The sequence below is a fragment of the Carya illinoinensis genome, chromosome 11 (assembly GCF_018687715.1).
Source record: "Carya illinoinensis cultivar Pawnee chromosome 11, C.illinoinensisPawnee_v1, whole genome shotgun sequence".
In the NCBI taxonomy this organism is placed as follows: Eukaryota; Viridiplantae; Streptophyta; class Magnoliopsida; order Fagales; family Juglandaceae; genus Carya; species Carya illinoinensis.
In genome coordinates this window covers 15,562,148-15,634,236 of record NC_056762.1, presented here as the reverse complement: position 1 = coordinate 15,634,236, position 72,089 = coordinate 15,562,148, and the positions used below count along the sequence as shown (strand labels likewise).

The 72,089-nt window shown below is 37.3% G+C and overlaps 2 long non-coding RNA genes and 1 pseudogene across 3 annotated transcripts; all 3 read left to right on the top strand.

The window, feature by feature from the left end:
- Window positions 1-17,359: 17,359 nt before the first annotated feature.
- On the top strand, window positions 17,360-23,451 carry LOC122280818. Of its 2 annotated transcripts, XR_006230045.1 has the most exons (8): window positions 17,360-20,594; window positions 20,701-20,943; window positions 21,057-21,266; window positions 21,444-21,536; window positions 21,633-21,728; window positions 21,843-22,454; window positions 22,555-22,701; window positions 23,220-23,451. It is a non-coding gene; the product is annotated as an uncharacterized LOC122280818 (long non-coding RNA). The 2 variants fall into 2 exon arrangements; XR_006230044.1 differs by having other exon boundaries at window positions 21,843-22,701.
- A 7,801-nt stretch (window positions 23,452-31,252) lies between these two features.
- Window positions 31,253-41,163, top strand: LOC122282251 (annotated as a pseudogene).
- Window positions 41,164-68,561: 27,398 nt separating this feature from the next.
- Window positions 68,562-71,641, top strand: LOC122282710. Its single transcript, XR_006230449.1, has 3 exons — window positions 68,562-68,717; window positions 70,425-70,460; window positions 71,315-71,641. It is a non-coding gene; the product is annotated as an uncharacterized LOC122282710 (long non-coding RNA).
- The last annotated feature ends 448 nt before the right edge of the window (window positions 71,642-72,089 follow it).

Below are 72,089 nucleotides of genomic sequence, written 5' to 3'. Positions count from 1 at the left end.
TTAAATAAAATGCACGTGCATGCACCATGTAAATGCAATCTCAATGCACAAAACAACCAACTAATCACAAACAGCCAAACCAATCAACTCCGTCCTCAATCCATCCGACCCCTGAACTCCTTGAACTCAGTCCAGAATCAACCAACCAACAACAAATATTTATTGTAAGAGCAAAATATATTTAAATCTAAAAGTAGAGTTTGGAAAATACTTACAGTGCTATACGGTATTTTTCGAAAGCTCGCGGCGTTGCAAACGACGGAGGAAAAGTAACGTAACAGTGTAATTTACACTGTTGCCGTGGGTAATAAATTATCCACTTTCGAATGGGGACAAACCAAGACACAAAATTGATAGGGAATTGCCTTGAGATATTTATGAAGTTAAAGGAAGTGAGTTTTGGCCATGGGCGGCGGTGGAAGCGGAAAAAAGGCCAAATCGGAGTTGAGCTCGTGGGAGCTGCTCTGGCAACGGATCAAGGCCAGAAATGGGTGGGTTAGGTCGGCAAGAGGTAGGAGAAGAAGCTGTGAAGATATGGTGGCCGGAGGTGGTGCGACGGCGCCGGAATCGGTGAAAATCCGTATGGCTTAGATGTGGAGTAGGAGGCTAACGGCTGGCCGGATGGGGGAGATATTTGGTGGAGTGGTACGCCGGCCGGAGGGGGTTTGAACGCTGGTGGCTGTGACGGCCACATCACCGGCGAGCGGAGGGTCTGGGGCAGTCAACAGCGGCGATGGGAAATGGGAGAAATGGAGTTGTTCGTGCTTGCGGGGAAGGAGAAGAAGAAAGAAGAAGAAGAAAAAGGAAAAAGAAAGAAAAGGAAATAAAAAGAAAAGGGAAAAAGAAAAGGGAAAAAGAAAAGATGAGGGAAAAGAAATGAGGTCCAGTCCTCACTCCGGAAACCAAAAACTAATCCGCCAAAAATGATTTTAAAAACATAAAACGACTAAAATAAATTAAACACCACATCAAATAAAAATAAAAACCAATTTAAAATACAATAATTTAAAATAAAAGAACTAATATATTAATTAAATTAAAAACACTCATTCAGTGAAAATACACGTAAAAGCAGGTCATCACATCCTCCCCCCCTTAAAAACAAATTTCGTCCTCAAAATTTGTAAGATCAAACACCAGCGCCAAAAGATACATGATACAACTCTGAACATAATTGAGAGATACATATCATCGACAACTCCCAACAAATCCAATGGTTATTATCTTTACACCATAAATCACTAATATCAACGACGTCTCTGATTTACCTTCCAAACTTTCATCCCATTCCAACTTTGGCAACCTAATAGCCACTTCCAAAGTTAACCATCCATAAACCAAAATGCACGACCAAATGATTAATCTTCCATTAAGATTTCGAATCACTACTAATTCTTCAAAATCAACACAAAATTTGAACTTCTAAGAATCTCTAAAAATCATGCTTTCGCGCGCACTCTGATAACTCACCAAAATACATAAAGGCTATATCCTCAAAAATTAATATCATGAAGTACAAGCTCAATCCACACCTAATCACATGAAAACCTTTACCACATTTCTATAGAAAATCATATACTTCCAAAAACCACAAATCTCCACTCATTCCTCAGTTGGCCATCACTGCCCTAAACGAAAACCAACATTCCGCAAAAATACATCCATTGATTGATGACAGAAACTAGTACTAATCAACCTCCAGACCTCAATTTGAAAACACATAACATCATCCCAAAATACACCTGTCTCTTCTAAAGATAAAGAACATCTCCAAAAGGCCCAAGTCCTTCCCGGCCAACCAACGAGAGCGCTTATAACTTCTATCCGATATCCCATACTTCAAACTCATTACCTATATTTTGAATAACATCTAATCTTGCAATAACTCACTCACTATAAACTACCACTGACTTCACCTAGACATAATCGAAACGCTCTTGGTAACTCACCCACCTACTTGTACTCTCAAAAACTCTAGTTTTAACACAACTAATTCTTTCAATAGCACTTCACAAATAAGTCTCAAGACAGGCCATACTGTTTAAATCTTCAATCCATTAAAAACTATTAAACAACACTCATGGATCCTAATGCTTTATTACTTCATACTTATGATTATGCTACCCACCGTTGATGCACAAGTTTCAATTTCCAAGATTTATTACTTCATACACCACACATGGTGACCTAGCGATCTATTTTCAAGTCAAATAATCATATCCCCAATTCTCCCAACTGGATACTTGATCTCCAAAGAAAAGTATAGCCTCACCAATTTAAATTTATATGACTTCAAGTCGCAATTAATTCTCGAGATAAACACAACAGTTGTTTCAAACCATCATCCCAATGGGTAACCCGCTTCGACTGCATATTCCGTTCAACTTACCAAACAACTCAAAGCCAAAATCTCTTGAATTTCATATTACCACACAGATTCCTCTTCAACTCCTACCAAGCCAAAAAATAGATGAGACTAGGACCAACACTCCCTGAAATCCATACGCACTTACCATTACTACTCATCGATCTTATGTACTCTTAGCCAACACCAAAAATCATTCAAACGTAACAGTGTAATTTACACTATTGCCGTGGGTAATAAATTACCCACTTTTGAACGGGGACAAACCAAGACACGAAATTAATAGGGAATGGCCTTGAGATATTTATGAAGCTAAAGGAAGTGAGCTTTGGTCGTGGGTGGCGGTGGAAGTGGCGGTGGAAGCGGAAAAAGGCCAAATTGGAGTTGAGCTCGTGGGAACTGCTCCGACAACGGATCGAGGCTAGAAATGGGTGGGTTAGGTCGGCAAGAGGTAGGGGAAGAAACTGTGAAGAGATGGTGGCCGGAGGTGGTGCGACGACGCCGGAATCGGTGAAAATCTGTGTGGCTTAGATGTGGCGTAGGAGGCTAACGGCTAGCCAGATGGGGGAGATATTTGGTGGGGTGGTGCGCCGGCCGGAGGGGGTTCGAACGCCGGTGGTTGTGACGGCCACATCGCTGGCAAACGGCGGGTCTGGGCCGATCAACGGCAGAGGCGGGAAATGGGAGAAATGGAGCTGTTTGGGCGTGTGGGGAAGGAGAAGAAGAAAGATGAAGAAGAAAAAAGAAAAAGAAAGAAAAGGAAAGAAAAAGAAAAGGGAAAAAGAAAAGATGAGGGAAAAGAAATGAGGTCCAGTCCTCACTCTGAAAACCAAAAACTGATCCGCCGAAAACGATTTTAAAAACATAAAACGACTAAAATAAATTAAACACCACATCAAATAAAAATAAAAACTAATTTAAAATAAAATAATTTAAAATAAAAGAACCAATATATTAATTAAATTAAAAATACTCATTCAATGAAAATACACGTAAAAGCAAGTCATCACAGATGAACTGGTCAGCAGCTTCCAACCTATCTAGTAAAGACGGCTCCGATGAGCTCTTATGGCTCTTTGGGGTCTCCTGGACTATCTGGGGAGTTGGCCTTTTGTGCTTCCCCATGATTGCCCTTTCGAGATCTTGTCACAACTTACCATTCTAGATGGGGAATGGTAGTGTCAATTACCACAATGAGATTTCAAGAAATCTTAGTAAGTAAACAAGTAACATATAACAGATAATGCAAGCATAAAAAAGTAAACCATAATGAATACATGGACATGAACTTTGACTTTTAAAAAAGACAACATGTAACATAAACATTTTTTACCTTTTTTAAAAAAAAAGTCATTTCATCTTTTCATCTTGGGTCTTAAATTTATAACATATCATGTGAGTTCAAGTTCTTGATCATTCACATAATATAGCATATCTTGGAGCTCAAGACCTCATATAAAATGTGGTTGGATACTCAGGACTCCCTCTAAGCACCGTGTGTTCCCTGCTAGTTACCGCATCAACCAACGGCCCACTTGATCGAGGTGACTATGTCATATTCTTAAACATATTTATTATGGCAGCTCGCATTTTTTCCTTCACCGTATGACACCCACTAACTTCAAGTGCAATCCTGCTCTGGTATCCTTTCCTTTAGGATCCATTCAAGGTTCGACGACTGTACTTTGTCGACTCAGGGGCTACTACTTGATTTTAAACACTTCTGAGTGAACAGAGAAGTACCACTAGGGCATTCCCTAGTCCTAGAAATTAGGATTGTGATAAAAACTTTTATTGACTCTTTTCTTTTAAAAACAATTCACAAACCCAAAGCATGTGACATTGACTATGATATCTTGCTCTTTTCATGAATCATAAAATCATGTATGCCTAGACTTATACCAATCATACAACATGTAATCATATGCAACCATATACATCCCTCGTTACGGCTTGAAAATATTAGAACATGCGATTACTTTACTTATTTAATCAAACAAAAACATTCAATGAGTAACAAAGAACAAACATTTGCACTACATAATGTACTCTGCATGGCCGAAATATACAAGTAATTATACACTTGGATATTCATTTATTTCATGAACTTGGAACTTCTAACATATTTGATAATGCATCAAACATAGGCATGATCGAATCATATAAGTGTTTATACACATGAATATTCAACCTTTACATGAACTTGGAACTTTTAACACATTCGGTTATGCATCAATAATCAACATATACATGGCCGAATCCTACATGTGATTATACATATGAATATTTAACCATTTCATGAACTTGAAACTTCTAACACATTCAATTATGCATCAAATACCAACATATGCATCCTAACATGTAGATCTGAGCACTAAGCATAGCATCACAGATTATTTGCATAGAAAAAATCAAATAGCAATCATGATACTAATAACCAACAAATAACATAGTAACAAATATTCAAGGAAACCGAATACATGGCAAGATAAAATATCATCAAATCAAATACAACAAAGTAAGTTTACACATCATATACTTATATTATCCCAGAGAAAATTGAAGGTCTACTTATAAAAATCCAACAACCAATAATGAGCAAGCTGAAAAACATATTTTAACACCCATTAGAATCGGTTATCTAAAACCCTAAGCTATGTGTGTGTGTGAGTGTTGTGTTCTTGGCTTATGAAGCTCATCTCCAAGTTAAGAAATACCTCTCAACATTTCAGACTCCCCATTCTCGAGTCTGAAACTCTCATGAGATAAAAACCCTAGTTAAGATTGTGGCATTCCCTTCTTTCAAAAATGTCATACTCATGTGCTTAAGGCAAATGAGGTTCGGGTCTTCATCCCTTGAAAAGAAAACCCTAGCCTTCTCAAGGGTGTATGTGCACATGTGTTTATGTGAAAAACTTCACCAATCCAAAACCCTCTTTCTCTCTTTGGCCGTGTGTATGTGTTTGTGCTTGTGTTCATTAAAAGCTTCATAGAATCTAAAACCGTATTTCTTTCTTTGGCCGTGTGTGTAAGGAATGAGTGATTGATTTCTCACCTTGCATGCCCTTCCTTCTTAAATGGTGTCTCTAGCTTTTGGTGTACTTAGAATAGTGTTTGCAAGAAGATGGTGGTGGCGTGGGTAGTGTTTGGATGGAGAGGAAGTGGTGGAAATAGAGAGAGAATGGTATGGCCGAAAGACTGAAGAGAAAACTTTACCAAGTGAGCAAAGGATTTCATGTTTTCGGCTCCTCCCCCTTATATAGGCATGTGATTTCTTCTTGAAAAGCCAAAAACCCAAATGCATAGATGACACTTCACACCCAAACCGTGTGCCTCTTCCCCTTCTTCATGACTGATTTTGTTGGAAATCAAATACATCTTTTTGGACAAGTGGCGTTGACCTCCTCAAAACCGAAACCCTATTTTCCTCCTTTGCCCTTCACCTTGTGTCTTGGTTCATTGTAGGGCTGAACACCGACTTTTCAGAGTCAGATATGACCTCCTCCGACTTCGACTCTGACTTTGTCGGAGACCGAATCTGACCTCCGACTCTGACTCCGATTCCGACTTGTCGGAGCGGAGTCGGAGTTGGGCTTTTTAATTGGGTTTTTTTTTTAGACTTTTTTCCTTGACCCAATTAACATTTCAATTTCAATTTGCAATTCTAATCGGATTTGGGCTTCTATATTAATTTTTAAAAAAAATATAATTTGAGATTTCTAATTTATCTAACCAAAATTATCACATTAGAAAATAAAACTAAATTCAAAATCCATCACTATAAAAAATAAAACTAAATTGAAATTTGCAACCAAAATTAAAAACTAAATTAAAACTAAATACACACATTAAAATTATATAACCAAAATTACAACCTAAAATTAAAAATACATAACCAAAATTAAAACCTAAAATTAAAAATACATAACCAAAGGTCCAAAATTACAACCTAAAATTAGAAATACATAACCAAAATTACAACCTAAAATTAAAAATACATAACCAAAATTACAATCTAAAATCATTAATTCAAAATTACAAGTTAAAAAAACACAACCAAATCTAGCATCCCCATGCTATTGTCATTTCAACAACAACAACAACAAACAAAATAACATAGAGCCAAAAACACCAATCATCTAACCCATCCAGATTCCATCATCTATCCTTCCAAATTACCCAAGCAACTCATGTCTCATCATCCATCAACAAGTTCTAATTCCAACATCAATAAGTTACAATTTACAACTTGTAATAATAGAACCAATACAAATTACAAAAAATGTCATTTTTCAACTTGTGCCTGAAAAAAAAAGAATAAAATTAGTAAGGAAATAAGATACCATATAAATTTATAAAACTAAAGAAAGCAAAATTGAAATAAGATACCATAAACAACTAAACAAGATTGTCAATCATTTTCACGAAGTATGTTGGCCATAGAATTGGCTAATTTTGCATTAAGATGTTAAAGTATAGGAAATTAGTATTACAAAATGTTAAAATCAACTTATATAACAACTTAAAAAAATCTCTAAATGCATTACCTGAGTCTAGCTTATAGCTGTCTGCATCATCAATGGCTTCCAAATAATTTTGACTCAAGCATATAGGAGTTGACTTCAACCAATTTTGCGAGCACACAAGAGCTTCTACAGTTCTAGGAGCCAAAGAACTCCTAAACGAATCCAGGACACGGCCTTCTGTGCTAAATGCTGACTCAGATGCAACAGTGGTGATAGAAATGGCCAAGATATCTCTTGCCATTAGAGCAAGAACCGGATACTTGGTGAAGTTGACTTCCCACCAAATTAAAATTTCGAAACTCCCCATAGGAATCTCAATGTTCTCCAACAAATACCGCTCTAACTCCGACTTACAATCCATTAAGGATGCTGTATGCTCTTTATGGAACTCTATCAAAAAATCTAAGGGATCATAATCTGTAACAGTACTACTACTCCCCATTGATGCAATAGCTTCACCTCTGAGTTTTGTTAGCACCAATTACACACCCACCACCAAACTCTACATATGCCTCATACAAATATTCCATATCCCTCTTGAGGAGTGCAACAAATTCCTCACCCTTCTCCTCAGCCAATGTTTTCTTGAACCAATATGCTTGAGTAACCAATTTGAACCGCAGATCAAGAATAGCAGCAATAAACAACAACCAAATGTCGATTACTATTGTCACAAAAATTATTCAAGTGTTTATGAATGATAATAAGCTCTTGGACATAATTATTTGATGTGACATATAGTGTACCAGAAATGCGCAATGTAATACCATAAAATATTTGAAGAAACTTTGAAAAGTTTCTTATGGTCTCCCAATCATCTGGCCCAGGAGCTCCTAGACCCTTTTTCCCATGTCCATACTCAGACAAATAAACTCGTGAGTAGGGATCTTCATCAAGCAAAAGTTAGAAGGCTGTTTGATACTTCTCAGCCACGTCCAACATAAGAAAAGTTGAATTCCATCTAGTAGACACGTCAAGAGTAAAAAAACTAGAGCATTGAACTTTTTATCTATCAACACAAGACTTGAAAGTGGCAAGTCTTTGGGGAGAAGACTTCACATAATCAAATTTCGGACCCGTATAATTGAGTCATCAACATCTTTCAAACCTTCACTCACAATAAGGTTTAAGATGTGTGCCGTACACCTCATGTGAATAAACTCGTGACTTGCAACACAATCCGCACTTCTTATTTCCCTTGTTCTCAACCAATCAATAGCGGAGTCGTTAGAGGTAGCATTATCCACTGTAATTGTGAGGATTTTGTCAATGCCCCTTATTTTAACCCCAAACAGCGCCGTTTCAGTGACAGATATTTGAAAAAAAATAAAGGGTTGCATGAAATGATGCCGTTTCACACAACCTAGTTTCTAATAACGGTGTCGTTTACCACTTTCTACTTCTAAATTCTACTTCTAAACAATAAAAATAAATTAATAAGTAAGTAAAAATATATTTAATTTAGTAAAAATAAAATTAAGTAACAATTTAATGTGTATTATTTAATTAACTCACTAAAAAAATCACTAGTTAATTGTTGCTTTATTAATTATTATTAACTTAGAGAGTTAGTAATATTTATTAACTTATTTACTATAGTCTCTAACTAATAATAACTAGATGTAATAACTAGTAACTAATAATATGTAATAACACTAGTTACACTAGTACTAATAGATAATACAACAAAAGATAATGTGAAAAATATTCTCCTCTCTTTTTTCTCTCTGAAAAAAGAGGTGGTGTGTGATTGGTGATAGGCACGTGCAGTTTTTTGAGTTTTTGGACCGTAGAGAGAAGTTGTGGAGGTGGTTTACAGACACAGAGAGATGGTTATAGACACAGAGAGAGGGTGAGATAGGCGTGCCTACGGTGGCTAGGGGGTGGCAGAAGGTTAAGGAGTTCTGCATTTTGAGCAGAAACATGGAAAGACGAACTCTCAGAGGAAGACAGAATGGAATCCTTAGAGGAGAAATGGAAGAGGTTAAAGCTGAGGGAAGAGGAGCAAGTGGACATCAATCTGGATGATGACTCTACGTCTGAACTGGATTACAAAGAACAGAGGAGTCTGTTGGGGAAAATTTGTTCATCAAGAATGATAAGCAAGAAGGTACTGGAAGCTACGTTGGCAAAGATATGGAGGTTAAGCAAGGCTGTGAAGCTAACTGAGGTATGTTCGAATGTCTTTGTTTTAAGTTTTGAGACGATTGCGGACAAAGAAAGAGTATGGTCTGGTAGACCTTGGTTGTTTGACAACCAGCTTCTAGTGCTTAAGGATTTTGAGGGGTTCACTCCCATTAATCGAGTCAAGTTTGATTCGGAAAGCTTCTGGATGAGAGTTCATGATTTGCCTCTCTCGTGTATGACAAAAGCAAAAGCTGAGCAAATAGGAAGTTCAGTAAGGAAGGTGGAGGATGTAGAAGTGCAGGAGGATGGCAGTGGTTGGGGGAATTTTCTGAGAATCCAGGTTCATCTGGATTTAGCTAAGCCAATTGCAAGAGGAAGAACAATCAATGTGAGAGGGTGCAGTTTTTGGGTTCCCTTTACATATGAGAAGTTACCTAAAATTTGCTTCTCTTGTGGGTGTATTGTCCATGGAGAGGAGGGATGTACTGGAGATAGGTTGGTAAAGGAGGGTGAGGAGCAACAATATGGCTCTTGGTTGCGGGCAAAGTTTGCTCAAAAACCAAAGGTTTTCAATGAAGGTAGAGGGAGGAGGGAGGAGTCAAATTGGTGGAGGAAAGTGGAAGAGAAAATGAGTGAGATGGGGAGCCAAAAAAGCAAGGAGATGACTGAGAGGGAATCTGGTTGGGAGAGGGGAGAGATTGATGTGAGTGATAAGACTGAGAAGGGTGGAAGGACAGAAGAGGAGATAGAAAAAAGTCAATCTAAAGGGGAAAAGAACAATACTGAGAAGGGTATATAAGAGTTTATGGGTGCGGGGATAAAAAATAACAATAAGGGCGAGAATCTGTCTGAGGATACTGAATGTAATGTACTAGTGATAAGGGAAGGGAAGGAGGTAGAAGGGGTGAGCACTGAGGTGGAGAAACAGTTACAGAAAAAGGGAGGTTGGAAAAGGAAAGCTAGAGATAAAGGGAAGAAGGAGGTGGCAGAAACTCCAATAGTTAAAAAGAAAAAAAGAGGCTGTGATGAGGGTGTGGTAGGAGAGAGTACAGGAAGGCACAAGAAAGGGAGATGGGGCAGTGAGGGAGAGGAGCTTGAAAATTCCATTGTAGTGGCGGAGGCTGTTTTTCAGCCCCGCCAAGCATTATGAAAATCTTGAGTTGGAACTGTCGACGGTTGGGGAACCCTTAGACAGTTCAAGATCTCTGCAATATGGCAGAGAAAAATAATCCCAGCTTAGTCTTTGTAATGGAGACTAAGTCCATGAGAAAAAGTTTTGACAGTTTAAAAAAGAGGTTACTATGTGAGGGTTGTTTTGTGGTAGAAGCTTTGGGAAAGAGTAGGGGTATGATCTTGCTATGGAAGTCATGCATGAGAGTGGAAATCATTAACTATTCTCAAAGACACATCAATGTGTGGGTAGAAGAGGAAGGGGAGAAGAGCTGGTTATTAACATGTTTTTATGGAGAGCCACAAGCTGCAAAAAGAAGGGAAGTCTGGAATATGTTGAAGTCTTTAAAACCTCCAAACAAGGCTGGGTGGTTTATAGTGGGAGATTTTAATGAAATTCTCACAAATGATGAAAAATGGGGGGGAAGAACAAGGACTGAAGGACTAATGGAGATGTTCAGAGAGGTGCTGCAGGAGGGAAACCTTTATGATCTAGGATGGAAAGGGCAGAAGTTCACTTGGAGTAACTCTCATGAGGATGAGTCTTTCACTAAGGAAAGATTGGACAGAGCCTTAGCAAATCATGAATGGATCGAGTCCTATAAAGAAACATGGGTGGAGGTTCTGGTGGCCAGAACTTCAGATCATAAGCCTTTATTGGTACACATCCTGAAACCAGAAGATAGAAGATGGAGGAGGAAAAGAGGCTTTAAATATGAAGCATGTTGGGCTCTAGAAGATGATTGTGAGGGGATTCTCAAAAAGGTGTGGCAGAAAAAAGGAAATGAAGTGTTAAATGCCAGATCTGTGGTAGTTCTACTGCAGAAAAGTGGGGTTGCTTTACAGAAATGGAGCAAAGGGAAAAGGTTGGGGGGAGAAAAGGAGATTGAAGCCAAAACCAAACTACTAGCAAGCTTACAACAAGAGGAGAACAACAGTAATATAGGTGAAATAAGAAGCTTAAAAAAGGAATTGCATGTTTTATTAGAAAAGGAGAATTTAAAGTGGAAACAAAGGGCAAAATGTAATTGGTATAGGCATGGAGATAGGAATACAAAATACTTCCATGCTTGTGCTAATCAGAGGAGAAGGAAGAATTTCATAAACTTAGTGTATGATGAAGACAATAGAAGAAAGGTGGGGTACAAAGATGTGGAAATAACATTCAGATCATACTTTGAGAAGCTGTTTTAGTCCTCTGAGCCTGGTAGTGAGGAGATTGAGGAGTGTCTGGTGGGGCTGGAAGAGAGAGTAACTCCTTCTATGAATGTTGCATTGATAAAGAGCTTCTCTAGGGAGGAGGTGGAGCAAGCTTTGAAACAAATGGCCTCTTTAAAAGCCCCGGGATCAGATGGTTTTGGCCCATGTTTTTATCAGAACCACTGGGGGGTAGTTGCTAAAGAGGTATGTCTAAATGCTTTACATTTTCTAAATGGCAATCCCATGGACCCTGGTCTTAACCATACCCATATAGCTTTGATTCCTAAGTGTAAAGAACCAAAGAAAGCTAGTGATTTTAGACCAATAAGCCTTTGTAATGTTATGTATAAAATAGTTTCCAAGCCTATCTCAAATAGGCTTAAACAGATCCTTTCAAAGATTATTTCCCCAACCCAAAGTGCCTTTTTGCCTAGGAGGTTAATCACTGACAATGTAATGGTAGCATATGAATTGTTGCATTCCATGAAATCTAGGCAGAAGGGGAGAGTAGGAAGCATGACCATTAAACTAGATATGTCAAAAGCTTATGATCGAGTTGAGTGGTTGTTTTTGGAGTCCATTATGAAAAAACTGGGTTTTCATGAAAAATGGGTTAAACTGGTCATGAGCTGTGTCAAATCTGTTTCCTTTTCTGTTCTTATCAATGGCTTTCCTGGTACAAAATTCTGGCCTAAAAGGGGATTGAGGCAGGGTGATCCTTTGTCACCCTACCTTTTCATCCTTTGTGCTGAAGGGTTAAGCTCTCTATTAAACTTTTATGAAAACCAGAAGGTTACAAAGGGAGTACAAGTGACTCGAGGAGGTACTAGCATCAACCATCTGCTGTTTGCAGATGATTGCATCCTCTTTGGGAGAGCAAAACTAGAAGAATGGAATAGGCTACAGGAGGTATTGAAGAAATATGAAAAAGCATCGGGTCAGTTTCTTAATAAGGAGAAGACTTCAGTTTTTTTCAGCAGCAACACAAAGGAAGGGGATAGAAAGAGGATAATGGAGGCTGGGAATTCAGTGGTTTGTGGTACTTATGAGAAGTATTTGGGACTCCCTGCAATAGTTGGAAGATCAAGTTTCAATACTTTTAGAGTTTTAAAAAAGAGAGTATGGCAGAAGATAACAAGTTGGAAAAACATCTTTCTTTCCCAAGTTGGGAAAGAAATAATAATTAAGGCAGTTCTACAGGCCATTCCAACTTATACCATGTTAGTGTTCAAGCTACCCAAGAAGCTTTGTCAGGAGATCAATATGCTTTACTCGAAATTTTGGTGGGGTAAGAAACAAGAAGGAAAATGTATACACTGGAGGACATGCGAGAAGATGGGAATGCAGAAATGGAAGGGAGGTTTAGGCTTTAGGGACTTGGAATCTTTTAACCTGGCCCTATTAGCTAAACAAGGGTAGAGATTAATAAAAGCTCCTGATTCCTTAGCTGGTGTGATCTTCAAAGAAAAGTACTTCAAGCAATCCAATTACCTGGATGCCAACTTGAGTTTTAAGCCTTCTCTGATATGGAGGAGTTTATGGGAAGCTAGGGACTTGGTGAAAGAAGGTATAAGGTGGAGGGTGGGGGATGGCAGTAAGATAAAAATATGGGGTGAAAAATGGTTGTCTTCCCCTTCATCTTTTGCAATACAATCACCTATGACTGTTTTGCAGGAGGATGCAAAAGTTGAAGAGTTAGTTGATAAGGATAAGGGGGAGTGGAATGAAGTTAAAATTCAAACTATTTTCAACCAGGAGGAAGCTCAATAGATTTTGAGTATTCCTCTTAGTAGAGGGTTAGCACAAGACAAGTTGATATGGGGCCCTTCAAAGAAGGGTGTTTTCTCGGTTAAGAGTGCTTATTACCTATAGTTGGAGAGGTTGAAGAATAAGAAGGGGGAGTGCTCATCAGGAAATGATATGGATGAAAGGTGGAGAAAAATCTGGGATCTCACTGTGCCTAATGTAACAAAAATGTTCTTATGGAAGGCTGGAAACAACCTACTACCTACCAAGGAGAACCTTTTTAGAAGAAAAGTGGTAAAAGAGAGGTCCTGTCCAGTTTGTAAAGCAGAAGTAGAAACTGTTGAGCATTTCCTCTGGACATGTCCAGCAGCAAATGATATCTGGGCAGAGTTTGATGGTAGAGTCCACAAATGGAGTAGAACAGAAGATGGCTTCATGAGGCTATGGGAGAAAATGATGCAGAGCATGGATCAGAATCAGTTAGAAGAAGTGGCAATGGTGTTCAGAAACTTATGGTTACGCAGAAACAGTTTTGTTTTTGAACAACAGATGTCTTGCCCAACAGTAGTGCTCAGAATAGCCAGGGAAGCCTTGATAGAATATAAGAAGGCTCAGAGTTTACAGTTGAAGGAAAACCAGATTTTAGTGCCTGCTAGGGGTTTACAGAAATGGGAAAAACCAGAGAATGGTTTTGTCAAAGTGAACTGGGATGCTTCTTTTAAGGCAAAAGAGAGGAAGATGGGAGTGGGGATCATCATAAGGGATGAGGAGGGAGAATCTTTAGTTGCTGTTTGTGACCAAAGGAATCATGTGGTAGATCCAGCAGTGGCAGAATGTGTGGCTCTCAGGAAGGCTTTGGAGATATGCAGTGAATTAAACATTCACAATGCTATTTTTGAAGGTGATGCTAGGAATGTTATCTTGGCAATACAAAGGGAAGAAGAAGATTGTCAGTTTTAGGTCCATTGATTGAGGATGCAAAGTCTTTTTTCAGAAATTATAGAGGTTGGCAATTGCAATTTGCACATAGAGAGAAAAATACAGTGGCACATTGTTTAGCAAAAACAGCATTAGGCTTGTTAGAAAAAACGGTTTGGATAGAAGATATGCCAGGCTTTGTTGCAAAGGGTCTGGAGTTTGACAGATCATGTAACACAGTTTATCATCAATGAAATACTGAGGTATTCTTTTAAAAAAAAAAGTACTAATAGATAATAACTTAAAGATATTAATTTAATATATATTAACTAATAGTATACTATTATATATATATATATTATATATTAGTAATACACTAATACTAATGCTATTAGTCTATTAATATATAGTAAATTAGTAATATTTATTAACTTATTTACTATAGTCTAATAACTAGATAGTCTAGATGTAATAACTAATAACTAATAATATGTGATAACACTAGTTACACTAGTACTAATAGATAATAACTTAAAGATATTGATTTAATATATATAACTAATAGTATACTATTATATATATTAGTAATTTACTATATACTAATAGTCTAATACTATTAGTCTATTAGTATATAGTAAAGTAGTAATATTTATCAACTTATTTATTATAAGTTTATAACTAATAACTAGTGCTAATTACTAGTATATTATTGAATTTAACTAATGATGTTGCTATATAAGATATAGTTATATAAAATCTATATAATCAATTTTAATTTTTATACATTAGTATTACATGCTATTATAAATTTATTATTTATATATTAGTGTTATATGTTATATTATACTGGGCATTCAACATCTCATTATAGAGAGTGATGCACTGACTTTAGTTCAGGAGCTGCAGAAACCAGAACCCTCAATGGCATTGGTTGGGAACGTGATCAGGGACACTAAAGAGCTTATGAGCCTCTTCAGTACGTGTGAAGTTAGGTATGTTATGAGGTCGTGTAATGCAGCAGCACATAAGCTTGCAAGACATGCTTGGCATGTAAGTAACATCAGCTTGTGGTGGGGATCTTTCCCTGATGTAATTGCTCCAGTCCTTTGGACGGAGAGACAGTTGTAATGCTGATTTTCTACTATATGAGAAGTTCTATTCCATCGAAAAAAAAAAAAAAAAAAAAAATACATTAGTATTACAATGTTACATGTTATTAAGCATTTTAGTATTTATACATTAATATTACATGTTATTATATTTATATTTATATGATTAATATATAGAAAAACACATATATGTTTTATAAAATATGTACATTAACGGAGTGGAGTCGGATGCGTAGTCGAAACAGGGAGTCGGAGGTGGAGGTGGAGGCAAAGTTGAAGCGGAGCGGAGTCGGAGTCGGATTCGCCTGGCCTCCGACTCCGACTCCGACTCTGACTTCCCACCTGAAAAAAACCCCGACTCCGACTCCAACTTGGCGGAGTCGGAACGGAGTCGGGGTCGGAGTCGAATTATCGAATTTTTGCTCAAGCCTAGTTCATTGTATCTATTGGCAAAAGAGTCATTTTTTAAGCTCAAATCTTCCTCAATCCTCTACACATGTGCATGCATGCCATGCGACAAGTGGAGTGTGTGTGCGTATGGGTGGCCGAAATGCCATTTTTCTTCTCAAGGGGATCTTTCTTCTACCAATGTCTTGGGCTTTTTGTGATTGGTCCTTGTGGGTGGCAAGCACAAGTTCCCTTGACCTAATTGTCCACCTCAAGCCTTCTCCTTCACAAAATTCTTCTAGAAGCTCCCATAGGCGCATAAGTTTCTCTTCTCTTCTTCATGCAAACTTTGCCCTTTCCCAAGGCCACTTTTCTCCCCTTTTCATCATTTGATCTTGCATGGATGACACTTGGCCATCTCTTCTTGAAACTGAAATTCCCTCTAGTGTTGCCGTGCCCTTTTGTCTTTTGGCTTGCCCTAGGCACCACTTCCCTATGTATGCACCATTCCCTTTTCCTAGAAGCCTTCTCTAACTAGTAACATGTGTCAAAACTCACTTATCTATAAAAAAAGCTCGCTGCATACATGACAAGTGGCAAAAGTAGGTGAAAACCTCTTGGGTAGGCATGTGGGGCTTTGTTGAACCCAAGGTTTCAAGTTTCGTGTAATTATATATCTACACATTGATTTTGATGATAACAAATAAATTTAAAGAATAAAAGAGTCTCGAGTTCAAGTTGTCGACACAATGGAGTCAAGCACATCAAGGAACCAAGCATGAGCAAGAAAGGAACAAGTTCACATTAAAACTCATAGAGTAATGTTGTAAATCTCTTAAAATTTGAAATTATGATTAAGGCTCAAAATTAATATTTTATCATAAAATATTAAAATATATTTTCCATACGTGCATGAATATTTTGAAAATTAAATTTAAAAATTTTGAAAGATGATTGATTGTCATCTTTCATATGTACATGACATGATTAAAGGTTTAAATTTTAAAAATATTAAATATGATTAATTGTCATCTTTCACATGTGCATGTTTTATTTGAATATTTTTAAAAGTTATTGATGCTCTTTTTGACTTATGCAAAAGATATATGATTTTGTTTGAAAATTTTGAAAAGTAAAGTGTACTTCTTTTATCATATGCGAAAAGTAAAAAGATTAGATTTGAAATTTTTGAAAAGTAAATGATGTTGTCTTTGACAAATGAAAAAGAAAAAACTTTTATTTGAATTTTTTAAAAAGTGAATGATGTCTTTGACATGTGAATCTTTTTAAATTTGAATATGAAGTCTCATATGCCTATAAATAGATCATTTGAGAGCTTCAAATTTACAACACCAAGAACATACAACATTCATTCGAAGCTTTCATTCTCTGTTCTCTAAGTATTGAGCATTAAAACTTGTTCATTTTGAGAGAGATATAGTTTGCACTGTATTGTTATTATTTCACTCATTGAGGAGTGTTTTTCTGATAACTTACTCACTATCAGCTCTTGAATCAGTAAAAGGGTGTGTATAACCCTTGTGCGTGTAGATAGTGTTCTACACAGGAAATAGTTGAATCACCACGTGTAAGATGATTGCAAGTGTAGAGAGTATTCTACACGAATCCTTTATATCGGTGTTGTTCAAAGGTATAATAGGTTTCTATCTCCACCTGAAGGAGGTTGAATATTGAATTTGGGGATCCTCAAGGGGTAGCCTAAGGCAAGGACATAGGCAGTGGGGCCGAATCTCGTTAAAATAATGAGTTTGCTTCTTTCTTACCCTTACTCTTTATATTTATTACTATTTCGTATTTTATTTATATTTTATATTGTGTATTTAATTATAATTATTAATTTTTTAAATATAACCCAACTCACCCCCCTCTTGTGTTAGTCATCTGGGCAATACGCTTCTTAGTCACCAAACCCTAAATTCTCTCACCCCCCTTTCCTCACATCTTGTTCAGATTCATCACTCCTAGTGTGGGTCTCAAGTGGATGACAAATGGCACTAAGGGATAGGTTAGGCATGTTCCCTAAGTCCTCTAGGGTTTCTAAACCCTAAATCCTTATTAAGGCTGACTTTGCATGGGCCTTGTGGGCCTCCCTTGTGAGCTTAGATGCCTAGTGCATCAAGTCAAAATTTCTAAGTGGGTTTCACCACCTACAACCATGCATAATCCAATAATAAACTTGCCCAAGGGCTTAGCTAGGTCTAGATCATCACATCCAGTTGTGGTTTACAGCAAGTCAAGGGCTGAGACGTGCGGAATGCTTGTTGTTTTGTTAGTCAAGGGATGAAATATTGTGGGGGAAATGAGAGATTATAATAGTGAGGATTTCAGCGTGTGAGTCTGCTAATTGCTGAAACTTTGGGACTAAGAAATCAACTGAGGGCTGAAACACTTCAGACCAAGAAATTAGCTAAAGGCTGTTACGAATTAGGAAACCATTCATGGTAGGAAATCATAGTGGGGAAGAAAGATGTGCATGTGCTTACACTACGTGGGTTGGGTATTGTATTTGGGCTTATAATTAATTTCTTGGGCCTCATGCCGATTAAAAATAAGCTCCATAAATATTAACTGGGCTTTAGCCCAAGTATTGAATCTAATAAAAATTCTCTAATCTACCATAATAATTTTGGGCCCATTGTTATCCAAAAATTGCAATCGGGCTTTCCTATATGGCTCATAAATATAATTTAGGCCCAATAAGATTGTCTTTAGAATATGGGGCCAAGTGGTTACACAACTACCTCTTTATAGTCCATATCGAGAGGTAAGATGTGTGGCTAGTTGAAAAACTGTGCTGCTATTATGGTCCTTGTTTCAATCAGAAGGTTGAGGTTTGTTGAACGTTAAGGTTAGGGTGGAACTTGGTAATTTGGGTTGGATTTGAAAATCGGGTTTATGGTGGAATTCTAGTGTTTGGCCATTTAGAGTTTGATTTGTGGTTTTGGGTGTATTAATGGTTTGGTATTGTCATAGCTTGGTTATGGCAATATTTCAATGAGATTTGGATGGAATATGGTTGTTGACTGGAAATAGAAGTAAGTGGGTGATGGTGATGTATTAATGAAATCAATTGGAGTACTTGTGTGTTGATGGGCATAAAAACATGTTTGGTTGGTTGGATTATTATGTCTCGAGATAATAAATGATAGAGGGTTTGCTTTGAATATGGATGCAATTTTTCAAAATATTTGAAATTGGAGTCTTTGGTGTAAACATATTTGGTAGGATGTGGTTAGATGTGTTCTAAATGGGTCAGTTTGTTAAGTAGCAAGTGCTTATGGGATATTTGAATCAACATATTCATAATTGGAGTAGTTTTGGCTAGTTATAAGCGAAGTTCATGAAGTTATTTTGTTGGTTGTAGTTGACTAGTAACCAGGTTAGAAGAAATGAAACCACGGAGTTGTTGCCATGTGGTTGCTTAGTTGTGTCGTTTTATTTTTAGGTGTGCCAGTTTAATTCTATTAATTTATAATCGGTATTAATTATGTTTAGCTAGCGATTGATAATTTGCTTGGCAGTGTTGTGAGGAAATTCAGAAAATTTGAAAAGTTCAAGTAAGCGGTGCTCCTTAGAATTTGCCTAGACAAGTTGAGGTTGATTTATGAAAAAAATACATATTTTGCTATGTAAAACTTGAAAGCTTCGATCATTTTTCTACATAACTCACTATATATAGATAAGGAAAGAAAGATATTTTTGTCATGATTGATATAGACATGAGCATTTTTGGTACTCTACTTCTTAATTGTATAAAATGAGCGAGTATGAAATCTAAAAGTTTTATACATGGTGATGCGAATATTATCTGTATCTATTGTGCTTTGTTAAGAAATCATATTGCATATGAAAACTTTGAGGAATAAGATTCTATTTTGCTCTGATTTATGGCCCTGCCATGGGATATAATAATGGCTTTTGGTCCTATCATAGGACATAATAGTGGTCTTTGACCCATCCATGGGACATAATAGTGGCCTTCAGCCCTACCACGGGACAAAATAGTGGCGTTTAGTTCTGTCATGGGATATAAAAGTTGTCTTCATTTTGAGTGCATCACCTTGGTGACAAAATAGTAATATGTTCTGCTTGGTTAACTGCAAACATGCACAACCCTACCAAGGGGGTAAACATGGTCTTTACTTCTATTTCTGATGATGTTTAAGTTATGCATGTGCTAATGGTCTTTTATATATTATTATTATTGTAATGGAAAGTTTTTGAAAATACCACTACCATATTTTGAAAATTATATGTTTCTGTATTTTGTAACTAACTCATGCTTACACACTAGTATAGACTTGTTGCTTACTGAGTTGTTGGTAACTCACCCAATTATCTCCATTATCTTTTAGATGATTTGGATGTTTCAGCTAAAGATCAAGAATAGAAAACATGGGCGAGATTAGTTGAGCGTAGTGGAATAAGTGACAAAGGTTACAAAAGTCTATAAGGGGATTTTATTCAAGAAAATAGTCATTTTTTAGTGTTATTTTGGGATGTTGGTGTTGTTATTGAGACTTTGAGGTGTTTTAAGTTAATTATGTTTGAGTAGTTCATTAATGTTCTTGTAGAGGAACGTATATTTTGAATTGAATTGATGACTTTTATGGGATATTGAAGCTTTGGAGTTTATACATGTATTATTGAATGTGATTTTAAATGATAGGAAGTAACCCTTCGACCGTCTGGGTATGCATCGTTATAGGGGAATTAAAAATAAAAAAGTGACATTAGATAAAAAAAAAAAAAAAAAAAATTCTATCCTCTCATCCATATTCGATTGCCCAGCCTTTGATATGCCTATAACTGGAAGAGGTAGAGGTCGATCATGTGGCGTGAGCTACGGTCGAGGTAGATCTCAAAGAAATGATGAAGTTCAAAATAGAGAACCCATTGCTGCCATTTCTGCTCCAGATGATGCATTCTCAAGCTCAGATGACTCAACTGAGCCACCTGATTGCGTCCCGAGCACAGAACCAAATGACATGCCAACAGTCGATTAACTAAGTACAAACCCATTTGGTATTAATCTAATTTTCATTGGTATTGTTTTATATTGTATGTTTCATGTTGACTAATTTGATTGTTGAACTATATATGATGCTAACATGGCAATTGAAAACATTAGTACCACCAAGCCAAAAGAGTAGGCGAGGAGCAGCAAAAAGCACAGAGTTTGAGAAGCTATGAATTAAATCATGGAAAGATACCATTGAGAATAAAGGATGGTGAGATTGCACCTTGTTGTGAAAACGCTACCATTTTTACTACAAGGGTCACATGGTTGGTCAAGCACTATATGGACTTGAGTCATGCTAGCTGGCACGCCGTTCCAACTAATGAGAAGGAAGAATTGATTACATGGGTTCAGGTAAAAGTACAAGAATTCCATACATGATGAAATAGAGTATTTGAAATCCCAACATCGCTAATATAAAACTCGTAACATTAATTATAATTAATATGTTTGCTGTTTATCCCTAGGTGGACTTCATCCTCGATTGGAACAAGAAGAATCACCGTGATACGGTTACGAAGACACTTTACAAGTGGTTTAATCATATTCGCTATGATTTACATAGAACCTATAATAAGTATGAGAGTAAGGAAGAAGCACTAGCGAATGTGCCACCGTTGGTGACACCAGCCACTTGGCTGAAGTTATGCACTCGATATTCAAGCAAGGACTTTAAGGTAAGTTGGGAGTCGAATATTTAATTAATATGCGTTGGCATTATTTTTGTTAAAATAATCAATTGTATTAAATAAACGTTAAGATGGGGCATATTTTGAGAAAATTATGCTATTAAAAACATGTTAAGCTTGACACCCACACTTTTTTCATGTATATCATGTCCCACCTGAGTGCAGTAGATGTCTGAACAAAATAAAGGTAATCGAGAGAAGCAAGAAAACAATCACACGGCTGGACAAAGGTCATTTGTACGGCTAATGGAGATGAGGGTAAGTCTCTAATGCTAGCTGCAAGATGCGCATTAACCGCTAATTAAGATGATATAGTTTAAGTCTAAGTTGAATCTAATATGCTTGTATTTGCAGTCTGCTACTAAGGAGAATTTGGTCGATTTCTTTAAAGAAGTGAGGTGGTCAAAGAAAAAGAACAAATTTGTGACTCCTGTTGCTGAAGAGAAATATGTGAGTGTTAAAGTAAAATCCTAGGAATTTGGGAAAAAAGGCTGCCAAATAATTTTTGTGCTTGTATAAGTACATATCCCTTACTAACATTTATGATTTTCCAATGGTTAATAGCTGGAGATGGCTACAAAGATGTTAGAGCTGGAGCCTGAGCAGCAGACTAAAGAGGCTGCAGCAACAATTTTTAAAGAAGTTTTGGGCCACAGATTAGGGTATGTAAGGGGGCTCAGTGAGATGGTTATTCAGGAGTCATCTAGACAAGCAGCTGATGCCCAAATAGCAGAATTAACTGAACGTGTAGAAAGATTTGAAAAGCTGCAAATGATTATAAGAGTCAGCTTGATGACTTACGAGCGAATGTCATGCTAGTAATGGAGAGACAAGCTGAATACGACAAGTTTATGGAGAGATATGCATCAGAGAGGCAGACTCAGGGAGAGTCTCATAGAGAGACTCAGGGACTTGTATAGTTAGTTATTTTTTTTGGAGGGAAAACAATTTTTTGTGAATTTTGGTAAGTAGATGAAGGTTAAAGTAAAGTCTTAAAACAAAATGCCTCCTACTTAGATAAGATTTTGTTCATCAGTTTATTGGTGTGGGGTAGGTAGTGTATTGTTAGGTGTTGTGGATATGTTGTAGTTTATATCAATGTATGTTTCTCTTGCCACCAACTGCTCACTTGGAAGTTATTGGTCATTTAATGTCTAGTCAAACTGCTACAACAAGGTAAGTTATCAGTACATGGTTGAATTGTACCTTTTCATTTCTTCTTCTTCTTACTTTTTGCTTTTTATCTATCATTCAGCATTATTCTATTTTTTTCCAGGGTTGGGAATTTTGGTAGGCACTCGTTAGTGTTCTTGTTAGATGGTTTATGGAGGAAAATCCTATGGGCAAATGTGTGTTGGCCTTACCTTGATAATTGGATCATTACAGATGTCATCTTTCACGTTGAAGGATCTCTATTCTCAAGGTAAGTGTCATATTCTTAGATCTAATTTAACCCAATAACTGGATAACCCTCTCTATTGAATGTTGATCAGAAGTATTTTTATAGGCTATCCACCAATTATGTACCCATGTGCAGCAATATCTGGGACACAACAAAAAAACCAATATTATATGAAAAAACCATGCACATGGTAGGGCACTTATTCATTGCTGGGAAATTATAGCTACGTACACTCAAGTCATGGTCATGATATATCTTGTTGTGAAAGGTGCTAGAATTAATAGTAAGCTGACAACGATCGAGCAAATTGCTATAACATGCATTAGCTAGTTTTTTTTCTTTTTGATCACCAAAGAAACATAGTTTTATTCATCAAAACATCAATTACATCAAAGCATCATGCCTAGTGATATAATGGTTCTTTACTACTCTATCTGAACTAAATATAAAGTGATAGTCTTTCCTAATCTCATTTTGTTTGTAGTGGTTAATATAAATCTAAAATCTCATGATCTATTTTGTGTTCTTGTTTCTCACAGGATTGAATCAAGATATCAAGAAATATAGAGCAAAATCATTTCAGAAGTTGTCAAAGATGGAATCAAATTAAATACATGTAGAAAGAATTCCACTTGTACCTTTATATTCCATTGTGATATGTTGGATGGTATTTTGGAAAAGAATTAAAACAATGGTAGTTGTGAATTTCAAATATGTACTTTGAAGTTATATGAATGATGTTGGCAAGCAAATATAAATTTCTTCAAATCATGCATTTTTTATTTTATTGATAAGCAAGTACTTGTCATAAAGGAAATAAATATCACGGGAAAAAATAACATACGAATAAAGTAAATATGCTGAGGTTTCAAGCATTTCTGGCTAAAATAATCTGCTGGAAATGCTTTATTTGGCCGTTTCTCAGTTCATTACCAGCTAAACTAATTTGCCGCAAATAGTATTTGGCCATTTCATTCCTATTTCCGGCTAAACAAAAGTAGACACAAAAAATATTTGCGGCTAAAAATAATCTGCCGGAAATAGAATTTGGCCATTTCGAACCTCCTTCCAACTAAATAAAAGTAGACACAAAACAGTATTTGAGGCTAAAAATAATCCGCGGGAAAAATATTTGGCGATTGATCATGGATCTTGGCAAAACTTTTTGCGTCAAAATTTTATGACATTTGAGCTATTAATATTTTCGCAAAAATGATGAATTTTTGGCAATTCTCAAAGTAGCCGGAAATATTCTAACGTGGCTCTTTAATAGCGGCTAATCCTTGGCAACTGATAGTAGCCGCAAATTAGTAATAGCGGCTACTTTTTATAGTATTTCCGGCAACTCTGCACGCTAGAAATGATATAATTTCTCGTAGTGTTCCTTACTCTCGTACTTCTTGTAGGTTCTATGTAAATCATAGCGAATATGATTAAACCGCTTGCAAAGTATCTTCGTAATCGTATCACAGTGATTCTTCTTGTTCCAATCGAGGATGAAGCCAGCCTAGGGATAAACAGCAAACATATTAATTATAATTAATGCTATAAGTTTTATATTAGCAACGTTAGGATTTCAAATACTCTATTTCATCATGTATGGAATTCTTGTAATTTTACCTGAACCCGTGTAATCAATTCTTCATTCTCATTAGTTGGAACGACGTGCTAGCTAGCATGACTCAAGTCCATATGGTGCTTGACCAACCATGTGACCCTTGTAGTAAAAATGGTAGCGTTTTCACAACAAGGTGCAGTCTCACCATCCTTTATTCTTAGTGGTATCTTTTCATGCTTTCGTAGCTTCTCAAATTCTGTGCTTTTTGCTGCTCCTCGCCCACGCTTTTGGCTTGGTGGTACTAATGTTTTCAATTGCCATGTTAGCATCATATATAGTTCAACAATCAAATTAGTCAACATAAAACATACAATATAAAACAATACCAATGAAAATTAGATTAATACCAAACAGGTTTGTACTTAGTGAATCGACTGCTGGCATGTCATTTGGTTTCGCGCTCGGGACGCAATCAGGTGGCTAAGTTGAGTCATCTGAGCTTGAGAATTCATCATCTCGAGCAGTAATGACAGTAATGGGTACTCTATTTTGAACTTCATCATTCCTTTCAGATCTACCTCGACCGTAGCGCATGCCACGTGATCGACCTCTACCTCTTCTAGTTAGCGGCATATCCAAAGCTGGGCAACTGAAATGATCCTTGCAATTACATTAAGTATATACAATTATACTAATACCATTTGCCAAATTCTTTAGAAAATGGGTGTGGGGATTCCTTAGTTGTTGCTTCAACTTAATATACCAATAAGCTTTGCCAAATTCTTTGAGAATTAACAAACTAATGTATTGTCAACCACAACACACAAGGCAAGTACTAAAGTTAAAAAAATACAAGTATTCAAGAGAAATACATAAAGGGTGCGAACACATCCATTCAAATTCTTATCTTCTTCTCAGAAAAAAATAATCCAATCATGTCGCCTAAGGTCTGAACCACCAAAACCGCCTCCAAAGGTCTGGACGAAAACTCACAAGACATCCCCACTCCACTTAGAAAAAATATCATCCTGTCCATGTACAAAAGAATTGAGAGTCCAAAACTCAATGCTTTGTTTCAGGGTAGAAAAACAGGGGCTTTGAATGGCTGGACTCTATGAAGTGTACGCATGCTGCCTGGCATGGTGATGGAATAAGACGGGGTGGCTTGAAGCTGGTTGTGGCGTCGAAAGGCAGACACAAGAAACAAAATGGTGCGGGATGGATGCGCTGGAACGTGGCGGCTTCACGGGTGAGCAGTCCACCGTGGTTGTGAACTGTCATGAGTGAGGCTTATCCTCTTCATGGTGTGAAGCAAACGTGGGAGGTGGTCTGGGTACTTGTTTTATCTCCTCGCCCTCCTCAAGTCTCTCTGAACATCCTCCTTTTATTTTTCGTAAACCTCTCTCCTACATGTAAGTCTTCTCCTCCCTTTCACGTCGAGAACCAGTGTCCGTTTTTAGTGTGCGTCCCGCCTCTCTTGCTAAAGTGCGTCTAGACAAAATCTCCTCCCAGATTTTCATTCCCTAAGGAGACTTCCGTTCCCTTCTTTTTTCGTCAATCCCGCTCCTCCTTTCAGCTCTTACTTCTATGACTTTCACATTGCACTACCGAAAACTATTTTCTTGTTTAGTAAAACCCAATTCCAATGTGCCTCCATGATTTTCGTTCAACCATAAACACGTGCATCTTGAACAACCAAAAGAAGAAAATCACCACCGAAAGTTATTTAACATTAAAAGTCATCTTCATTTTATGTCTTTTTCAACTGCCCAAGTCCACCGCTTTCTTCCTTCTCTTTGTTTATCTTCTGCATATTTCTTTATATTTCCTCTCAATTAGCATGCACTTTTGGTCAAAAGTTCCAATCGGATCTCATGTGAATTTTATTTAATCTAAAAATAAGAAAATAAAAATAACACTCAAAAATAAATTAGAAAGAAAAATATGTTATAGATGTGAGGAAATATTGTCCAATTAAATCATAGTTATAAAATTAAGCATAAACATGATATTAATCAATTAAAAATCACAACTCGTATTTATGCTTATTAACCATTTTTCTATCTAATACCAATAATAATGTCACGAAATATTTAAAATATATTGGTTTTAAATATATAAAATATGCAATATTTCAGCTCAATCAGTGATGTTCGAAATGAAGCCATCTGGAAATTTAACACCGTGCAACCAATTACAAAAGCCAGTCCGCTCAGCTCCATACAATGTATAACATGCATGTGGCATCCTAATGCGTTTTCCATCCTCAATAAGGTGTAACTCCTTCCTTATATTGAGATTGGAAAGATTACGACGTGCATTAGGATGGTCTTTAGTTTTGCTGGAGATATTCATCAAAGTTCCTAAAATGTTGTCACATATGTTCTTCTTAATGTGCATTACATCAAGATTATGTCTAATCTTTAAAGTTGACCAATATGGCAATTGAAAGAAGATACTTTTCTTGGTCTAATTGAATTCCTCTATGGTATGCTTTCTTTTCTTTGTGGCTTTGCCAAAATTTGCATCAGGAAGATTTTGGAGTTGAATGAGTATATCTTCTCTTGAATACATTGTAGGTGGGTCGCGATGCTCTACACTGTCATTAAAAATAGTCTTTTTCTTTTTCCAAATGTGACTCTGTGGCAAGAATCGGCGATGACCCATGTAACAATGCTTTCGGCTATATGGCAACCACATGGGATTTGTTTTTTCCTTGCACGATGGACATGCCATTTTCCCCTTAGTGCTCCACCCGGAGAGGCTTCCATAAGCAAGAAAGTCGTTGATTGTCCATAACAATACTGCATGTAATCGGAAAGTCTATTTGGCCTTTGCATCATACGTATCAACATCATTATCCCATAGATCAATCAATTCATCTATCAGAGGCTGAAGATAAACATCGATTTCATTTCCTGGTGATCTTGGTCTAGGAATCAAGAGTGAAGTTATTAAAAATGGATCCTTCATGCATAACCACGAGGGCAAGTTGTAAGGGACAAGAATCACTGGCCATACACTATAAGGCTTAGCCAAATTATTAAATAGGTTGAAACCATCGCAAGCTAAACCAAGTCTGACATTTCTTGGATCTTCTGCGAACCAAGGATGCTCTTGATCAAATGTTGTCCACACCTTAGACTCAGCGGGATGACTTAGAATACCTTGCTGAATGATGCGCTGATTCTTGTGCCATCGCATATCAGCTGATGTTTTTTGTGACATAAACAATCTCTGCAACCTTGGCTTCAACGGAAAATGTCTTAAAACCTTTTGAGGAATTCGCCTCTTCTTAGTGTTGCTGAATTTCCACCTTGAGAGTTTACATTTCGGGCACTCATCTTTATCCACGTTTTCCCTCCAATAAAATATGCAGTCATTCGGACAAACATTTATCTTGGTGTAACTAAAGCCCAACCCTTTTTCCAAGTTACGTGACTCTTGATATGAGTTTGGCAAAAGGGCATTGGGAAAAGCTGACTTCACCAAGTGTAAAAGCATGTCGAAAGACTTTACACTCCAAACACCAAGTGTTTTAATGTGCATCAACTTGACAGTGAATGATAGTTTAGAATACTTTATACAACCTTCATAAAGAGGACATCGGGAATCAGCCAACAGCTGGTCAAAAGTTCGAGATGAATCTGTATCGACTGATGTCGAACCCGCCGCATGGAATGAATCGCTTATGGGAACATCTAAAATCTCCCAGCCCGAATATCTCGTAACATAACATCAACGTCATCAATGAAGTCATCCTCTTCTTCGGGATCATGTAAATTATCATCATCATCACTTATGATTAAATCTTCTTCTTCGCCATGAAAAATCCACGTCGTGTAATTCTTGTCAATACCTTTAATGAATAAGTGTCTCTCTACTTGGGTTATTGGTAGGAAGTAATTATTTGAACATCTGACACATGGGCAACGAATTTCCTCACTTGTAGCATAAGTTCGGGCCAAGGTAAGGAACTCCTTAACTCCTTTAGCATATTCCCTAGATCCAAATCTATCAGTGATTTGCATCCAACTCTTGTCGATCTAGAAATAAGTAGAGGTGCAAGAGGTGTTTAATAAGGAATCAATGCAGCACAATGCCACGTAAATCATAGGTTAAGTCAGTTGGTAAGAACAATAAAAAAAAAACGTGGGAAGAGGAAAAAGTGGGAGAGATAGAAATAGAACAATATATTTGTATTGCATTCTCTTGATCTAAAGATTTCTCTTACAAATTATTTGGAATCTGCCAACGGTTTTTTGTGACTGTTGGATTATGATCAGAGTAAACTCCATTTCAAAAAAATCCAACATGGCAAGTAGTATTGTTGAAACATATTACTGAAAAAAGGAAAATAAAATATTAATCTGAATATATAGTAATAAGTTGGTCCATGTGCATACAAAAAATCGTTGTGGATGATGTTAGGATGTTCTCTAAATATGCCCCTCAAAAGTGTCTGATCTAGTGTATTTTCATAAATTAATATGAAAAAATATGCACACAAATTCACTAGTAGTAACTTTTTCATACATTTAAAAAAAATAAAATACACTAAGAACCTTATGATTAAAATTCTTCAAGGCCATCATCTGTTGAGTGGAAGAAAAGAAGATCCGTATTCAGCGATTTTGCAGAAAGTCCTTGCCCAATACTTTAAAAACTCCATAAAGATGTATGGAGATCTCTGGATATTCTGAAAACTGATACTTTTTTTGTTTACCCCAAGCCCACAGATACTTCATTTGACTTGAATATTATTCAGCACTGGTTTCTTGAGTTTTGCTAATTTAACCTCAGTAGCTAGACCAGAATGCATGGCATATAAAAACTCTTTGTCATATATATCCTACCAAAATAGTAATGTGGGATTTGTACCTAAGTGCATATTTTTGGGGAATGCTCATGATCAGTTACATGGAGACTTGTGATTGATAGATATATGCCATTAACTAGTTCTTGTTGAAGCAAACAATTTGATTCTGTGAGATAGTAGAAACCATGTCGGTGGGCTATAACAGTAGGCATCTTACGTCATTTCTGTTTAGAGTACACACTTTTTTGAATGATTTTCAGATGAGATAGAAGATGTCATTCGTTTTATTTTACTTTCCGATTATATGTCTTTGTTTCCACCAACCGGGTGCTACGTACGTCAAGGGGAATACGTTCCTTGCACCAACCACCCTTACTAATATATAAATATATATATAATTCATGCTCTAGAAATTGGTGAAGTGCAACATCAATAGAGCAGGTAGCTAGGCTTACATCATCTTGACTGTTAAGACTTGAAAGTCGGATAATGTCATGTTTAAATCAGACTCTAGATTGTATAAATTCATTGTTTGGAAAATTAAGAAAACTGGCAGCAGAAGCAACCCCATGATTTCAATTGGGTTTGGAAGGTGTGGTGGTTGAGATCATCGATAGCTAGCTAACTGGTTTTGGATGTATATGGTTGAATATTTCCATTGGAAATGTGTATATATATAGTGCAATCTTCCTATGGACACCATAACAATGCATGAAAAATCATGATTTTGTTGGAATTTTTAGGCTTCTGTTTAGCCTAAACAAAAAGGGATAATGACAAGAAGATCATCAGGTTGATCAGTTTCTTATGAAGATCAGTAAAAAGGATTTTATATCTTGTTGCTTTTGTTTTATGTTATCTTATATTCCAAGCAATATCAATCTCCTGACCATGCAACATGACAGCCAAGAAACTTTTGTCTTGTTTACAAATATATATTGCCTTGGTTTCAATGAATTCCATGTTTTGCCATGGGAAAAAAGGGAGACTAGGGATCTTGAAAGTAAGAGAATTGCAGAAAGACTCAAAAATTGTTTATGCCAACCACAAAAATACAACCAGCATACACATAAGGATCCAAGGATTAGAGTATGTGCAGAAATTAAAAATATTTTCACAGATCCTTTATCATTGAATAATCCAAAAGCCAAAATCAATTGTAGTACTTCTTTGCCAAAATATAGCAAACAAACCGATGGATAACATCAATGACAAAGTATCTACTTGCAAACTGAAGTGACAACCTTTTATCATTGAATAGAAGAAGCCAAACCCAAAATCATCAATTGGTGAACCCCTTTGCAGAAACAGAATGAAGTAAACTGAAATGGCAGCAACAATTATAGAGTTTTTGTATATGCATTTACATGTGTATTTGTAGGAATGAAGCACCATAGTCGCAGGAAAATCGTGCTTAAGCAGAACCAATACCAACTAAACACTTTTTCCATTTTTTCCCCTTTTATAAGCAAACAAGACAATCCATATGGCAAAATCACGAGAGGTACATTTTAAAATCAAAGACAAAAACGTAAAACAACTAAACTCTTTACATCTATCAACCCCAAAATTACAAGTGATATGATCGAGAGTAAGCGGCATAGAGAAATGAATGAGTTACAGAGAGAGAGAGAGAGAGAGAGAGAGAGAGAGAGAGAGAGAGAGAGAGAGAGAGAGAGAGAGAGAGAGAGAGAGTGATGGAGCATAAAAGAAACTCACCGACGAGAAGACGATGGCGAGATGACGGCGAGAAGACGGCGGTGCTACCAATAAACAAAAACCCCCGTGTAGAACCGGAGAGAGAGAGAGAGAGAGAGAGAGAGAGAGAGAGAGAGAGAGAGAGAGAGAGAGAGAGGGAAAATGGGGTCCCGTAAATTATAAGACGTGGGAGGATTAAGGGTAGAAAATCTATTAAGGCAACTTTTAAGTCGCCTTAATAATACAAAAATGTCGCCGTAAAAAAATATAATAATAGTGGAAAATTTGTATGACGATATTGTTTTACACAACGGGTTATTTGCGGCTATAGTTTTTTCGACGCACAAAAACCGCCGGAAATAAGTGCTTTTTGCAGCTACTTTTATAATTGACATAAAAATTTTGCCAAAGTTTAAAAACAGGCTTTTTGCGATCATAATTCTATCGCCGGAAATAAAAATAGCCGCAAATAGTCCTTTTTCTTGTAGTGACCTCGTGTCTTTCCCTTCGACTTTGAAACTCTGAAGAATTATGGTACGTGTAGATCTCTATAATACTCCCAGCAGCCTGCATCTTGCATTGTGATTCTTCTTTTCCTTCAAGTTGGTTTCTCTTTAACGATAAAATCTATGGATTTTGACTTCCAATTTTCAAATCTGTTAGGGCTGCATGCTTTTTTCCCCCTATTTTCTCTTGTCAAAACCCGAAATCGGTAAATGTTTCCTGTTCTGTTTATAGTTTTTTCTTCATTGTCGAAATTGTCTCAAGTTTATCTTCGAATGAACGGATTCATAAGAGATTTTCCAAAACATAAAACATAAAATGATCAGTTTCACAAGCACTGTCTACATTCTAACTTCCCATGCATGCAACGGTCAAGTCCCACGTTTCTAAGTTCATTTCATTTAGAATAACAACGCGAACCAATTGACTTGGTCTTCAGCTCTAGTGTATGTAGGGGTGTGTGTGTATTACTTTGACAAATGATATTAGATTTGCTTCTCGACTGTCATATAGTAACAAGCTTAAATACGTAGGTAAGAAATCCTTTATATGGATTGGTCCAACACCAAGGGTGAACACTATGGACACTGAACAATTTAAATATACCTTCTCCAAGAATTACACCTTTCAAAGGCCGCAAGGAAATCCACTTGCCAAGTTACTGCTGACTGGTCTTGCCTTTCATGAAGGTGACAAATGGGCTAAACACTGAAAGATTATCAATCCAGCATTCCATCTAGAGAAATTGAAGGTTAGTTTATAGTGAAATTTGAAGTGATTTTTTGCAACTTTTTATTTTTTATTTTTTTAATTAATTAATTAAACTACAAGAAAACTGTTGATTTGTGGCTAGTTATTTCGAGTTAAAATGAGCCCGTTTTCATCCCAAATAATCATTTTCATTACAAAAAATTGGTTACCAATACCGGTTTTATAGTAGTATATATAAGCTTCTCAAATTACAATCCCATTGGTATGTTGCAAATTCTTTCCATAGTTGCTAACAATGCATCGACCTTGATCGGTTGATCTATTGGTTTGTTTTCTTGGAAAGAGTTTCTTCACTCTCACCTATAAATTTCAATACTTCTTTGTGTTGTTTGCTATAGAAATTTTTACCAGCAATTCATCAGAGTTGCAACGACATGATTAGCAAATGGGTAAGTTTCATTACCAAAGAAGGGTCAATCGAGTTAGATGTATGGCCCTATCTCCAAAATCTGGCAAGTGATGTGATTTCGAGAACGGTCTTCGGAAGTAGCTATGAAGAAGGGAGATTGATTTTCGAATTTCAAAAAGAGCAAGCAGAGCTTACGATGAAATCCGTACAGACTGTCTACATTCGAGGATGGAGGTATCTACCAACTAAGATGAACAGGAGGTTGAAGGAAATTGACAATAAAATACAAGCATCACTCAAAGTCCTTATCAACAAAAGAGAGAAGGAAACAAAAGTAGGTGAGGCCAAAAATGATGACTTGTTGGGCATACTCATAGAATCGAATATCAAAGAAATTCAAGAGCATGGGAACGACAAGAACATCGGAATGAATCTTAAAAACGTAATAGAGGAATGTAAGTTGTTTTATTTTGCTGGGCAAGAGACCACCTCTGCTTTGCTAGTTTGGACAATGGTTATGCTGAGTAAGTATCCATATTGGCAAGCACGTGCAAGAGAAGAGGTTTTAGAGGTTTTAGGCAACGACAAACCAGGCTTCGAGGGATTAAATCACTTAAAAGTTGTAAGTAGTTCTTATATATCTACTTTGAAGATTCTCTCGAAAGATTTATTTATTTATTTATGTTTTTTCTAGCTGAATTACTATAAAAAAATAATAATAAAAAATAAAAAGTAATTTGTTATTCTATATCATTACCGGTGAAAATCCTAAAAGGGATGTAACAACATTGGCAATGGTCTAGCCTTGCCAAGTCTAAAATTTGATTAAAAGTTGAGATTTTGGCTAAAGTCAAAACCATTAGAGATATTAATTTACATTGGGCTATTCATCTTAAAGTCAAAATAATAATATAATATTAGCTATTTTAATAATAATTTTTTTAGTTTTTTTATATTTCACAAAACATTCTATACATTAATTTTTACTTAAAAAATATTATTTCTCAACTATATTTTTCCTCAACCTAATGCTCAATAAACACATTTTGCCAACCCTTCTTACACCCAACAGTAGTTTGAGAATATGTTTAGATTAAAATATTATTTTGGAGATGAACAGTACTGAGAATTACTATATTATAGCTCAAAAGGGGAGCATTAGAGTTTTGACTACTCTAAATATTATTACCCTTCAACCACAATATGGCGCTCACATCATTCTACAAAATCCGTAGAGTAGAAGTCTCCATGTGGTAAAACATGTCAAGAGGAATTTGTGATTTTGTTATCATAGTGAGGCTCATGTGAGCTAATTTTATTACTAATATCGTAAGGCTTTACAGTGGTACTAGATTTTCAGTTTTTACTCCTGGAGGAGGAGTCGGGACTAATAATTACAATATGATATAAATTAAGAAATCAATCATCCTTGAGTTATTCAAATGGGACTAATAATTACACCAAACTTCTTTCTTGGAACTTGTTGGAAACCACCTCCCGCAGGTGTTTTAAAGCTTAATGTGGATGGAGCAACATTTAGTGATCAGTGTAGATCTGGGAGTGGTGAAGTCTTAAGAGATGATAGTAGTCAAGTGATTTTCGCTACCAGTAAACTAGAAAATGTTCTTCCTAATCCAATGGAGATTAAATTACTTGCTATTTTGAGAGGGCTGCAATTGTGCATTCCCTTAGGCCTTGCTAATCTTCAAATTGAAAGTGATGCACTGCTAGTAGTAGAAGAACTAAGCTATGATGGATGTTCATTAACTCTGTGGGGTAGCAATTTTTAACAAATCAAAACTATACTCAACAGTCACTCTAATTGGTCTATTCAACATAGAGGTCGTGAAGCAAATGGTGTAACACATGCTTTGACTAAATTTGCATAGCATCTTGATGATGTAGTACTTTGGTGGGATTCCATTCCAGATTGTATATCCCAAGCTATTTGGGTTGATTTATCTTTGTAATGTTTGGATTGATGAATAAAAGTCTTATTTTGTTATAATAAATAAATAAATAAATGTGAAAAGAAGAGAATTTCGGTTTTACTTTCGATGCTATACAATTTGAGGTGAGTCTAGATTGTTGTGCGCAGAGGTAATACGTAACACCTGGTCCAGTGCCAAAATATTTTTATTATTTTAAAAAAATTAGATTTATATGTGCGAAAAGCCCATTTAAGTTTTTAATTATTTTTTAAAAGTAGACTATGGGTCTAAAATATCTGTTTTAGTGAATTATGATTTTCTTTGAGTTTGATATTTAGGTTAAAAATCTTTTTATGGGTCGAGATAATTTTTGAACAAATTAGATTATGTTTTTTTTTTTAGATTGAGTCAAGAACACAAATTTGGAGAAAAAGCCACGCCCGTGAGTGTTAGACGTCAGTCTCTTTTACCATCTTATCTTCTAGGGCTGTACAGAAACTGCCACCGCCGATCGTCGTCGACTCCAACCAACCGTCACCGAACGGAACCAGCCCAAACCAGTATGGAACCGGTCAGCTGGCGATGTAATATTTTATGTAAAACCGACGTCGGTTGGTTCGGCGGCGGTTCAACCCTCCTAAAAACTGTTGAGCCGGTCGACTATTTTTATTTATATATATTTTTAAAATATACTTATCTAAAACGGCACCGTTTCACTCATTTAAGTGAAATGGCGCCATTCCATTCAAGGGTTTTATATTAAAAACATAACTTAATGAAACTGCTTAAGCCGTTTCATTCTAGGGTTATACACCCTGTGGCTTCCCCTTCAGACTTCAGACCGCTTAACACCACAGTTTTCTTCTTCCTTCCAGCCGCCACATCCCGTTCGAGTCTTGGACCCATTTCACTCTCACGGTCTCACTCCAGTGTCGCACCTCACAGTCAATTAGAGTCCCTCACGGAGTGCACAACCACACCTCACCGCCACCCCCACGGCAAGATTTCTTTTTTTCTTTTTACAAATTTTAATTATAGTTTTTCTATTTTATAGTTTGTAGTCCAATTTCTATTTTATATGATCTGTAGAAGTATATTTGTAGAAACTTTGAACGGTTGAAGTGTAAACTGGCCATTTTTTGATGTCTCAGTTTTAACTTTTCACGGCAAGATGATTTGGTTTGGGGTTTTTAATTTATTATCATATTATTCTTCACATTTGTTGTTTAAATAATTAATTGTGTATTGTGTATGGACACTAGACAGGGATACTCAAAGTTTGAATCAAATTGTTGCACTGTGAAGCGGCTGAAGCCTAATCCGAGACTAACCCCTTTGAATTCACTATGAGTATTCCTTTAGATTGAATTCAAATGATTTGGTTGTGAATTAAATTATTAATATTGTGGAATGTGGCATTTGCTGAATTAATATAATGTGGAATGTGGAATCACTGGAATGTGGCATTTGTCGTTTTAAATCTGTGAGCCAGTGAGGTTGGTAACTGATGAGTGATCCAAAATTTAGATTAGAGTCTTAGACTTGTGATATTTGCCACGTTGCAAACTAGCTGCTATGTAATTGACAAATTGTGTTGAATTTTTTTTTGTTTGTTTTAATTGTTGTGTAATGACGTGATATATATAATTTTTCACAGGGTAGATGGATTCTTCGTCAAGTCCAATTGATCTTGACTCGAACTTCCAAACAGTTAATTTGGAAGAGACCCAAACACCAAGACCCCAAGTGGCCCTAATAGTAGTAATTGTCCACTTCCTAAGGAACGGAAGGGAAATGATCCGTCAATTGTTTGGGACCATTTTACAAAAGTTGAGGGTTGTGCGGTAGATGATCCTAAGGCCAAGTGTAATTATTGTGGCAAAATATATGCTTGCCACTCTAAGAGGAACGGAACTTTAACCATGCAAAACCATCTACCTTCATGTCCCAAAAATCCTCATAAACGTGGGCCATTGGATAAATATAAAAAAACATTGGTAGGTGAGGCAACTTCGGAGGGGGTTGGAGAGAGTGAGAGTGTCTTAAGGAATCTTGTTACTCACAAATATAATGAAGAGGCTGTGAGGTTGGCACTTGCGGAGATGGTAATTATTGATGAATTGCCATTTAGAATTGTTGAAGGGCAAGGATTTAAGAAGATGGATTGGTTACTTGAACCTAGATTTAAAGTGCCTTGTCGAGTCACGGTTGCAAGAGATTGTATCAAAACTATTTTCTTCTAAAAAGGCCAAACTTAAGAAGTTGTTTAAGGATGGGGAAATGAGGATTTCATTAACTACCGATACATGAATATCGGTACAAAATCTTAATTATATATGCTTGACTGCTCATTTCATTGATAGTGATTGGAAATTGCAAAAGAAAATCATTAATTTTTGTTTAATCTCTAATCATTGAGGGGATACTATTGGAAAATATATTAAATCGTGCATTTTTCATTGTGGCATTGATAAGATATTTACTGTTACTGTTGATAATGCTAGTTCAAATGACACTGCAATTTCATATTTGAGGCATTTTTTGATGGGGAATGTGTTGGGGGGAAATTATATGCACATGAGATGTTGTGTTCATATTCTACCTTGTTGTGAATGATGGTCTGAAGGAGTGTAATGACGCCATTACAATGGTTAGAAATGCGGTTAGATATGTGTGCTCCTCCCTGTAAGGTTAGAGAAGTTTAAGAGATGTGCGGAAAAAGAGAAAATTAATTGTAAAAAAATGTTGTCCCTTGATGTGCAAATCAGATGGAATTCAACTTACATAATGTTGGAGGCAGCTGAAAATTTTGAGAAGGCTTTCAGGCGGATGGAGAGTGAGGACCACAATTTTCTCTCTTACTTTAAGGATGGAAACATTGGGCCTCCTAGAGTTGAGGAGTGGGAGACAGTGCGGGTATTTGTAAAATTTTTGAGGATGTTTTATGATGCCACTTGTAGATTTTCTGGGTCTTTGTATGTCACGGCAAATACCAGTTTTTTGGAGATTTGTATGCTTCAAAAAGAGTTGGTTAGGCTAAGTGAAAGTGACAATAATTGTTTGATGAATATGGCCATAAACATGAGAATTAAATATGATAAGTATTGGGGTTCGTTGGATAGGATGACCTTGATGTTGTTGATTGTAGTTGTGCTTGATCCACGTAGTAAGTTAGGGCTTTTTACTTTCCACCTGAAAAAAATTCATGATGAGTGTCGGGCTGAAGAGTTGGTATCGAATGTGAGACAATTATTATCAATTTGTATGCGGAGTATAATGATGCGTTCGGTTCTAACTCGAGAGTGTCTACTGAACATGTTCCCCCTCCGCCATCTACATCCACAAAAGTTGGTGAAGACAATCGTGAGTCACAATTTTTTTATGAGTGGTTGATAGAATCGAGTGCCTCTGGATCTACATCTACCAAAACAGAGATTGACCAGTATTTTTCAGATGGTTGTGAGGCATTTAGCCAATCTTTTGACTTGTTGAACTGGTAGAAAGTTAATGAGCCTAACTATCCTATACTTGCGAGGATTGCACGAGACTTATTGCCCATGCCTGTTTACACGATTGCATTAGAATCAGCATTTAGTAGGGGAGATCGTGTACTTGATCATTTTCGGAGTTCATTGGTTCTGAGAACTATTGATGTACTTATTTGTACTCAGAATTGGTTGCGACATCCATCAACCCCAATTGATATTCGAGAGGCCATGGATGATGTTGAAAGCTTTGTGGTAGAATATGGTAATGTTTTTCTCATTCAATTTAGATATTCATTTACTTTTATAATTTAATTTAAATTCTTTTTCATTATCCTAATTTATTAATATTGATTATTTGATGTTTTTCTATATAGAGTCAGGAGCATCATGCATCACAACTATTGATGACTGAAGAGTCGAATGCTGCATTAGACATCTCTTTCGAATCTTGAAGACTTGAAGAACGAAGATTTCTGAAATTTTAAGAAAATTTGGTTTTATTTGGAATCTATATTTGGAACAATTGTTGCTTATTTGCTTAAGATCTATTTGCTTATTTGTTTGTAATGTGTATTAAACGTTTAGTGGAGTTTTTTATTTATTTGTTTTTAGTTAAGTAGTAATTAGTATATAAGACTATAAGTAGTATTAGTAGTTATTAGTTACTAGTAGTATAAATGACATTAAAATTAAAATGCAATTGAATATTAAATTTGATTTTAAAATTTCAGCAAATAAAAGCCCACAAATGTTGGTTATTTGAACTAATGAATTGAGCCCAAAAAGAGGATGAATTGGGCTTTAAAAAGGCCCAAACCGGGGCCAACCGACCGTGAACCAGCCGGCAAGTGGTCCTGCTGGTTTCACCCCCCTTGCACGGTCAGTTTCGGCCGGTCTCCATGCTGGGAAATGGTTGGCAGGTCGGTGTCAATTTCCCAGCAGAACCAAACTGTAAGGTCAGTTTTTCACCCCTACTATCTTCCTTTTCGTAATAAAACTCATCATACGGATTGCCTTCTATAAATTTAGAAACTAACCACCCACAAATCTCTTGCCACTCCCATGCACGTACGTCTCTCCTCTCCTCTTTAGTGTTTTTAATTTTCAAACGCCTATATATATGCATAGATCCCTCACGTAGGTTCATCTTCCTCCTCAAATATTAGGGTTGCCGTTGCCTATCGTATTCACCTCCCCACCACCTTGACTCCCTCCCGTACGCAGCAACACCCCAACACGCAGGAGCCAACCCACCACCTTAGTGATCTGCACGTCTCCCCCTCAGGTCTCCACGTTTAGGAAATGCCAAGCAACCACAGAGTTTCTTCACGTGAAACACTGCATCTCCACTTCCTCCCACGAAGAACTGCATAGCTGCAACTCAGCCTTCCCTATCCAAGGCCACTGCAACCACCAAGCCTCCATCACACAGTAGTTTAAACCTCCGCCCAGACCTCTGGACCTCGTGGAAGACCCTCTGCTTTACTCCTCTATTTTAGTCACTAAAAACAGAGCAACAGTGTCCCAGCCGCTCCTCACGTCCAACACGGCTTAATGCTATCATCACCGTCTGCGCAGGTGAGCTATCGAATACCCCTCAGCACCCAGACCCCACCTTCCTCGGTAACCTCTGCCACCCATTACCCCAACTCTCTCTCTCTCTCTCTCTCTCTCTCTCTCTCTCTCTCTCTCTCTCTCTCTCTCTCTCTCTCTCTCTCTCTCTCTCTCTCTCAATGCTCTGCCTCCAAGCTCGCCGGCGATTTCATCTTAGCTGTCCATCTTCATCGATTTCTAGCTCCGAGTCCCTGTCATAGTTGATCCAGCGCTCTCTCGGTGAGCCTAGTTTTACATAGGCTCGTATAAACTCGTATATTTTTTGTACTCGAGTTCGAGTCGAGTTCGATCATCATTTATTTTATACGAGTCGAGCTCGATCAGAAATTTTCAATATTTTTCGAGTTCGAGTCGAGTTCGAGCGAATATATATGCTAAACGAGCTCTTGACCCCCTGCTCGAATTCGACTCGATTCGGTTTCTTTTGCAGCCCTAGGTTCGGGGTTCTTTTCTGTTTCAGATGAGTTTAACTTCCCAATTTATTTCCTAAAACATCCCTTTAGGTGAGTTTTATATTTATAAGTCTAGGGCTCAGTTTATAACAATTTTAAACTTTTATTTTTTAAAAAATATAGCTTAAAAAGCAAATAAATATAGAGTTGAATAATATTATTAAATATGATTTGTTTGAAGTGAACAGTAAGTACAAAATTTTATTTTGAATCCTTTTAAAAGAATATTTTTGATTTAACCAAAATTATGATTTTCTAATTTTCTACTTATGATGATTTTGATATCTTATATTTAGACCTCAATAGTAAATGAGTTAGAATTTAATACTTTAGTCAGAAATTAAGTTGGATATTGAGGAATTTGGAAAATGATGATATTTTTGGGTTAAGAGAAATTTAAGTTTTTGAGGAATTAAAATATGTAATTTTAGTATTTCAAGTACGATTGCAAGTTACGTGTTCAATTGGAGATTTATTTAAGTTATATGATTTTCTATAGGTGACGATTGATTATTCTTTGAGAACTATTGTGAGGAATTTTTGAAATGCTAAGAAGTTTAGGTAAGCGAGATTCTTATATTAGACTTTGCATAAAAAGAAAAAAAAAAGGATTGATTTTGGAAAATATGCATGTTTATTTTTTTAAAAGAAATACGAAAACAACCTCAATTACTTGTTCAGCATTACCCATGAACTCTAATGAAAGAGAAAATATTTTTATCATGACTGGTATAGACATGAGCTTATTTTTGACATTTTATTTATGTACTATGCAAAAATAGCAAATATAAAATTTTGTGCATGATTATATGAATATGCCCTGGATCCATTTTGATTCTAAAGATGATTTGATTTTGTTCTATGCTTTGTTTTGATAAGATCTGACTTCTAAAAAACCTTTGGCTTGACTTTCTGATTCTGAGTTTGACTATATTTCTGTTCTGTTCAGTTATGGCCCTGCCATAAGTGATAATAGTGGATATGGCCCAACAACGGGTTATAATAGTGGATACGGCCCAACCACGGATAATAATAGTGGATACGGCCCAACTACAGGTTATTATAGTGGACACGGCCCTGCCACGGGTTATAATAGTAGGCTCTGTTTGAGTCCACACCTTGGTGATAGAGTAATTTATGTTTTGCTTAGTTGTCTGCACTGCCACGGGTTATAATAGTAGGCTCTGTTTGAGTGCACACCTTGGTGATAGAGTAATTTATGTTTTGCTTGGTTATCTGCAGATGCACAACCCTTCAACAGGGGTTATACATGGCCTCTGTTTTGATGTGATGTTCTGACATGATAATGATTATGATCATTTATGCCATGCCAAAGGATATTTTTGAATGAAATTATTTTTAAATTTTCACTCTGATATTTTGATAACAAGTTCTGGTTTCGCACTTTGAAAATGAAAATGTTTTGTTTTGCATTCTAATCTCTATAAATGCTCATGTTTACACATTAGTATAGTTTTTTTGCTTATTGAGTTGTTGATAACTCATCCTCTTATCTCTACAATATTTTTCAAATGATTTTGGAATAGTTCAGCTAAGGATTAGGATTATGGAGTATGGGTGAGATGATTATTTAAGCATAGTAGATTACACATAGAAGATTTCTGAGGATTGTCGGATTTAATTAAGAGATTTTGTAGTATTATGATGATTTTATATTTTGGAGTCTATAAATATCTGGATGAAATGAGAGTTTTAAGTTGAAGGAACTAACTCTCCAACCCTTGCAAGACTGGGGCGATAATACAATGTGTAGAAAATTTTTACTCCATTGTCTTAACAAGGTGGCACATATCTCACCCTCACTAAACTATTATAGAAAGTGAATGAAAAATCTAGGCTGATATATTTCTGAGGCGTGTCTAGTTTTGCAATAAGTACATAAAATTAGTTTATGTTGCAGTGTTACAATGTTCAATGTTATGAAAAGAATTAATGCACGCATGATGTTAGAATGACACCTACTCATAGAAGTGAGGTTAAGCATATGAAATTAATATATAAGGAATGACATAATTTAGAAACAGAGGAATGAACTGCAGAATGTTAGGCATGCATAGAAATAGTTACATGTTCAAGCAAGGAACAAATTAGAAACCCTAGATAGACTACAATCGTTATGGAGCAAATGGTCACGCATGATGAAGGATATATAAGACGATGACTACGAGAAAATCTTAGTATGAAGCTTACAAGCACTACATGATGGACCACATAAAGATTTGATTTCTCTTGAATGGGTGCCAGTTCCACTTTAAGTCTCAAAACCCTAAACCTAATTGACCGGTGCAAAACTGCAAGTGCAAAGTATCGTAGTTTTATAGTAAAGTAATCAGAATAGTATCGTCCTTAGGGATTGGTATCTTACTTTTACTAAATACCAAAATTATACTAAACTTGATTTTATTTAGAGGAATCACTAAGATTTTTGTAGTTGCAATTTAAACTAAAATCAACTCAAAGAGAAATATGCAAAGGAAATAAAACTGACGTTCGAAGATCAACTTAATGGGGAAGAAAACTTCTAGGAAATCGATTTCACCTAATTCTTCACTATGCTTTTCTCATCCAGCTAACTTAATTTAATTCTCTTTTATCTATTAGCAAATCTCTAATTCATCCAAAAGCCTCTTTCGATAGTCAATTGGAAATGACTCTTGTTTATCAATTCACACAAGAATATACAAATTTAATAATCAAGAAAGCAATAAGATCAATGATTTAATTACTACATAGGTTCATACAAGTCTTTCGATCTCTATACTTACCTATGCTGAAATATTCAAGATCTACCCTATGATTCCCTCTTTCGATAGCAAATTACAAGATACAAAAAATCATCTAATCAATGGCCAGTTAATTAGAAGCAATAAACTCAGAATAAATCATATAAATAAAAAGAGAATTGCATTAAATTAGCGTAGACAATCAAGCATAGTTCGGAAATAGGTTACATTGTTTTCCTAGAATGAAGAAAATTTAGCTCATGCTAGAAATGGAATTCAACATAAACGAATTCACCATAATTGTTCTGAGAAGATTGGAAGAAAATAAACACTGAAAAATTCTCCTTGCAGCCGCAACTCGTCTTCAAAAGCTCAAGGGAATGATTCAACGCTTTTCTCCCGTCCGTTCTCGTGTATGATTCCAACGTATGTGCAATAATTGGAATTCCCTCTCCAAAACAGATGATTTGAATCCCTCTAGCTATGTTTTTCTGTCCCAAAAAGTGTTCTCCAGTCAAAAGTCACGGCCCTAGAATGAAAAATTCCTTTTATATGGTGTGACGGCGGAAAACCTTAAATTTGTCAAAATACGATGTTCGCTCGAGCGTCCTATCGAGCGCACGTCGAGCATTCAACTCTGCCTGATTTCGCTCGAGTGGCCAATGTCTCCGCTCGAGCGAATCTTATTTTCCAGCAACCCGCTCGAGCTCCCTGTCGAGCGGCAGTCGAGCGTTTGAATCTGCCTGAATTTGCTTGAGCGGCCAAAAGTCTCTGCTTGAGCGATCTTGTAAATTCTGCGATATGAAATTTTGCAAGTCATCACTAATTTTAAATTATCAAATGATTTTAAAATTGATCCAATTATTTTAAAATAGTCTAAAAATTTTTAGAAGTTTAAAGATATTTTAAAATGGTAATTTTTAATGTTATTGAACCAAAACTAAATTTTTTAAGTAACCTTATTCTTTCATTTTGGAGTCCTACAACTAAAATAGTTTTTACAAATTCATTTTATTGAAATTTTTTTATTGTCTTAGAAGTATTTACTTATATCATTTGCTTTTTATGTTGAAATGTCTAACTTTTGGATCAAGTATAAGAAGCTAGACTTTCTACTTTATCTTTTTCCCTTTTCTTTCTATTTTCTCTTTTCCTTTCTCTCTTTTTTCCTTGTATTCCTGTGTTTTATCTCGAGCCTTGGATTTATCAGTCAAATATAAGTCAAATACTTTATAATCAACATATCATATTGTAAACATAATACAAACATAGGATCTCTTGAAAAACATCCATATATACTATTAAACATGAACATGAAGTGTGGATAATACATTGACTTTTATGGCTAGTAGCTATGGTCCAAAACAACTATATGTAAGACATTACCCTAAGAGTGCTAACTATGATGCAACCGCACTGTGGCATGGGCAATTATGGAATTCAATTACTAAAGAACTTAAGCCTTATGTTAGAAACTTAGATTGTACACATATTTTAATCGTTGGAATTGGAAAGAAGTTCGACGGGCGAGTAACAGATTAACAACATCGCAAGCAAATGCAATTGGAAAGAAGGCAATCAGGCAAGCAATACATATGGCAAGCAAAGACACACACGTGAGGAAGTCAAACGTCACCTTGGGCAAGCAAAAAATAAGGTGACAAAAAAGATGAACTTTCTATATCAGGCAAGATAAGGCGTGATGACAGTACATAAGGCGAGCAAACATAGAAGGAGACAAAGATAGTCAAGTGAGCAACGTAATACGGAAGTGGTTCAAGTCGAGCTACAGACAATACAGTACAAGAACTGGAAATGCCTAGAGATAACACAGGAGCCCTTAGAGGGTAGCAGGTGATGTATAAGGGCATGTACCCTAAATATGACATTCCATTAGGTGCCTGCATGGGAAAAGAAGAATACAGGTCTACAAACCATATGTTTAACCATGCAACTAAGGCTCAACACCATGTAGTCAATATTCATAAGGAGGTAGACCATGCTTCTATTTTCAAGGTAAGCAATAGGGGCATGCGAGTCTTGTCCCATCAATCTAGTTGGTCTCTACCATTCTTCAATCTAAAGTATGTAAGGACAACTAAGATTCATGATTTTTCATTCGTCCAATCAGAAATAAGAACTGTTAGAATGTGATACCCCAAGTAAAAATGAAGGTTAAGGTCACATTCACTAATTTTGGACTCGATTTGATTTTATAAGTTAATAGACCTTAGGACCAAGGTAGCACGAAGTTATCCATTGAACAAACCAACTTGAGGGAGAGATCGTTTGATCAATTCCATTATTATTCATTAATTAAGGTTGTATAGACCACATTTATTAAATTTTTTGAAATAGGAGTTCGGATTTTAGTAGCAAGTCTTTTCAGACTTGGCAAGCGAGGTAATTACTTTTAAGATCTTCTAATCTTTCTCCATGGAATCTAGAAGCTATAGCCACCCAAGTTGTCTAGGGTTCCTTTGATCTTTGGTTGGTAGGGTTAGTCAGCTAGAAGATGGGATCACTTGTAATTCTTTTCATGGGAAATTGGAAAGAGGTGGGCCGAAATCCAACCATGATTGCCGCCCATCATCCACCAACGAGGCGCATGCTTAGTAGGCAAGTAAGTGCTTAGGTAAGAATCCATTAAGAGATACATGGGGAAATCATGCGGCCAAGCAGAGGATCTGTGCATGCACCTCGAAGCCAATCGGATTAAAGTTAGTCAATGTAATCATTGGTGTCAGAAGCTTAATTTCCTATTGTTCCATTTGAAACTAGTGGTTGGGAAAGGGAAGGGGCACACACCATTCATAAGGAAGGAACACTCTGCCCACTTGACTAGACACTTGGCACCCATGCATTGAGAATCTATTAGAACTCTGAGAGAGGCAATGATGAGGGAGAGAGAGGTACACGACATTGGCAAGAGAATGCCATTTGAAATCCATGCATTGAGTCAATTAGATTTTCGAGAGAGGCAAATAATGAGGGAGAGGAGTCCGAGTGTGATGCCCCCAATTCCTCTTAGGATTGGACGAACATTTGAAGTGTCAAGACATGTAACACAAGGTTACCTGCCCCCGTTTATGACATATAAGATGTAATGTTCCTAACATGCATATAATATTATACAATATTCGCAGCAAATAAATTTTTCTTTAGTAATTCTATGCACAAAACTAAAAATATCTCAAATACTTAAAACATACTTCATACATATTAACATATTACACAATTGAGATTACAACATTAGTCCAGATCGGTTGTGATAAAAAAAGTATTGGAGATTCAACTCCATAGGTACAAGTAGTAATTTAAGTTAACTACTATACTATTATCGACGTCACACCATCGCTTAGTCGACCATTTCCAGCTAGTTGAACCTCAGCTCTTCTTCAAATCCTGTAACAAGATCTACCATTCGGGGGGAATGTTAGTTGAGACTATCACAGTAAGATTTGATTAAAAATCTCAGAAAGTTAATAGAAAAGCTCCACATAGGTTAATGATGCATGCATGGTAGTAAGAGCACCCCCCAACTAGCATTTTGCTAATCCTTGAGCAAAATAGTGAAAATTAATTGAGATGAATATTGCATAAAGATTGAAATTCAAACAAAAACAATCAAACACAATTCTGAATTCTCACAAAAGTGACACGTTACTACTCAACCCCCAAGGGTTATACCCACCAAGACTATCTCAACAATCTTTCGCATAGAATTAATGCAAATGTCACAGAACTCAAATGTGTGTGTGGAGCTAGACCGGTTGTGTGTTCCTCATTACTAGCCATGATTTGCCATAGGATTTTTCAACCTTAAAATTAATCATTGCTGATTCTAACTACCTCAAAGCCCAAGGGACTAGCAGTTTTCACGCCAGTTCTGTTTTTAAAGGTTGGACACTCAACTCCCAAAGTTTTGGGTAACTGTTTCTAGCCCTTTTTCTTAGGAAAATTCACTAAGTCGCCTTTATTCACTTTCTCTCTATTTTTTTTTCTCTTCTTTTTGTTTTTTTTTTCTTTTCTTCTTTTCTTTTCATTCTAATCTTTTCAAATCCTTTTCTTTTTTTTTTTCTTTTTTTTCTTTTTTTTCTTTTTTCTTTTTGGCATGGCTCGGTAGTCCTGCAGTTTACTTCTCCAGTGTTAAATCAATGAATGGTAAATAAGGAACACTACAAGCGTAAGCATGCGCAAAATGTCCTTCAAAATTTGCCTTTCGTTCTACAAAAATTTTACCAAGTTTCATCTAAATAAGCATAACATCCCGGTGTTTCAATCCACATATCAACAAAATATGATGCATCAAAAATCATGCTCTATGTTTAAGCTTGAAAATAAATCTTCACAAATGATCCCGCTCAACTACTCCACCAAGATGCTCAAATTTCACAAATCTTATTTTTTATTTTATTTTATTTTTTTATTTTTTTATTTTTTTTAAACTGTGCACACATGCTACCCCCTAACTAGTGAGAGACATAGTCCTCAATGAGTCGAACGAAAGAAAACAAAGTGCACAAAAAAGACAAGCAAAACAAACAAACAACATGAAATATAAAATCAAAGCAAAAGAACAAATAAAAACAAAGCAAGTAAAGAAAACTATAAAGAAGGAGAAGCAAATCAAAACACTTCCCTGGGGTGTTGCACAAGCAAGATCTCTTCATGTGGGTCAAAAACCTTCAGAAATGACTTTAGACGTTGTCCGTTGACAGTGAAGCTATTACCATTCTTCGGATTGATAATATCTACCACACCATGAGGATGAATGGTCTTTACAATGTATGGCCCACTCCATCAGGATTTCAACTTTCCAGGAAAAATGTGCAAGTGAGAGTTGTAAAGAAGAACTTCCTGGCCAAGTGTGAAATGCTTTGGATGAATTTTCTGATCATGCAGAATTTTCATGTGTTCCTTTGCAAGCTGAGCGTTGTCATAAGCATTCCGACGAGCTTCATCCAATTTATTGATCTGCAATTTTCTCAATCCTGAAACTTCATCAAGTGACATGTTAACATGTTTTATGGCCCAAAGAGCTCGATGCTGAATATCAACAGGTAAATGACAAGCTTTACTATAAACTAATCGATAAGGAGACATCCCTATATTTGTTTTAAAAGCTGTCCTATAAGCCCACAAAGCATCAAGAAGTTTAACCGACCAATCTTTCCTATTAGGCTTGATGGTTTTCTCTAAAATAATTTTTATCTCTCTGTTTGCCAATTCAGCTTGCCCATTTGTTTGAGGGTGATAAGGGGTAGAAACTCTGTGTGTGATGCCATATTTTTTCATAAGTGTAGAAAATAGTTTATTGCAAAAATGAGAACCCCCATCACTTATAATAACTTTTGGCATGTCAAAACGAGCAAACAAAGATTGTAAAAATTTTAGGACAACATGATGGTCATTTGTTTTGCAAGCAATGGCCTCCACCCATTTTGAAACATAATCCATAGCTAAAAGAATATATGTGTTTCCAAAAGAAACTGGAAAAGGTCCCATGAAGTCTATTCCCCAACAATCAAAAATTTCTAAAGTCAGAATAGGGGAAAGAGGCATCATGTCTCTTTTGCTAATGGATCCTAATTTTTGACAAGGCTCACAAGTCTTGCAAAAATTATAAGCATCTTTAAACATGGAAGGCCAGTAAAAACCACTTTGCAAAATTTTTGAAACTGTTTTCTTTGCTGAAAAATGACCACCACATGCACCCATATGACAAAATCTCAAAGCTGAAGAAAACTCACCATCAGGAATGCATCTTCGAATTAATTAGTCCGAACAATATTTAAAAAGATATGGATCATCAAAATAAAAGTGCCGTACCTCAGAGAGAAACCGACGCTTATCTTGGGTGGACGTGGACCATTCAGAAGGCATTCCCTCAGTCACCAGATAATTGACTATGTCAGCATACCAAGGAGCACTATCAACCACAAACAGCTGCTCATCCGGGAAACTATCATCAAGAGGAAGGCTAACATTTGAAGAAGGAGATGATGACAATCTAGAGAGGTGGTCAGCTACCACGTTTTCAACTCCTTTCTTGTCCTTAATGTTGATGTTGAACTCTTGAAGTAATAGAATCCAGCAAATCAAGCGTGGTTTTGCATCTTTCTTAGCCAACAAATACTTAAAAGCAGAGTGGTCAGTGAAAATAGTAACAGGACAACCAAGAATATAAGTCCGAAATTTATCAAGTGCAAAAACCACTGCAAGCAATTCTTTTTCAATAGTGGTATAATTTTTTTGGGCATCATTCAAGGCTCTACTAGCATAATAAATAAAAAATGGCCTATTATCCACCCGCTGCCCCAAAACAGCTCCTAAGGCATAGTCACTAGCATCTGTCATAATCTCAAAGGGAAGGTCCCACTGCGGAGATTGCACAATAGGTGCAGTGGTAAGCGATTTCTTAAGGGTATCAAAAGATTTTTGGCACTTCTTTTGTAAAAGAGTGCACAAAGGTTTTGCAATAGAACTAAACCCTTGAATAAACCGCCTATAAAAGCCAGCATGACCAAGAAAAGAATGAATATCCCTAACCGTCCTAGGAATAGGAAGTTTAGATATTAATTCAATCTTTGCCTTGTCGACCTTTATACCCTCAGAAGAAACAATATGTCCCAAGACAATGCCCTGAGTGACCATAAATTGGCATTTCTCCCAATTAAGTAAAACATTTTTTTCCTCACATCTCTGGAGAATACGTGCCAAATTATGCAAACAACTCTCAAAGGATTTTTCAAAAACAGAGAAATCATCCATGAATATTTCACAAATATCATCAGTCATGTCAGAAAAAATATTCATCATGCATCTCTGAAAAGTAGCTGGAGCATTACACAAACCAAAAGGCATTCTAGTAAAAGCAAAAGTGCCAAAAGGACAGGTGAAAGTGGTTTTCTCCTGATCCTCAGGCGCTATAACAATTTGATAATATCCAGAATAGCCATCCAAGAAACAATAATATGCATTACCAGCCACTCTTTCTAAAATTTGATCCAAAAATGGTAAAGGAAAATGATCCTTCCTACTGGCTGATTAAGTTTTCTATAATCAATGCACATTCTCCAGGCAGTAACCATTCTAGTTGGAATCAACTCATTTTTATCATTTTTAACAACAGTCAATTCAGATTTTTTTTTGGTATCACTTGAGTTGGACTTACCCACTTACTGTCTGAGATGGGGTAAATGATACCCACTGCGAGTAGCTTAAGCACTTCCTCTTTCACAACTTCCTTCATGGTAGGATTGAGCCTACGTTGAGCATCACGAACCGGTCTAGCATCATCTTCAAGATGGATTCTGTGGGTACATACAGCGGCATCAATGCTTTTGATGTCGGCTATTGTCCAACCAATTGCACCTCGATGCTTCCTTAATACTTCAATCAACTGGACTTCATCCTTCTGATTTAGCTTTGAGGAAATCACCACCGAAAAAGTGTCTTCTTCAGGACCAAGAAACACATACTTTAAATCTTGAGGAAGTGGTTTCAATTCCAACTAGGGAACTTCTTCCTTTGAAGATTTAAGCATGTCTGGTGGTGGTAGAGCTTCAAACTGGGGTTTCCATCTTGCTCCTGCAAATTGTACTTCAAGTGGTAATGAAGAATCTGCAAAACAATCAAAAAAATCAAAGTCATCTTCATTGATATGATCAATTTTCTCATCAAGTAAAAATTCAGGTGTTTGAAAAATATAATCATCATCAGAGAAGGGAGAAGTTGAGCAAATAAAATCTGTTGGTGTCAAACTCTCCACAGCATTCAAATCACTTGTGTCATCAAAATGTGCTGGCATCTTGCAAGCGTTGAAAACGTTCAACTCAAGTGCCATGTTCCCAAAGGTAAGCTTCAAAACTCCATTTCTGCAATTAATCAAAGCATTTGATGTAGCTAGAAATGGTCTTCCTAGGATGACAGGAGCTTGGTAAATAGTAGAGATCGGCTGCTACATGTCAAGAACCACAAAATCCATTGGGTAGTAGAATTTGTCCACCTGGACCAACACGTCCTCTACAATAGCCCTCGGTACCTTAACTGATCTGTCAGCCAACTGTAGCATGATGGAGGTCTTTTTCAGCTCACCCAATCTCAACTGCTCATATATTGAGAACGGTAGCAAGTTCACACTACTCCCCAAATCGAGTAAAGCTCTCCCAATGCGTGATTCACCAATCATAATAGAAATGTTGGGAGAACTGGGATTTCCAAACTTCTGAGGAGTCTCGCTCAATATCAATGCACTAACTTGCTTCGTTAGGAAAGCTTTCTTCTTCACATTCAGCTTCCTCTTTACTGTGTACAAGTCCTTCAAAAATTTTGCATACGAAGGCCCTTGTTGTATGGCATCCAAGAGTGGAATATTGATCTTCACTTGCTTGAAAATCTCTTGAATCTCCGTGTGATACTTGTTCTTTTGGCCAACTACCAATCTCTGAAGATAGGGAACCATAGGTTGGTATCCCTTACTAGTCTCAGCATCTACACTCACAGGCTTCTTCAGCTTTGATCTCACTACCTCTGGTTCTTTATCAACTTCATCAGTCTCTGTTACATCTTCAGGTGTAGGACCAATTACCTGTGTGTCCATAGGCATCTCTGGTTGGGGAACTTCCTTCCCACTTCTCAAAGTAAGAACTGCCTTCACTGTCTCCATAACATCCCCTGAGATATTATGCACTTGCTGTTGTTGTTGCTTATATACTTGAGGATTAGGCTGAGGCTGTGCTGGAAATTTCCCTTTCTCTAGGGTGCTCAAGGTCGTGCTCATCTTATTCATAGTGCCTCTCAACTCATTTAGGGCCTAAGTGTTCTGATTATTTGTGGTGGCCTGAATCTGCATGAATTGCTGAAGTGTATTGGCCATCTGAGCCATACTGTCATCTAGAGTCTTCTTTGTAGATGATGAAGACTGAGAACTCTGTGCAGCTACATGAGGCTGAAATTCAGGAGGAGCTACATAAGGATAGCTCTGAGGATTCTGATATGGCGGATACTGGTGTTGAGGAGCACCCTAATTAAATGGCTGCTGCTGAGGTAGTGGGGACCGACTAGGCTAATCATTTCTCCATGAGAAATTTGGGTGATTCCTCCACCCCGGATTATGTGTTGGAGAAAGGCTGATTACGTGCTCTATTAACCCAGTTAGCTGATTGCATCTGCTCAGACCCACCTTATTGAAATACTGGCATAATCGGGCAATCTTGGGTCTTATGGTTTGAATCAGCACATATAGAACATGCCTCTACTACTTTCATAGCCTTCACTTTTTCCATTTTCATGACCTCTAATCTTCTAGTCAATGCAGCTATTCGGGCTTGAACATCGGTGTCTTCTTTAAACTCATATCTACCCTCTCCAGAAATAGCCCTCAGTGGCTGTGCTGCTAATGGAACTCGACCAGTACGAGTGTTCCACTATTGTGCGCTCTCAACAAGGTAGTCAAAAAATGATAGTGCTTCATTAGGTTGCTTGTTAAAGAGCTTCCCATTGCACATTATCTGAACAAACTGCTTGCATTCTGAAGTGAGACCAATGTAAAAATAGCTCACCAGCCTCCAAGATTCAAAACCATGATGTGGACAAATGTTCACCAAATCTTTAAATTTTTTCCAACTGGCCTGAAAGGTCTCATCAGGTCTCTGATTGAACTGGCTGATTTGCTCTTGCAAAAACTGAGTTCTCTGAAAAGGAAAGAATTTTTGTAAGAGTTCATGCTGCATATCAGACCAACTAGAAATAGAATTAGGTCTCAAAGAATTAAACCAAATCTTCGCTTTATCCTTTAAAGAGAAAGGAAATAAACGAAGTCTAATAAATTCATCAGTAACAGCCCTAGTAATAAAAGTAGTGCAAGCCAACTCAAAATCTGTCAAGTGCTAGTAAGGACTCTCAGAATCCATCCCGTGGAACTGAGGTATTACTGACATCATGCCATGCTTAATAGAGAAATTAGATGCCTTTTCAAGTAAAACAATGCATGAAGGTGTAGTGGTGCGAGTGGGTTGCAAATAATCCTTAAGAGTGCGTGGTGTAGGTGTAGCCATGTTTTCTGGTTCAATTTCAATTTCCTCACCTGACTCACTCATAGAAAAGACAGAAGAGCTATCTATCTCCAAACTGTGTATACTACTCTCAACACTCGATGTGACTCTAAGCAACCTATTTGAACTGTCTCTCACTCGTGACATGAAACATCAGTTTAAAGAGCATAACAAAAAAACGAGTTTAAATTTAAGCTAAAATACTTTCCCCGGCAACGGCGCCAAAAACTTGACTCACTCAAAAATGATTAGCACTAAAGCTATCCCAAGTGCAGGAGGATGTCGTGTAATATTTAGTAATAAATTCCTAGATCGTCTCCTCAAGGAAAATTTACTTAAAAATCAAACTCGTTGAAAAAGGTGAAAACTTCACAAAGAGAAAATAAAATGATGGTATGTGCAAAGGATGGGAGAGGACACTAGTCTTGGACTAGATTCATATTTTTGGATTTTGATTGTCGGATTGGAATGTAAAGGACTAATGATTAAACTCAGAATTTAATAAAACTAAATTAAGAATTAAACTAAATTAGAAAGTAATTGACAAAACATTCACTGAAAATTGAAAAGCCCCAAAATCAATGTTCTAGGGTTCATCATTGTATTCAAATCACAAATTCTCAAATTAAACCACAGTAATTGTAATCACTATTAAAATGAAAGATTAACGAAACGATAAAAATAAATAACATGAATTAAATGAATAACAAATAAATTACTCAAACGTCTAAATCAAAATTCTCCAAAATAATTCAGAAACTTAAAACTGAAATGAAATGGCAAGTAGGGAATTGAAAAGATCAAGCCAATTGAATGGAGATAAAGATTCGAAGTGGTGGAGGTGGCCGAGCTGCAGTAGCAATTGGACCCCTCAAGGAGTTCTTCAATCTGCTGCAGTGTGAGTGAATGTAGCTGCGAGAATGATCGCTTGTATGAATCCTCTTCTCCGAATCTGAATAAAAATCAATGGAAAATAATGAATTCTAAGTGTTTCTCTACTCAAAACCGAGTTTTTCAGGCCAAGCCCCGGCCACAAGATGTAAAAAATCATTTTATATACTCTGACGGTGGATTAAACCTTAATCTGTAAAATATGATATTCGCTCGAGCGGAGTGTCGAGCGAACATCGAGCGTTCGACTCTGCCTAAATTCGCTCGAGAGTCGAGCGATCTCCTTTCCCTCACACCAGCTCGAGCACACTGTCGAGCGGCAGTCGAGCGTTTGAATCTGCCTGAATTCGTGTTTTTAATCAATTAAAATTACAACTTTGATTTATTCATTTTTTCATATAAAACCACTGATAAAGTAATGAAAGAATTAATATATATTAGTTCCAAAAGCATTAAAAATGCAATAATTTAGCTCAATCAAACGTGAATGTATAATTAAAGTCATAAGTAATCATAGCAAAATTTGACATAAAGCATAGCATAATTGACATAATTTAAACTAATATGTGAACTGTGATGCCCCCAAATCCCCACGCATGGACACGGAGAAATCGAGACGTCCGGATGGTGACAACCCGAGTCACCACCCTAACGATGGGTGCCAAGTGTGTGCGAAAGCAACATATGTGCACAAAGAAACACGCAGCGGATAACGAAAGTCATATAACTAAGTACCAGAATTTTTCTTAATATAATACAAACTGTTTAAAACATACATAAATAAAATATTACAAAACATGAATATAGTTTTAAACCAAACTATAAAGCATAACATCAGCAACCCGGCGGAGCCGCATCCTCGGGCTCAGCCTCCTCCTCCTCATCCTCAAATCCTGCACCAAAATCTACGGAACCAAAAATGGTACCGCAGGTAAGTAAAATCCAAACACCACCAGATAAAAGCATATAGAACTCAAACAAAATGCATGAAGTGATACCAATGCGCAAAACCCATAAAACATAATTTTCCACACGCACGCCAAAAATCCCATTTGGCCCAAAAGTCACATTTGGCCTCTATTCATCTCAAAACAAAAACTATTTTATCAGTATGCACCATGACCTCCCCTAGGGGTCATCCGCACACCCTGGCTCCAGTGCCACACCGCAGAGTACCACCACGCATGTGACACCTAACGAGCGATGCCCAGTTCCACGCCCCGCGTGTTCGTAGCCAAGCATCCTCTAGCCCTCACCAGCGAAGGGCCACGGAGTCGGTGCGTAGAGCGATGCCTGGTTCCGCACTCGGCGCGTTCGTAGCCAAGCAACCCCTAGCCCCCGCTCCCGTCATCGCCTAGCGACAACCCAGGGGACATCACTCAGTTTATTCCGCTCCCGAGTGACCAGAGGAGCTCCACCGAGATAATACCCCATCCCGGCTTGGGGTCGTGATACACACGCACCCGTAAGACCACTTACGCCAATACACAAACTTTTCACACTTAAACAAAAACACACGTGCATGCACCATGTAATGCCATATCAATGTACAAAAATAAACCATCAACATAAATCAAATAAACAAGCAACTCCGTCCTCCATCCATCCGACCCCCGAACTCCTCGGATTCAGTCCGGAATCAACCAACAGATAAAATAATTGAATGAGCAATATATATTTAAATCTGAAAATAGGGTTTGGAAAATACTTACAGCGCTATATGGTATTTTTAGAAAACACTCGGCGTTGCAAATGGCGGAGAAAAATCAACGTTATAGTGAAAATTCACTGTGACCCTAGGTTGTAAAATACCGACTTTTGAACGGGGAAAAACCAGGGCTTGGGATTGATAGGGAATGGTCTAGGGATGATTATGAAGCTATTGGAAGTGGTGGTTGGCCATGGGTGGCGGCAAAAACGGCGGAGAGAGGCCGGATTTCCCAAAAAGGAAAGCTAGCTCGTGGGAGCTGTTCCGGTGACTATTGGAGGCCGAAAATAGGTGGGTTAGGATGGCAAGGGACCGGTGATGAAGTGGTGAAGAAATGACGGCGGCAGATCGAGCCAAACGGCTGGCCGGATGGGGCTGGGATTTGGTGGGGAGGTGCACCGGAGGGAGGGGGTTCGAACGGTATGGGCGGTGTGCCGCACAGCGGCCGGCAGCGGTGGTTCTGGGCGGAGGGAGACAACGGACGGAAAAAGGGTAGAGAGAGAGAGTCGCGCGGGACGCATGGGGAAGAAGAAAAAGAAAAGGAAGTAGAAAAGAAAAAAAAAAAGAAAGAAGAAAAAAAGAAAAAAAAAAGAAAAAAGGAAAAAAAGAAAAAAAGATGTAAGAAAGAAATGAGGTCCAATCCTCACTCCGGGAAAACAAAAACAAAACCGCCGAAACGAGATTAAAAATCGTAAACGACTAAAAGAAAATAAAACACAACATCAAACAAATAAAAACAAGTTTTAAAACGCAATAAATTAAAATAAATAAACTAATATATTAATTAAAATAAAAAACAACCCTTCAGTGAAAATACACTCAAAAGCGGGTCATCACATCCTCCCTCCTTAAAAACAAATTTTGTCCTCGAAATTTGCAAGATCAACCACCAACTTAAAGAAGCCACATAAAAACACATAAACCACCTGTGACCAAGATTAAGATACGTACCTTCATTACTCAAACAAGTATGGGTACTGCTCCCTCATGTCCGCTACTCGCTTCCAAGAGAAGTCTTGTGCTAACGGATCTCCCCAAGCCACCTTAACCAAAGGTATCATCTTGGACCTCAACTGTTGCTCCTTCCAATCCATGATCTGCGATGGAACAACTTCATAAGTGAGATCCGGTTGCAACTGAATACCCGCTGGGTCGACGAAGCGTGGCTCTTGCTGTCCAAAGCTCTTCTTCAGGGATGATACGTGGAAGACATCATGAATATCCCCAAAATATCCTGGCAAAGCAACTCTATAGGCGACGGACCCTACCTTCTCCAGAATCTGAAAAGGGCCGACATACCTCGGATCTAGCTTCCTCTTCTTACCAAAACGCTTAACACCTCTCATGGGAAAGACTTTAAGGTAAACCCAATCACCAACTTCAAAAGATAACTCTCTCCTCTTGGTATCAGCGTAACTTTTCTGGCGACTCTGAGCTGCCGCCATTTTATCTCTGATGATCCGAACTTGGCTTTGCATCTCTTGAATTATTTCGGGTCCAATTATCCTACTCTCCTCGACTTCATCCCAACACAAGGGCAACCTGCACTTTCTCCCATAAAGAGCTTCATAGGGAGCCATCTGAATGGTCGCATGGAAGCTATTATTATATACAAACTCGATGAGCGGCAAATGGTTTTCCCAACTCCCTTGAAATTCCATGACACATGCTCGCAACATGTCTTCAAGGGTCTGAATTGTGCGCTCTGATTGGCCGTCTGTCTGCGGGTGATATGCAGTACTGAACTTCAACTTAGTACCCAAAGCTGTCTGCAAACTCTTCCAGACCTGTGACGTGAATCTCAGGTCTCGATCCGACACTATACTCTTTGGTATACCATGCAGCCGCACTATCTCCTTGACATACAAGCGGGTCAACTTACCCAAAGAGTCGGTGTTATTAACAGGCAGGAAATGAGCACTTTTCGTTAACCGGTCAACAATCACCCAAACAGAATTTTTCCCACTAGGCGTTCTCGGCAAACCCACTACAAAGTCCATCGTGATGTCATCCCATTTCCACTCAGGAATAGGGAGGGGTTGGAGCATACCTGCAGGTCTCTGATGCTCGGCCTTCACTTGACGGCATGTGTGGCATTTCTCAACATATAAGGCAATATCCTTCTTCATTCCATCCCACCAGTAATTTTTCTTCAAGTCCCGATACATCTTTGTACTGCCGGGATGAACTGAATAAGGGGCCACATGAGCTTCCGCCATGATCCGCTCCTTGAATTCTGAATCTTTAGGGACCACTCTGCGATCTCGGAACTGAAGTATCCCATCGTTATCCATGCTATAATGCAACGGCCCTCGAGATTTTCTGACTCTTTTTCTGATATTCAGCAGTTTCGGATCCTTCCTTTGAAGAGTCTTCAATTCTTCAAAATCAGTTACCCGAATATCAAGAACTGAAGATAAAATCTCTTCTTGCTGCGAACTCTCAATAAGGAGCCTTCTCATCCCACAAAGCAACGAATCCAATTCTGACGGCTCGGCTTCATCTTCCAAGTGAGACTTTCAGCTCAAAGCATCAGCAACTATATTAGCCTTCCCCGGATGGTACTTGATCTCACACTGATAGTCACTAAGTAGGTCAAGCCATCGCCTCTGCCTCATGTTCAGATTTTTTTGGGAAAACAAATACTTCAAGCTCTTGTGATCAGTAAATACCTCGCAAGCTTCCCCATACAAGAAGTGCCGCCAGATCTTGAGAGCAAAAACACTCGCAGCCAACTCTAAATCGTGCGTCGGGTAATTCTTCTCATGGTCCTTTAGCTGACGAGATGCATAGGCTACAACCCGTCCTTCCTGCATAAGGACACAACCCAAACCAAACTTAGACGCATCACTGAAGACTACGAAAGGCTTATGCGGTTCTGGGAGTGCTAACACTGGTGCCGTCGTCAACCGGTTCTTTAATTCTTGGAAGCTTCTCTCACATTTATCTGACCAAACAAATTCTATATTTTTCCAAGTCAAAGCTGTGAGAGGTCCAGATAGGCGAGCAAAACCCTCTACAAATCTTCGGTAGTACCTGGCGAGCCCCAAGAAACTTCGGATCTCGCGCACTATAGTCAGGCGCTGCCATGACAAAATGGCTTCTACCTTACTAGGATCAACAGCCACTCCGTCTCGGGAAATTACATGCCCAAAAAATTTAACTTCTTCCAACCAGAATTCACACTTGCTGAGCTTGGCGTACAACTGGTGTTCTCTCAAATTCCCAAGTACTAGACGAAGATGATATACGTGCTCTTCAACATCTCGGGAATAAATCAGAATATCATCAATGAATACTACCACAAAGGAATCCAGATAAGGTCGAAATACTTGATTCATTAAATCCATGAAAGCAGCAGGGGCATTAGCTAACCCAAACGGCATCACCTTAAATTCATAATGCCCATACCTCGACCTGAAGGCAGTTTTAGGCACATCCTTGTCTCTGATCCTCAGCTAGTAGTATCCCGACCTCAAATCAATTTTAGAGAACACGGCTGCTCCTTGAAGCTGATCAAATAAATCATCTATCCGCGGGAGAGGATATTTATTTTTGATGGTCACCTTATTCAATTCCCGATAATCTATGCACATACGGAGGGTTCCATCTTTCTTTTTAACAAACAAAACTGGTGCACCCCACGGTGAAGTACTAGGCTGAATAAATCCCTTCTCTACCAACTCTTGCAACTGAGTCTTCAACTCCTTTAATTCAGCCGGTGCCATACGATAAGGAGCTTTATGCACAGGAGCTGCTCCAGGTTCCAAGTCTATAACAAATTCCATTTCCCGCACAGGGGGTAGTCCGGGCAAGTCATCCACAAACACATCGGGGAATTCTTCCACAACTGGAATGTCTGCCAAAGACTTCTTCTCAGACGCCGTGGACACCATCTGAACCAAGAATGCATCTGCTCCCCATGCAATCTCTCTTCTTGCTTGAATCGCCGATATAATTACCGGCTTTTCTTTCAATTTACTCCCCTCTAATTCCAGACATTCACCATCTAGAAGTTGAAAGCTAATTATCTGACTTCTGCAATTAATACTCGCAGAATATCGGTATAGCCAATCCATCCCGAGGATGATATCAAAACCCAACAGCTTAAACACCACCAAATCAGCATCCGAGAACCTTCCCTCAAAATTTAACGGGCATCCCAAAGCAACCTTGGAACACCACACCATTTCACCATCGGGTAGGGCATAGACTTCGGCAACGGTTCCGTGACCAAATTACACACTCGCGCAAACGTGGAAGATACAAATGACTACGACGCACCGTAATCAAACAAAGTACAAGCATAAAACTCATACAAACGGACTCTTCCTGAACCAAACACATCAACCCATGAAATCCAAAAAAAAAAACAAAGAAGAAACCAAATACACCAAAAATTAAATCCAACTTAGAATTAAATTAATCCATACCTGTAATTACTCCAGCATCATGGGTCGCTGGCGCCTCATTATCCACCTCTCCAGGTGTGACAGCATAAACCCGGGCTTGCACTGCTTGTCTCGGGTTGGTTCTTCCACCGTGTCTACCTCCACGACTTCCTTGAACTTTGACGGGGCAATCCCGAGCAATATGTCCCACTTGGCCGCACCGGTAACACTGGGGTCCACTACTCAGCCGACACTCGCCCTCATGAGCTCTATTACATGCTCCACAAATTGGTACCCGTCCTCCCATACGAACACCTGAGGACGTTTGAGGTCGAGTTTCGGTCCGCTGAACAAATTTTTGGGGCAAACCCGAGTTGCTTCCTTCACCAGAAAAACTCCGCCTCTTATGGCCTGGAGGGGAGCCCACACTTAGATTATTTTCCCGCTCCACAAGGGTGGCCACATCCACTAATTCCTGAAAAGTGGATATCCGATGGCTGACCACCATACGGCGTATGTCATGGCGTAGACCCTCCTGAAAACGATCAGCTCGCATCTCCTCTGTGGCGATAAGGTGAGGAGCAAATCGCCCAAGTTGTATGAATCTCCGGGCGTACTGTTCCACTGTCGCGCCCCCTTGGACCAAATTTGAGAACTCTCTTGCCTTTTGCTTCCTTACCGATGCGGGAAAGAAGAGGTCATTAAACTCCTTCTTGAGGCGCTGCCAGGTCACAGCAGCGAAAGACCCCAATTCTGATTCCAGCATCACCCTCTTGGTATCCCACCAATCAGACGCAGTGCCTTGCAAGAGATAGCTGGCGTAGAGTACCTGTTGTGCCTCGATGCAACCACACACCTCAAATGTTCTTTCCAGATCTTTGATCCATTTTCCAGCTTGAAGTGGATCCTCTTCTCTAGTGAAGTGTGGAGTCCTATGCGCCAGGAAGCGCTCATAGGTGCATCCGGCTTGCACCATGCTACTGGACCCTCCTGGGTACATCCAAGACCCTCCCTGATGTGGCCAAGGACCTCCTGGTTGTGGCCAAAATCCTCATTGTTGTGGACAAGGCCCTCCTTATTGTGGCCAGGGACCCCCTTGTTGTGGCCAATGTCCTTGTTGTGGCCAACTGTCTGTTGTGGCCTTACATTCTGTTGCATAAACTCCGTCATCTGTCGTATTGCTTCGGCTATGGAGTCATCCCTTGAGGTATTGTCTCGTAGCTCCTGAGTAGATTTCCTTGGTCTCCCCATTTTTCCTGCCACCATACAACTCTTGACCCTCCTTTAAGAAAACAAATAAAACCATCATAAAACCAACAAAAACAAAACCAACTCCACACAGCAAGAAACAAAAGAAACCAGCATGCAAAAACATAACCAAATAAATAAAAACAAGCAAACAAGCTCAAACAAATAAAACAAATAAAACAAATAAAACAAATGTACTTAACATAATTTTTAGAACACAACTTTAAAAATATTATGGTACTACCTACGGGACATGTGGTTTTACCCAAAGCTAAACCGCTCTGATACCACCTGTGACGCTCCCAAATCCCCACGCACGGACACGGGGAAATCGAGACGTCCGGATGGTGACAACCCGGGTCACCACCCTAACGACGGGTGCCAAGTGTGTGCAAAAGCAACATATGTGCACAAAGAAATACGTAGCGGATAACGAAAGTCATATAACTAAGTACCAGAATTTTTCTTAATATAATACAAATTGTTTAAAACATACATAAATAAAATATTACAAAACACGAATATAGTTTTAAACCAAACTATAAAGCATAACATCAGCAACCCGGCGGAGCCGCATCCTCGGGCTCAGCCTCCTCCTCCTCATCCTCAAATCCTGCACCAAAATCTACGGAACCAAAAATGGTACCGCAGGTAAGTAAAATCCAAACACCACCAGATAAAAGCATATAGAACTCAAACAAAATGCATGAAGTGATACCAATGCGCAAAACCCATAAAACATAATTTTCCACACGCACGCCAAAAATCCCATTTGGCCCAAAAACACATCCTTTCCAAAACCACGCCAAAAGTCACATTTGGCCTCTATTCATCTCAAAACAAAAACTATTTTATCCGTATGCACCATGACCTCCCCTAGGGGTCATCCGCACACCCTGGCTCCAGTGCCACACCGCAGAGTACCACCACGCATGTGACACCTAACGAGCGATGCCCAGTTCCATGTCCCGCGTGTTCGTAGCCAAGCATCCTCTAGCCCTCACCAGCGAAGGGCCATGGAGTCGGTGCGTAGAGCGATGCCCGGTTCCGCGCCAGGCGCGTTCGTAGCCAAGCAACCCCTAGCCCCCGCTCCCGTCGTCGCCTAGCGACAACCCAGGGGACATCACTCAGTTTATTCCGCTCCCGAGTGACCAGAGGAGCTCCACCGAGATAATACCCCATCCCGGCTTGGGGTCGTGATACACACGCACCCGTAAGACCACTTACGCCAATACACAGACTTTTCACACTTAAACAAAAACACACGTGCATGCACCAGGTAATGCCATATCAATGCACAAAAATAAACCATCAACATAAATCAAATAAACAAGCAACTCCGTCCTCCATCCATCCGACCCCCGAACTCCTCGGACTCAGTCTGGAATCAACCAACCAACAGATAAAATAATTGAATGAGCAATATATATTTAAATCTGAAAATAGGGTTTGGAAAATACTTACAGCGCTATATGGTATTTTTAGAAAACACTCGGCATTACAAACGGCAGAGAAAAAGCAACGTTACAGTGAAAATTCACTATGGCCGTGGGTTGTAAAATACCCACTTTTGAACGAGGACAAACCAAGGCTTGGGATTGATAGGGAATGGTCTAGGGATGATTATGAAGCTATTGAAAGTGGTGGTTGGCCGTGGGTGGCAGCAGAAACGGCGGAGAGAGGCCGGATTTCCTAAAAAGGAAAGCTAGCTCGTGGGAGCTGTTCCGGTGACTATTGGAGGCCGAAAATAGGTGGGTTAGGACGACAAGGGACCGGTGATGAAGTGGTGAAGAAATGGTGGCCGGAGGTGGAGTGACGGCGGCGGATCGAGCCAAAAACCGTGGGGCTTTGATGGTGTTTTCCGGCCAAACGGCTGGCCGGATGGGGCTGGGATTTGGTGGGGAGGTGCACCGGAGGGAGGGGGTTCGAACGGTATGGGCGGTGTGCCACACGGCGGCGGGCGGCGGTGGTTCTGGGCGGAGGGAGAAAATGGACGGAAAAAGGGTAGAGAGAGAGAGTCACGCGGGACGCACGGGGAAGAAGAAAAAGAAAAGGAAGAAGAAAAGAAAAAAAGAAAAAGAAAGAAGAAGAAAAAGAAAAAAGAGAAAAAGGAAAAAGGAAAAAAAGAAAAAAAGATGTAAGAAAGAAATGAGGTCCAATCCTCACTCCGGGAAAACAAAAACAAAACCGCCGAAACGAGATTAAAAACCGTAAACGACTAAAAGAAAATAAAACACAACATCAAACAAATAAAAACAAGTTTTAAAACGCAATAAATTAAAATAAATAAACTAATATATTAATTAAAATAAAAAAAACAACCATTTAGTGAAAATACACTCAAAAGCGGGTCATCACATGAACTGAACTTGACTTGCTTAAATTGAACTAGACTTAACTGAGACTTGACTTGACATAAACTTGATCTAAAACTTGACTTAACATGAACTTGGAATCTTGTTCTTTAACTGATTAAACTTAACTTGATATGAACTTGAATTTGAACTGAGACTTAACTTGATATAAATTTGAACTTGAACTGAAACTTAACTTTACATGAATGTGAACTGACTTTTTTACTAAACTTGAATTATGACAATCAAAATGATTTTGCCAGTCATTTCGTCAGGAATAGTGAACAATCAGAATGATTCCACTCAACATATTCTATCAGAGATACTCAGACAATCAAAATAATTCCATCATGAGTATTTTAAATCACATACCCTAACAAACAAAATGATTACACCAGGAGTACCTGTTGATACTCTGACAATCAAAATGATTACAATATGAGTTTTTTAAATCACGTGCCCTAGCAATCAAAATGATTACACTAGGAGTACCTAGTAATACTCTAACAATCATAATGATTACATCATCAGTATTTTAAATGAGATACCCTAACAATCAGAATGATTATACCAAATGTATCTGCATAACTGAACTTGAACTGAATTTTGACAATCAAAATGATTTCGCCAAAAGAACCTAATGTGAATTACAAATGGAGATACTCGGACAATCATAATGATTACATCGCAAGTATTCTAAACATAACTGACTTGAATATAACTTGAAAGATATGACTTACTTGAGATAAAAATATTTCGTAATATGACCTAACATGTAACTGATAACATACTTAACATGACATAATTGCAGCAGTAAATATTATATGCCATGACAAACATGTAACATATAGCATACTTAACATGACATACTTATAATGTATAGCAAATATGTAACAGAATATCTTGTATCATAGATGAATAATTCATGATAGAATAAATTCTGTGTAACAGATGAATAAGTAATGACTTAGCATGACATGGCATATACAATAAAATACATACATACACTATATTTCCTTTATTAATCACCCATACATAGTAAATTGCTAGTAAGTTAAAAGCTAACTTACCTCAGTCTACGCGTTTTCTAAGCAATTTCAAGTGCGATCACGACGAACAGAAAATAGTGATTTTTAAAAGTTAGAAATTAATAACTAACAATTAGAAATATGGAAAACTACTAAATTAGAGAAAAATTACCATTTTACCCTCTACATGTGAGAAAATGACCATTTTACTCCTAACTTAAAGATTTTGTATCCTAACATCAAAAATAACCAAAATTTACATGTCTCATGTAAATTTTGTCTTGAACTCAAATATCAAATTAGAAAAATTTAATACTAAACAAAACCATAAAAACTTTAAAGGGACCGAAACTTGCATAGGTTTTTTCCTTGATTTTTGTTGCAATTCTTCCAATTTCAAAACTCATTATCAAACCAAATTTTTGCAACAAAGATCTTTCTATCTTAAGTTTAAAAAAATACTTAAAAAACCCACTAAAATATGCTAATCATCAACACCAAACTTTTAAAAAAGGATTCAAATTTTTTAACTAAAAGGGCAAACCATTGAATCAAATGACTTGATCTATTTCCAAGCATCTCCAAGAACTTCAAAAATCTAAATTTGTTTTCTAACATATTCATAACATATTCCTAAGAATAATCATGTTTTGAATCATCAATAAAAGTCATCAAAATCACTAAAACAATATTTGGAATTTTTGGTTTCTTTCTAAGTTCTACAAACAAATTTTGTTTCTAACTTGTTTTTATCCACCTTTTGATCCATGACTTATGAAGATGTGATCTTCAAACCAAAGCATCACATGATTTAAAAAGGTGTCCTAAAATATATCTAAGCTTCAAATTCAAGATCACATATTTAAAAATCAACCAAAATATAAATTTAGCCAAGAACATCGATACTTTGGCCTATCAGAATATCTCTTTGCATAAAATTTCATATCTTTGAAAATAACATCAAATATATTCAAAATAATATTCTAACATGTATATAATAGGCTCAGGATCCTCTAATAAAATTATGAAAGCCATTGGAATAGGTTTAAACCACCAAAGATTTAAGCTTTCTCAAAACAGAAAATGTTTTTCCTCTTCTAGAAATAAGAAAATTTTTCATCAAAACCTTTAATCATACAAAAAATCCTCAAACAATAATCATATACAAACGTTAACAATACTCAATTAAAATTTCAGACCAAGATCTATCTATACTTTAGTTTGGTCAAAAACTCCAAAATATAACATACTCTCTAGTTTATCGCCCAGAATAGCCTTTCTGGGGTTTAAACAACATTTGACTAACTAAATGATATCCATGTAAACTAGACTAAAAAAGGAACAACTTTTATGAAGGAAAGTTTACGAAAAAATACTTACAAAAGCTTCGAAATGAGCATGCAAAAGAACTCCAAAAAGTTGAAAATGTTTGCGACCATGGGTTAGTAGACCCCACAATCAACTTGAAATGGGCGTGCAAAAGAACTCTGAAAAGCTTAGTATAGGGTTTTACTAAGGTATGAATCCTCTTTGGGTTGGCACAATTTGATTGGTCGGATGGAATAGAATTTTTGCTTATATGGCATAATCTCACACCTTGATTCCTTCAAATCTATCAAATGTTCCTCATGGTGCCAAGTATTAAATACTATTCATCATGTGTGGCTAAGGTATTGCCGAGTGTCTAAATAAAACTTTTGTAGCCTAATTCGAACATTTCACAATGTAATTTTGAAAACACTGTGCTTGATACGCTTATCAAGGTTACTATTCACTTTAAAAAAGTACATTATAATTTTGGCACCAAAAAATCCTAAATATTCATATGAATCTGTAGTGAAAATATTTTTCGACCTCGAAGTAACCCTAAAAATAAATTCACAATTTCGAATAGGCGTTTCGTTCGAAAATTTGAAAATAGGTTATTGTGTCATAAAATTTTAAATAATCCAACGAGTCTAATGATGTAGACCATAATGCATTCTAATACTTCTAACTATTTCAAATAACTAAAATTGCACTTCTAGCACCATAGTGAGTAATAACACTAATTATGTGGATAAACTAAAACCTATCCAATTGGTTGATTCGTGAAAACTTATAAGGTTTCTAAAACTAATAGAAATTTTACCATTGAATTTCTAACAAGTTGTTACACTAAGAAGTGCCACTTGGTATCCATGCTCGGTGGTGTCTCTTAGGGTTCTGAAATATTCATATGATGAGAGAGGAAGTTGAGGACACTTGGCACCCATGCCAGGTTGTGCCTCTTGGTTTTCCAAAAACTTCAAATAATGAAATAGAGGAAGAGGCCAAGACACTTTGAAATCATGCACTAGAGTTCAGTTACCCTTTGGTATCCAAGGCAATGCAATCATAATGGATGATGGTGAGAGAGAACCAACAGAAAGAGAGCATTCATAGCTTTGCATTTATGGCTTTTGGACATATACCCTAGAGAAGAAACTGAAAGTCAATTTCGAATTGCTCTCATTTTGTCCACCCCTCTCCTTTCATGCTCACACAAAGGGCTCCAGCCACTTGTGCTTCAATCCATAAGCAACACACACACAAAACTAGAACCTAGATTGGTGTTTGGATAAGTGCAACCAAGCCCTAGCCGAGATTTAGAGCTCAGTAAACAAGCTTTGCTCTATCTATTTTTGTGATTTCATAGTGTGAGAAAGTGCATGGATTGTTAATGGAGTCTATAATCCGTTTAACATGATGTTTGTTGGAAAAGTTTAAGATTCAAGGAAAGAAAGGCTAGAATGTCATCCATGGTCTATCAAAGTTTTGGTATTATGGTTTTGAGTCTCTTGGGGGTCGAGTTCATTTATTTCAAAAGTTAGTTTCATATTGCTTCTTGAATGCATATAAGTTGTTCTCAACAAGATGTTTCGGATTCTTAAAGACTCTAGGAACGACCTTGTAATGAGCCTACTATGATTTAGACCCCATTAAGGTTGAATAGTTTTGGAAGTTGGCGTTGGAAGGTTTAACAGCCACCATGGCCCAGTAAGTCTATGAACTCTAGTGAGTGGATTCTAAGATCCACTAAGTACACAAATTAATTCATTAGTTTGAGAATTTTATGAAACAATCTCTAACATGATTAATAATTTTCAGCTTGTTCACCTATCATTTTCATCCATAAATTAAAAGTTTGTGAATGTTGTATATGTTTCATTTGTGTAAATGTTTAAGTATATGGATTCTTGGTATGATATATACCCAGATTTTTACCATGCTAAATCATATGTGTGCTTGGGTTTGTCATACTATATCCAAACCATGTGTATATTTTGAATCATGTCTATGTAACATGTGTGATTGTTGCAAATCATGCCTATGTAATATGTTGGATCATTGTAAGTTGTGCCTATATTGTATGTCCAAATGTAAAAGCCATGCTCTTGTGGTACATTTTCATTTTTTTGTTGCGATGTTAAATGTGACCAACTACTTCTTTTCCTCTCAATTGGTTACGACTCTCATCTATACGCTTTAAAGTTTGAATATTTGTTTTTAAATTTAGGGGATGATTTTTAAATGGAGCTAAGTGTTTTAAAATCTTCTAAAACTCTTGACTTCTAGCAAGATAAGGGCTCTGAGCCCATGGAATTAGGGCATACACGACAAGCATAAGGGAAGCATAATTGGTTTTTCCATGTGTCATTCATGCAAAGAGAAAAGATGAAAATGCATGAAAAGATGGAGCTTGGGGGAAGTGACTTGATTCTTGCCATGTGTCAAACACGCAGAAAGGTAGGTGAAGCGTTTGTCTTAGGAAATGGCAAGATCTTATTGGAAGAATGGACTACATGCCTACTAGGGTTTCTAGTAGGATTTTTTTTTTTTTTTTCCGAGAACCCCTTTAGGTGGACAGCTAGGGCATGGATTTGGGGCATTTTTCCACCCTTGTGATCAATCACACCATGTCCAAGACATTGGTGGAAGAAGATCACCTTGGGAAGAGAGGGAGATTTCAGCCACATGTACACATACACTCTTCACATGCCACTTGGTACACATGCACACATGTAGGAGATTGACGGAGATCCTAGCTAGAGAAAATACCAAATAGCTATGAGGTTCCTTGAATCATGACATGAGATGGAGGGCAAAAGTGGAAAGGGGTTTTGGTTTTAGAGGAAGAGGCTTAGGGTGACATGCCACTTGGCATTCATGCAATGTGTTAGTCTTGTACAAGAAGCTTCTTATTCCTATAAAAAGGAGAGAGTGCAGAAAATCATATCCTTTTTGTCACTTGGAGAATTCTCTTGTGAAGTATTCGGCTACCACCTTTCTCTCCCCTTTCCTTCACTTTCTCACCAACCAAACACTATTAACGCTACTATCTTTTCACTAAAATACCATTTTGAAGGCAAGCAAGGCTAATGGATACTTCTAAGGAGAGATTTGTAGGAGGTATGAAGCTAAAAGCCTACTTTTCCATTTTATCACACACGGCCTTGAGAGGAGGAGCTTTCGATTTTAGCAAGTTCATCATGAACTTGTGCTCACACACACATACACACTTGAGCTACAGGGAGTTAGCTCACTTTTTGAGGAATGTTTCCACATGAACTCACACCTATACACACACGATTTTAGGGTTTTTAAACTAGGGTTTGAGTTAATGAAAGTTTTGGACTTGGTGAGTGAATACCCTAGTCTTACTACGTGAGTCTTTACGTCATTTTATTTTAATCCTTAAGTTAAATATTTTCATGTAAAGATTTTATTAGTTTATTAATTCAATTTATTTTATTTTAAGATGTGTGTGTTTTTTTTATTTTATGTGAATTATTAAAATGAGATGAGAGCATATTTTTATATCCTTAATATACTTTCTTTTAAGTCCTTCACTTTGAATTAATTATGAATTGGCCCCTTTGAACTTACACCCTTGGATTGAGGTAGGTGTAAGATTTATCTTCTTAGGCTTAATCTAGGACATCCAACATGCACCTCATGAGGATTAGCTTTGACCACTTTTCATTTCCTAAGGAGCTTCCGTCGGTTAAAGCGCCAAAAGACTTGCAAGTCTTCTCACTTCTTTAAGCCATCGTACAACATCATTTCCTCTCCTTCTTCCTTCACTTTCTAGTTCAAGAGAAGAACCAAGACTTCTTTCCATCACCTAAACCGTGTGAACTCCCAAAAGAAATAAAGTTAAATCTTTCCAAACCGTGCACTATATATATATTTCCTTACCACTTTGAGGTTTCTTATAGTTGGAATTTCCAAGTGTTTTCATCTTTCAAGAAGTGAAGAAATTTGGGGTAAGGGTTCCTAACTCATTTCTTAGTGTAAGTGATATATGGACTTTTTTGAAATACATCAACCATCTTATATATATATATATGTACATGGTTTTGAGGTGTTGTTAGGGTCAACCGAACGATGTGTTGTATTGTGTCAGTTTTTGTTTTATTTTCATCTCTTTATGTTGTGGTTTGGTATGTATATATGTGCATGTGTTCTGTTTTGCTAACCAAGTGTATACAAAGCTGTTTTGAGGTGGTGTTTCAGGTATATAAATATATAAGGCTATTTGAGAGGTTGCTTTTCGTGTAAATAGATTTGAAAGGCTGTTTTAATATTCTGTTTTGCATGTATATATGTTTATGTTCTGTTTTAAGTGTAAATATATATGAGAGGTTGTTTTAATGTTTTGTTTTGTATATATGCATATTTATGTTTTGTTTTGTATATATGCATGTTTGTGTTCTGTTTAAGTGTAAATATATATGAGAGGCTGTTTTAATGTTCTGTTTTGTATATATGCATGAGAGGCTGTTTTAATGTTCTGTTTTGTATATATGCATGTTTATGTTCTATTTTAAGTGTAAATATATATGAGAGGCTGTTTTAATGTTCTGTTTTGTATATATACATGTTTATGTTCTGTTTTAAGTGATTAAATGCATATGTGGAGCTGTTTTGATGTTGTGTTAACTAAGTTAATTATCTTCTTACGTTACTCTTGTAAGGATTTGTCCAGAGAGTAGTTATTTGAAGTAACGTTAATGGTAGAAAACAACGTTAGATTTATAATATTTTAGTTATCGTTAAAAGGAGGTCTAAAGGATGTTGGATGAGTATTAACACACTTGTTATTTATTGGATTAGGATTTTCTGAAATTAAAGGGATTGCAGCAGATCGAGGTAAGTCGCTATGACCATGCGCCCACGCCAAGTTCTCTTGTGGAAGAATATATCTCTATCTCTTTCCAAACGTTCCTCTAATTAAAGAATAAATGAATTTATATTATGTACAAGCCTTTCTTGGTAGCCCCTGTTAAGTATCCTATCGATTATAATTGGTTGTATGTGTATATGGTAATGCATGCATGTAGATTCTAAGTCATGGAATTTTCATACATGCTTCTTGAAATAACTAAGGTTCTATTTATATGTAAGCATGACATGAAATGCTATTTTCCAAAATAAATGCATATGCATCGGACTAAGGAAGATACTGAAGATGTTTGAATTCAAAGAAAGAAAAGGAATGAATAAACGTATGAAAATATGTAATGGCCATATGAAGGGAAAGGGTACTAAAGAAATGGGTAGATTGCAATGCCGGGTAAGTAGTACTGGTAGTGCACCCAATTCTGCTCCCTAACAGAAAGGGGTTCCTAACCTGTGGCCACAGGTGGAATCCAGGTTCAATAGGACCGCCAACCCCAACACACGGGGTGTAATAGTGTGTTGGTCAAAAGAAAGTGAAAGATTAAGTTAAGTGTATGCATGAAGATATGATATATAAGTATGTATGAAGATAAGAAATAAAGATTATGCATGAAAGTATAGAGTAAGTATATGCATGGTAGTAAGAAGTAAACGTATATATGAAGTTATAAAGAAAGCGTATGCATGGAAGTATTGTCAGAATTAGTATTGGTTTATGGATGCATGTTTTCAAAAGAAAATACTATATGCTTATTAATTTAATGGCATAGTGTACTGCTTACTGAGTATTAGACTCACTTTGTGTTTATGTTTTAAATGTCTAGGTACAGATGAATCTACTGAGGAGCTGAGTAATGCTGAGGAGGGAGGGGTCGACATTTAGTAGTCCCTGGGTAGTTTGGTTTCTTTCTGATGACAATATATGTTTCTTACGTTTTGATACTAGACCCCACATAGGGATGTTTTATTGAGTTAACTTCTAGACAAGATACCTTTGGGTATAAGTTATATTTTATGGTGGGGTGATGGAAACCCCTCCTGCTTTAAGTTAGTTTTCTTTTATAAGGACTGTAGGGACTGAGTCACTTTTTGTTTAAAGTAGTTACGTTAAATGAATGGATAACGGACTCTGAGAGTCCTTTGTAAAGGAATGTAAATGTATGTCTATTAGGTGTTTCTTTTAGTTAGAAATTAGAATTTATGCGTGATGCGTTCGAACCCGTCACATATTATCTTTTAAAAAAATACTAATAACAATATGGGCATTTATTTATAAATAAATTTACAGTTATAATAGGAAAAAGAATAGGTACGGGATCACGGTCTCTCTTTTGATAGTGTGGGGTTTTGACAAATCTTGGTATCAGAGCGAGGTAAGGAGTCCTGTAGACTATAGGGGTAAACTAGGCTAAGGCCCCCTCTCTAAAGTATGCCAAGCTTTGCAACGGGTTCAAATGGTATTTCTTATTGCATGATATGAATTTTGTAAAGAGATTTCAAGTCATGTATGCTACTTTGTATGACTTTTTGCTAACGCTATTGTTATCCATATTCTAGTATGGCAACGCAACACAATAACCATAAACGTCAAGGGTGGCC